Consider the following 70,984-nt stretch of genomic DNA (forward strand, 5'->3'; position numbering starts at 1 on the left):
GGCGGGCTGCCACTTTTTCCCACTCTGGCGGTCTGCCGCCTGAGTGGGGCAGGGGACCCCACGGCTGAGCAGCACGGCTGGCTGCCACTTTGACCCAATCTGGCTGTCAGCCGCCTGATTGGGGGTGGGCCCTCCCGGGCTGAGCAGCGCGGAGTGCTGCCAATTTGACCCACTCTGGCAGTGTGCCGCCTGAGTCGGGGTGGGGCCCCAAGTGCTGAGCTGCAGTGCGGGTTGGGACTTTGACCCACTCTGGGGGTCGGCCGCCTGAGTGGGTGGGGAGGGCCCCCAGGGCTGAGCAGCCCGGCGGACTCCCACTTTGACCCACTCTGGCGGTCGGCCGCCTGAGTGGGGAAAGGGCCCCCAGGGCTGAGCAGCGCGGCGGGCTGCCACTTTGAACCACTCTGGCGGTCGGCCCTCTGAGTGGTGGAAGGGCCCCCAGGGCTGAGCAGCGCGGCGGGCTGCCACTTTGACCCACTCTGGCGGTCGGCCGCCTGAGTCGGGGTAGGGCCGCCCGGGCTGAGCAGCGCGGCGGACTTCCACTTTGACCCACTCTGGCCGTCCGTTGCCTGAGTGGGTGGGGAGGTCACCCAGGGCTGAGCAGCGTGGCGGGCTGCCACTTTGACCCAGCCTGGTGGTCGGCCGCCTGAGTGGGGTAGGGCTGCCAGGGCTGATCAGCGCGGAGGGCTGCCACTTTGACCCACTCTGGCAGTCTGCCGCCTGAGTCGTAGTGGGGCCCCCAGGGCTGAGCTGCAGTGCGAGTTGCCACTTTGACCCACTCTGGCTCTCGGCCGCCTGAGTGGGGCTGGGGCCCCCAGGACTGAGCAGTGTGGGGGGCTGACACTTTGACCCACTCTGGCGGTCGGCCGCCTGAGTGGGGCTGGGGCCCCCAGGACTGAGCAGCGTGGCGTGCTGCCACTTGGACATTCTCTGGCGGTCGGGCAACTGAGTGGTGTGAGGCCCCCAGGGCTGAGCAGCGCGGTGGGCTACGACTTTGAACCGGTGTGGCTGTCGGCCTCCTGAGTCGGGGGGTGGGGGGCCCACCCATGCTCAGCACCTCGGAGGGCTGCCACTTTGACCCACTCTGGCGGTCGGCCGCCTGAGTGGGGGTGGGAGCGCCAGGACTGAGCAGCGCGGCGGGCTGCCACTTTGACCCACTCTGGCGGTGGGCCCCCTGAGTGTGGGGGTGGCCGCCAGGGCTGAGCTGCGCGGCGGGTTGCCACTTTGACCCACTCTGGCTGTCTGCCGCCTGAGTGGGCTGAGGGCCCCCAGGGCTGAGCAGCGCGGCGGGCTGCCACTTTGACCCACTCTGGCTGTCCGGCGCCTGAGTCGGCATGGGGCACACAGTGCAGAGCTGCGCCGCGGGCTGCCACTTTCACCCACTCTGGCGGTCGGCCGTCTGAGTGCTTGGGGAGGGCCCCCAGGGCTGAGCAGCGCGGCGGGCTGCCACTTTGACCCACTCTGGCCGTCCGTCGCCTGAGTGGGTGGCGAGACCCCCAGGGCTGAGCAGCGCGGCGGGCTGCCACTTTGACCCAGCCTGGTGGTCCCCCGCCTGAGTGGGCTGGGGCTGCCAGGGCTGAGCAGCGCGGCGTGCTGCCACTTTGACCCACACTGGCGGTCGGCCACCTGAGTGGGGTGTGGCCGCCAGGGCTGAGCAGCGTGGCGGGCTGCCACTTTGACCCACACTGGTGGTCAGCCACCTGAGTGGAGGGAGGGCCCCCAGGGCTGAGCAGCGCGGCGGGCTGCCACTATGACTCACTCTGGCGGTCGCCCGCCTGAGTCGGGGGTGGCCGACAGGGCTGAGCAGCGCAGTGGGCTTCGACTTTTTCCCACTCTGGCGGTGGGCCGCCTGAGTTGGGGTGGGGCTCCCAGGGCTGAGCTGCGCGGCGGGCTGCCACTTTGACCCACTCTGGTGGTCGGCCGCCTGGGTGGGGAAAGGGCCCCCAGGGCTGAGCAGTGCAGCGTGTTGCCACTTTGACCCACTCTGGCGGTCGCCCGCCTGAGTCGGGGGTGGCCGACAGGGCTGAGCAGCGCGGTGGGCTTCGACTTTTTCCCACTCTGGCGGTGGGCCGCCTGAGTTGGGGTGGGGCTCCCAGGGCTGAACTGCGCGGCGGGCTGCCACTTAGACCCACTCTGGCGGTCGGTCGCCTGAGTGGCGGGGGGCGGGGGGGGCCTCCAGGGCTGAGCAGCGCGGCGGGCTGCCACTTTTTCCCACTCTGGCGGTCTGTCGCCTGAGTAGGGGTGGGGCCCCCAGGGCTGAGCAGCGCGGCGGGCTGCCACTTTGACCCACTCTGGTGGTCGGCCGCCTGAGTGGGGAAAGGGCCCCCAGGGCTGAGCAGCGCGGCGGAATTCCACTTTGACCCACTCCGGTGGTCGGCCGCCTGAGTCGGCGTGGGGCACACAGTGCAGAGCTGCGCCGCGGGCTGCCACTCTTCACCCACTCTGGCGGTCGGCCGTCTGAGTGCTTGGGGAGGGCCCCCAGGGCTGAGCAGCGCGGCGGGCTGCCACTTTGAACCAATCTGGCGGTCGGTCGCCTGATTGGGGGCGTGGCCTGCAGGGCTGAGCAGCGAGGCGGGCTGCCACTTTGACCCACTCAGGCGGTCTGCCGCCTGAGTCAGGGTGGGGCCCCCAGGGCTGAGCTGCGCCAGGTTGCCACTTTGACACACTCTGGCTCTCGGCCGCCTGAGTGGGGCTGGGGCCTCCAGGAGTGAGCAGTGTGGGAGGCTGACACTTTGACCCACTCTGGCGGTCGGCCGCCTGAGTGGGGCTGGGGCCCCCAGGACTGAGCAGCGTGGCGTGCTGCCACTTGGACATTCTCTGGCGGTCGGGCAACTGAGTGGGGTGAGGGACCCCAGGGCTGAGCACGGCGGCGGGCTGCCACGTTGACCCACTCTGTCGGTCGGCCCGGTGAGTGGTGTGAGGCCCCCAGGGCTGAGCAGCGCGGTGGGCTACGACTTTGAACCGGTGTGGCTGTCGGCCTCCTGAGTCGGGGGGTGGGGGGCCCGCCCATGCTCAGCACCTCGGAGGGCTGCCACTTTGACCCACTCTGGCGGTCGGCCGCCTGAGTGGGGGTGGGAGCGCCAGGACTGAGCAGCGCGGCGGGCTGCCACTTTGACCCACTCTGGCTGTCTGCCGCCTGAGTGGGCTGAGGGACCCCAGGGCTGAGCAGCGCGGCGGGCTGCCAGTTTGACCCACACAGGTTGTGGGCTGCCTGAGTGGGGGATGGCCGCCAGGGCTGACAAGCGTGGCGGACTCCCACTTTGACCTACTCTGGCGGTCGTCCGCCTGAGTAGAGGGGGGCCCGCCCGGGCTGAGCAGCGCGGCGGGCTGCCACTTTCAGCCAGTCTGGCTGTTGGCCTCCTGAGTGGAGCGGGGCCCGCCCATGCTCAGCACCTCGGAGGGCTGCCACGTTGACCCACTCAGGCGGTCTGCCGTCTGAGTCAGGGTGCGGCCCCCACGGCTGAGCTGCGCCGGGTTGCCACTTTGACACACTCTGGCTGTCGGCCGCCTGAGTGGGGCTGGGGCCCCCAGGACTGAGCAGCGTGGCGGGCTGACACTTTGAACCACTCTGGCGGTCGGCCCTCTGAGTGGTGGAAGGGCACCCAGGGCTGAGCAGCGCGGCGGGCTGCCACTTTGACCCACTCTGGCGGTCGGCCGCCTGAGTCGGGGTAGGGCCGCCCGGGCTGAGCAGCGCGGCGGACTTCCTCTTTGACCCACTCTGGCCGTCCGTTGCCTGAGTGGGTGGGGAGTTCTCCCAGGGCTGAGCAGCGAGGCGGGCTGCCACTTTGACCCACTCAGGCGATCTGCCGTCAGAGTCAGGGTGCGGCCCCAAGGGCTGAGCTGCGCCGGGCTGCCACTTTGACCCACTCTGGCGGTCGGCCGCCTGAGTGGGGCTGGGGCCCCCAGGACTGAGCAGCGTGGCGTGCTGCCACTTTGACACACACTGGCGGTCGGGCGCCTGAGTGGGGTGAGTGACCCCAGGGCTGGACAGCAAGGCGGGCTGCCACTTTGACCCACTCTGGCGGTCGCCCGCCTGAGTCAGGGGTGGCCGACAGGGCTGAGCAGCGCAGTGGGCTTCGACTTTTTCCCACTCTGGGCGTCGGCCGCCTGAGTGGGGGTGGGGTCCCCAGGGCTGAGCAGCAGGGCGGGCTGACACTTTGACCCATCTGGCGGTCGGTCGCCTGAGTGGTGGTGGTGGGGGGGGGTACTCCAGGGCTGAGAAGCGCAGCGGGCTGCCCCTTTTTCCCACTCTGGCGGTCTGTCGCCTGAGTGGGGGTGGGGCCCCCAGGGCTGAGCAGCGCGGCGGGCTGCCACTTTGACCCACTCTGTCGGTCGGCCGCCTGAGTGGGGCTGGGGCCCCCAGGACTGAGCAGCGTGTCGTGCTGCCACTTTGACACACTCTGTCGGTCGGGCGCCTGAGTGGGGTGAGGGACCCCAGGGCTGAGCAGCAAGGCGGGCTGACACTTCGACCCACTCTGGCGGTCTGCCACCTGAGTCAGGTTGGGGCCCCCAGGGCTGAGCTGCACGGCGGGTTGCCACTTTGACCCACTCTGGCGGTCGGCCGTCTGAGTGGAGGAAGGGCCCCCAGGGCTGAGCAGCGCGGCGGGCTGCCACTCTTTCCCACTCTGGCGGAGTGGACTAAAAATAAAACGGATTCTTACAAAAAAGAAAGGTGTAATTCTTAAATTTCATTTAAAGCTGAATGTGAAAAGCATTGAGAATCAAGATGATTCCGTGATTAAGACTTTCAGGAGAATGTATGAGTCATTACCATCACTGTGTAGCTCAGTCATCTGAAAGAGCAGTATTTTTCAAGAAGAAGCAATATGAGAGTGTAGGATCCTAACAAATACACATTTAAATGATAGTCTAGATGGTGATGTATCGTCAAATCAAATCAAGGTGTGTTAAATAGCTACGTGTGGGTTTATTTAGGTTTGTCTTAATATGTAAATAGAAAAGACTTTTCATTGAAGGAATTTAAGCTTTATTAAGCAATAAGCTGTTATGTAGGCTCTTCCAGAGTTGGTTTTATATGATGAGATGCACAGTAGAAAATGATCCCGGTTTTTCGAAGAAGGAAAATTGAATTTATTAGGGGACATGGTATCATTTGACCTTGTAGTATAAAATGGGTTTTCATAGGTATAGAAAGTGTGGAAGTACGTATTCGAAGAAACAGCAATTCAAAAAACCACAAAGCTGAGGCCATGAAATAATGCACTTGGTGATCAATGTGCAGTTCAAGTGAACTGACGCTCTTTCTTCTTTTCCTCCCCTCCCCCTCCCCTACCCTCCCCCTCCCCCTCCCCTCCCCCTCCTCCCCCTCCTCCTCCTCCTCCTCCTTCTTATTATTAGACAGAAGGGGCAGAAAAAGCCAGAATGGACATTTAGGTTGAAAATACGAGAAGATATACAGATGGCCCACAGACACGTGAAACAATGTTCAACATCTCTAATTACTAGGGAAATGCAAATCAAAACTATGAGACATCACCTTACATCAGTCAGAATGCCTATAGTTACCAAGACAAAAAACAACAAATGTTGAAGAGGTTGTGGAGAAAAGGGAATTCTCCTACACTGCTGGTGGGAATGTAAACTGGTGCAGCCACTATGGAAAACTGTATGAAGATTTCTAAAAAAATTAAAAATAGAAATACAATACCATCCAGCTATCCCACTACGGGGTATTTATCCAAAGAATCTGAAGTCAGTGATCCAAAGAGATTTATGAACCCCTATGTTCATTGCAAGTTTGTTAACAGTAGCCAAGATGTGGAAGCAACCCAAGTGCCCTTCTACAGATGAATGGATGAAGAGGATGTAGTGTATATATATATATATATATATATATATATATATATATATATATATATACACACACACAATAGTATACTATGCAGCCATAAAAAAGGCAAAATTGTCCCATTTCCAACAACAGGGATGGACCTTGAGGGTATGATGTTAAGTGGAATAAGCCAGACAGAGAAAGACAAATACTGAATAATTTGACTCATATGTGGAAGATAACAAACACGTGGATAAAGAGAACAGATTAGTGGTTACCAGAGGGGAAGGAGGTTGCTGGGTGGGCGAAAGGGACAGAGGGGTACATATGTATGGCGATGGATAAAAATTAGACCGCTGAGAATGAGCACGATGAAGTGTATTCAGAAATTGATAAATAATATTGTACACCCTAAATTACACAATGTTATAAACCATTGTGATCTCAGTAAGATTACTGGGAAAACAAAACAAAATAAAAAACCAACAAACGCATAGAGACAGAGATTGGATTGGTGGTCAGCAGAGGGCAGGGGGACAGGGAGGAGGTGAAAGTAGTGATTTGCACATGTGTGTGGTGATGGATTGTAATTAGTCTTTGGGTGATGAGCATGATGCGATCTACACAGAAATCAGAAGACAGTGATGTACACCTGAAATGTATATAATTTTATAAAACAGTGTTACCACAATAAAAAAAGATACAAGTTGAAATTAAAAGAATGGAAAATGAAAAAAAAGAAGATATTTTCAGCCATAAAAAAAGAACTAATGGAAGGAGCTTCAATTTTAATCTTAAAACTATACTGAGCCTCTGAGAATTTTCAGCTGGAGCTGACATTAACAAAGGTATTCATAAATGAATCTAGTGCACTGGGCACAATAAATTGAAAATGTGGAAACTATTCTGCTAGCTGCTAAATTAGGATAGTCACGTTAAAAGTAGAAGCATTGGTAATTCAAACAAAACATATTTTTTAGTGACCAAATGTAGAAAACATTGACAGCATCTGTCATTGAATCAAGATGGAGAAATCAAAAGTCACTTGAATAAATAGAATGTGACATTTTTACAGCACGTAATCTTAAAATGTAAAAAAAATCAATTAAATGTGAAAATATCAAATTTATAATATCACTGGATATTATTTGAATCATTAACAAAGGTATCACCTATATTTATGTTTTAATATAAAATACTTACAGAGCCATATTTTGTAAGCAATTTATATGGATGCTGATATTCTGCAAATAAGCATGTGCTTATTAAAAATGTTGAGATAAATTTAGCAAGCCTCTAATATAGGAAGTGGCCAAATAAATTTTAGAAATGTGACATATGTATAAAAAGGTACCCAACCTATTAGTGAGCAAATTACTATAGACAGTACATATGTTTTCAAGTAAACGCCAAATGTTGGAAATTTAAATTCTGAAACGTCTTAAACATGAATAACGTAAAAATAGATCACTGAAGACACTGAGTGTGTCTGAAAAATAAATCTAGTTTTCCTAATCCACGCCAATCTTTATTATACATTGAAAATATGGAATATAAAATCTCAAAACATTTTTATTTAACGTTTTAGCAGAATATTTCACATTCTTTATCTTTTTATTCTTCACAACAATCTTTCTGAAAAGGTACCATAGATAAATACCCCATGCCCTATTTATGGAATATTAATGAAAAGAGAAGCTAGAAAGAAGGTTGTCTCTTCATGGGATGAAGGAAAAAGAATGTCTCTTCATGGAGAAGAGGGTGTGATGAGCTTTGTATTGAACTGTTTTGATGAGAATGTGACTTCAGTACATTAGGTGGAAATGTCATCCAATGAAGGACATTATGACTGGAGAATGGAAGGAGGTGAAGGCGAGTGGGGAAGGTGTGTTCGTTACACACTCACAGATTACGGTTGAAGCTATGGGATTTGATGAGATGTTCAGAGTTTCTGGATATAGGATAAAAAGTGACAGACTAAACAGAGAAAAGACAATGCGAAACCCAATATCTATTGTTAGATACAAATTTATGTCTGAAAAAATATCTAAAAGAATAGTCTGTTTTGTAAAAAGTACAAGGAATTTCCTTGAATAGCTTTCAGCAAAAAAAAAGTTAGATAATTTATCTATATTTGATCATTTTAGTATATATTTACAAAATTTCACTTTTATTTGAAAAATAATGTTGTAGTATGCATCGTTACACACGATTTCCTAGTAATACAAAGGCTAGTGTGAATATGTAATCCTGAAATAACAGGAGCTTCTTAGGAGCTACAAAAGATGGGATAACTAACATTAGGTGTTTCAGCTTTTTTTTTTTTTTTTCAATAATATGGATTCTATTCCTTCAGTTCCTTATTGGAAATGCTATGGTTTTGCTGGATGGCCTCCATTTGCCCATCCAGATATATGTCCCCATTTTCTGCCTGGCTCTGTGCCCAGTGAGGCTGACCTGCTTGGACTGCACTGGTGGGAACTCTTGCTTCACAGTTTCTGGTTAAGTTTTGCAAGCGTCAGCCACCTGCAGGAAGAAGAGGGCCCTCAGGATATTTATTCCCTCTGGTCCCTGGGCTGGGCACTGCAGATAGGGTGCTTCCCTGGACTGAGGGCCCCAGGCAGCCCTCACCAGATGACTTTCTCTCCAAGTCCGGAGACTGCTCCCTCCTTTGTTCTTTCAGGCCTAGAGGCAGTAATGGATCTCTTCATTGCTAAATCTTGTTTGACCTAAACCCTGCCCATCATTTTGGAAAGAACCTTAATGCTCCCTAGTTCCAGTTTGTCTATGACATGTTTTCTCATGGCAAGACACCACAGGTTACAATCGTATATATTACCTTTGCCTTCTCTTGACAACAGAAACTGGGGAGGAAGGTGCAAAGAAGACACACCAAGAAAGAAAATAGGCAGAAATGTGCATTATTCTTTGCTTGTAAAAAATTATCTGTAATTTACCTAAAGTGAAATTCACTCTCTTGAGAGGCACAGCCCTGTGAGAATTGACAAATGCATATGATTGTGTAAACTACCACCACACTCAAGATACAGAACAGTTTGTCGTCTTCCAGAATATCACTGAGCTGCTCTTTATAGTCAAATGCCTTCCCCATCTCTAACCCTGAAGTTAGTCTCTTCTCCATCCTGTAGTTTTGCCTTCTCTGTTTCCACATAAACGGATTCACATGGTGTGCAGCTTTCTGAGTCTGGCTTCTTTCACTTTGCTTATTACCTTTGAGATTCATCCAAGTATTTGTGAGCATTAACAGTTGGTTCCTTCTTAATGTTGCATGGTATCCAATGGTACGACTGCACCATCGTTTCTTTATCTACTTACTGGTTGAAGGACATTTGGGTTGTTTCCAGTTTGGGGCAACTGTGAGAAAACACTGGTATAAACATTTGCGAACAGATTTTGTGTGGACGTAGGTTTTCATTTCACTAGGTTAAATACCTAGAGTGGGATTGTGGGGTCATCTGGTGTTTGTTTAACATTATAAAAACTGCCAGATATTTGATATTAACAGTCATTTTCATTTTATCATACAAATCTTAGTATCTTTGTAGAATGCCAATTTATCACGTAAGAGGGGATGTATTTCCAGACTTTCTAGCTTGTTCAACTCCTTTATCCACGAATCCATATGCCAGCAGCACACTGTTTTGTTCCATATAGCTTAATAGTAAATATTAAACACGGGAAATATATGTCCTCAAGTATTTTCCTTTAATCAAATCATTTTGTATATTCTAGGACCTCTGACTTAGCAAATATGTTTTAGATTCAGTTTCTTATATATTTTAAAAATCCTGCTAGAATTTCCATTTCAATTAGGCTTACATTTAATCTATAGATGAACTCAGGGAAGAATTGCCATCTTTATGTCAAGCATTCCAGTTGATAGAATTGTATATTTATTTCTTTACTCTATCTTTAATTTCTCTGAGTCTTTTACTTTTAACTTCCAGTGGACACATCTTATAAATTGCCAATTAAATTACTCCTAGAATTTTAATTTTATGCTTTTGTAAATGATGTTACTTTTTATTTTATTTTGTACCTGCCCATTGAGAGGTATAGCAGTAAATTTGACTTTTGTGTATTAACTTTGTGTCTTGCTACTTAATAAAATTACTTATTGTTTCTAGTATTCATTTTTTTTGGGTTCCTTTGAATTATCTACATAGATGATCACATCATCTCTAGAAAATAGAGTTCGACTTGTTCCTTTCGAATTTTATGTTCCGTTTCTTCTTTCTCATCTTTTTACACTGATATCTGGTCAAAGTTGAAAAGGAATGGTGACAAGTATATACTTGCATTGTTTAAGATTTTAGGTAGAAATCATTATTTTTATTTTTTCAACACTGAGCATTTGTCTTTCTATTCTTAGTTTGCTGAGAGGTTTTCCATGAATTTTTAAAAGTTTTTTCACATGGTTTCTTTGCCTCTATTAAAATGATCATGTCTTTTCTTATGTATTATTTTAATATAGTGAAGTGCATTAATTTTCATATATTAAACAAACCTTGCGTTCCTGTAATAACACACAATTTTTTCAAGCTGTACTACTCTGTTTTAACCAGGCTAAAACAAAGTTTATCAACGACTGATTTGACCTGATATTGCGTAAAGGAGGTCAAGACAGTTCTTTTCTTCCATATTAACTTGGTCAGTTACTTTTGTAAAGATTTAAAATGAGAGTGGATGGTGCAGAGAGTCCCTGTGTACTTCCTTCCCAAACTCACAGTTTCCCGTGTGATTAACATTTTCTTTCAGTATGGTGCATTTGTGACAAGTGAAGAACAACCAATATTGACACTTTATCAGCAACTAAAATTAATTTTGTTAGGATTCATGCTTTGTGCTGTACGGTTGTATGGATTTTGACAAATGCATAATATTGTGTATCCACGATTACAATAGTGTGCAGAGTAATTTTTCTGCCCTAAAAGTCCTTGTTTTCCACATATTCATCCCTCCTCCCCTCTCCCCAAAACCACTGGCAACCACGGATCTTTTTAATGTCTCTGTAGTTTTGCCTTTTCCAAAATGCCATTTAAGTGGAGTGATATAATATGTAGACTTTTCAGTCCGACTGCTTACCCTGGGAAATATAAATTTAAAGTTCCTCCATGGTTTTTTTTGTGGCTTGATAGCTCATTTATTTTTTTCTATGAAAATATCCCAGTGTGTGCATGTACCGCAGTTTTTCCATCCGTTCGTCTATTGAAAGACCCATTTTCTGACTCACAGCATTTTCCTTCTTTCTGAAGAACTTCTTAACGTTTCTAACAAGGCAAGTTTATTTTCTGAGTCTGTTTAAGAATTATATTTGTCTTTCTTCAGACGTTAGAAGTTTCTTTGTGGGAAGTTGCTTACTCAACAAAAAATGTTTTATTATTTTTCATGCATATAGAGATATTCAGATTTTCTATTTCTTCATGGGTCATTTGTATCTTTCAAATAGTTTGCATATTTCATCCAAGTAGTCAAATTTTCTGGCATAAAATTTAATACCGTCTCTTTATTATCTTTTTAATGTCTTAATAACTATGGAAGTTCCCCCCTCCATTCTCCATACTATTAATTTTTGCCTTTGCTGTTATTTGTATTAGCCTAATTAGAAGTTCATCCCTCTTATTGATATTTTTAAATAATCAGTTTTTCATTTTATTAATTTTCTTCATTGTTTTTCTATTTTCTATTCCATTGATTCCTGTTCTTTATTAGTTTCTTTTATTTGTTTACCTTTTGTATAATTTCCCCCCCTTTTTAAAGTATTTTAACCAGGAATGTCAGACCATTGATTTTATGACATTTGTCTTCTCCAATATTATCATATATGGCTTTATTTTACCTTGTAAACACTACTGTATCTGGATTTAAACCATTTTGAATGTTGTATTTTTACCATTACGCGTGTTGAAATATTAAGAAAATATTGTGAGAAACTTTCACAATATTTTCTTAATATTGTGCTCAAGCTGAGGGGACACTTCTCTACAAAATGAATACGTAAGCCCTCGGAACAAACCAATGTAGAGATGCCAGTGTGGAATGTCACTGAGAAGTTCAAACAAGGACCATGAGAAATGGAAAATCTCTTACAGGCTGCATGAGACCTGGAGACAGAACACAATGTGAGTTGACCTTGGAAGATATGACAAATATCTGCATGACTAAGCTCTGAGCTTGGCACAAGGAAAATGGATGACGCCAATAGAAAAGATCACAGGCCTTTCCTTAATATTTCTGACGTGGTAAGCATCAAGGCCTTGATCATCATGTGGGAGGAGAAGGGAAAGGAACATTACTGTAACTAAATGTTTTCCTATTCCAGGTTGGGTCAATTTGAGTGCAATTACTTCCACTTAGGACAGTAAACTTTGTGGCGTTGCCTGCTTCTGAGTCTTGAGGAGCAATTTTCACTGGTTAAATTTTGCAAACAAAACCAGCAATGTATAAAATAACCATACTGAAAATCTCTTAACAAAGCATTAATATCAATCTCTGCGTGTGGACTCAACTGATTTATGACAAACAAGTTCTAACTGTTTGAGCAAACTGACCTAGAGACAAGCAACTCCAGTCACTGTTGATTTGGGGCATGCTGCCGGTTTATGAAGAATGAGAAATGATCCTGCAGAATACTTTATAGTGCTGGGGCAGATAAAATGCAGGCAGTTTTTTGCGCAGAAAAAAAAGGGGCAATAAAAGAAGCTTTATTAGAGGTTGTCAATAAAATAATCATTTTTTTCTCTAATTCCAAGGATAATGCTGAGAAAAGGAAGTTCAAAGACAATGATATTAAGGCCCTGTATTTCAGATTCTAGATTCATTTTACAAAGTGGACAATTTTACGGAAAGAAGATTCACAAAGAATTAAAGTTTGGACAAAATCCAGCATTACAATTTTCCACAAAATCTTGAGCAAAACAATAAGCACTGTGCTTTTTCTTAGACCCATGCGGCATGATGCAATCTGTACAATGCATTAGCTTTGTAATAAGAAGTTTCAGATCCACGAGTCAGTGGTTAGCACTCTTGACCTATGATGTGGTAGGTACCTAAACCCATCCCAGTATAGCGATTTAGACGGTGTTGTGGCAGAGAGCTGGCTGTGGGCATGGCCTTCAGAAGAGAACATCGTGACAGTGCCTTTGGCACTTTATTCCTAAGTAATCTGTTAACCTATCAACACATTTCACTATATGACCTTTGGAATAATGAAACTTTAATTATTCAGATACCTTCAAAAATTGGAACCTCACACACTTCATGCATTTTAGATATGTGATGAATGTTTGCCAGACTGAGAATTAGTAGCCTTGAGTACTCGTAAACTGGGGATGCACTGGGGCATTTTCATTGGCCCACTAAGGCGAAAAGAGGAGAGGGCTGCTCTACTTCCTCACACATCGTACAGTGAACAAGAGAAAGCATGCTTCTCCACCTGAGTAAATTAACCTAAGCCTGATCTTGCTTAGTTTACAAGAGAAAATTTTCCAACAATTGTTAAGAGTAGAGGAGAATGTCGTGCCAGTTATAAAGTTTCCCCAAATCATATAGCCAACAATGCTTTACCACAGGTTTTCAAAAGATCTTTTCCCTTCTCAACACTTTGCCACTTGTTCATTTCCAAAAACAGTTCTGCTGCTGCTGGCAAATTCTCTGTGCTCCTGTAAAAGGCCTAGTCTCCTGAGCCACAGAAACACGCGCTGTAAAATGGGAGAACATTTGCTTTCACTTCTCTAAGAAACATCCATGTACTATAAGGATTAAATCCATATCCATTTGTTTAAAAGTTCTCTTATCTCCCAAAGCCAAATGGTTACAATCTAAGATGGGCACCTAAGTTAGTCAGGGTGGACCACTAAGACATCTCCCTAGGGACTGTCGTTTCAAGGAGAAATAAGACCCAAGGGTTAGAGACACCTCTAGTTGGTAAAAGCCAAAACCATGAGGCTGTCTGACTCCCAGAGAGATTATTTACATGCCAAAGGGTTCAGTTAGGATTCAGGCCCATTATATTTCAGGAGGGAACAACTGCCCCCTTCCCCTTTATAAGCAGAAGTGTGTCATTTTCCCCCATATCTTGCCTATGAAGTGTCCAGCCACTCATTAGGACAACTGACCTGGCTCTCATCAGGCTGCTCTAGGGGTAAGGACTAGGGCAACGGGCACCAACAGACATATTACTTACTGGGAGGCATTTCATGAGAAATCTGTCTCTTATCTAGAATACCCTATGTACACATTCAGGATTAAATTAATAAAAATGAATGTTAAAAGCCGGTGGGAGCTATCTTTCACCATTGCCTTTATTTCCTCCTCTTCTCCTTTTCTGGTTTAAATTGCCCCAGAAAAATATTTTCTATTTAGAGACAAATTGTACATTTTAATATGATATTTAAATTATGTAAGCCTATTTACATTTTTACATTTGATATAGTTTTTTTTAACAACAAAAGGAATATCACGGGAATATTTCTTCCATGGGATCGTGGAAACCTGTGCTTTAGTATCTCATCCGCAACAATTAATCCTGGCTCTACATCTCAAGGATTGTGTGACACAAGAAAAGAGTTAGTTCCTCCTCTGAGGGAGTGATAGCAATTTTAATTGCCTTTAGATTGGTATAACGATAAAAATAAAAATTTAGCCATAAATTCACCAAAGAATTCATAGCACATATTCAGAATTTAATAAATGGAAGAACCCTTTGTTTGCTAATAGAAATTGTTAGTACTTTAAATTAAGTTAGAATTAAAACTTGGAAGTGAAGGAATACTTCACTTGCTGGTGAGTAGATACACATAAAGACACTTCTCTGAACATCAGCACTCTTGTTTCTTTTCAATTATTTTATTGAGGTCATAGTGGGGGTTATAACATTGTGTAATTTCATGGTACATTATTGCTTATCAGTTTCTGTATAGACTGCATCATGCTCACCACTAATAGTCTAGTTTTTATCTGTCACTATACATATGTGCCTGTTTACCCGTTTTTTCCAGCCCTCCAACCCTTCTCCTCTGGTAACCACTGATGTGTTCTCTTTGTCCATATGTTTGTTTGTCTTCCACATGCGAGTGAAATCATGCAGTATTGGTTTTTCTCTGTCTGGCTTGCTTCCATGTCTTGGCTATTGTGAATAATGCTGCAGTGAACATAGGGATTTATAAACCTCTTTGAATTGTTGACTTCAAGTTCTTTGGATAAACATCCTGTAGCGGGATAGGTAGGTTGTTTGGTATTCTATTTTTAACTTTTTGAGAATTCTTCATACTGTTTTCCATAGTGGCTACACCAGTTTGCATTCCGACCAGGAGTGTATGAGTATTCCTTTTGCTCCGCATCCTCTCCAAGATTTTTTACATTTTGTCCTGGTAATTATAGCCGTTCTGATCAGCGTAAGGTGATATCTCATAGTTTTGATTTTCATTTCCCCAATAATTAGTGATGTTCAACATTTTTTCATGTGTCTGTTGGTCATCTGGATATCTTCTTTGGAAAAATGTCTGTTCATATCCTTTGGAGCAGAAATAAAGAAATGGAAAGATATTCAATGTTATGGATTGGAAGAATACACATAGTTTCAATGCTCAGGGGCTGGCCAGGGGGTGCAGTGGTTAAGTGCACATGTTCTGCTTTGGCGGCCCAGGGTTTGCCGGTTGGGATCCCGGGTATGGACATGGCACTACTTGGCCATACTGTGTTAGGCATCTCACATATAAAGTCGAGGAAGGTGGGCACGGATCTTAGCTCAGGGCTGGTCTTCCTCAGCAAAAAGAGGAGGATTGGCAGCAGACATTAGCCCAGAGCTAATCTTACTCCAAAAAAAAAAGTCCATATTAGTGAAAGCAATCTACAGATTCAATGCAATCACAGTCAGAATCCCAATGACATTCTTCACAGAAATAGAACAAAGAATCCTAAAATTTATATGGAACAATAAAAGACCCCAAATAGCCAAAGCAATACTGAGAAAAAGGAACAAAAGTGGAGGCATCACAATCCCTGACTTCAAAGAATACTGCAAAGCTATAGTAATCAAAACAGCATGGTGCTGGCAAAAAAACAGACACATAGATCAATAGAATAGATGTGAAAGCCCAGAAATAAAACCACACATCTATGGGCAGCTAATCTTTGACAAAGGAGCTGAGAACATACAATAGAGAAAGGAAAGTCTCTTCAATAAATGGTGTTGGGAAAACTGGACAGTCACATGCAAAAGAATGAAAGTAGACCATTATCTTACACCATACACAAAAATTAACTCAAAATGGATTAAAGACTTCAATGTAAGATCTGAAACCATAAAACTCCTAGAAGAAAATATAGGCAGTACACTGTTTGACATCAGTCTTAGCAGCATCTTTTTGAATACCGTGTCTACTCAGGCCTGGGAAATACAAGAGAAAATAAACAAATGGGACTATGTCAGACTAAAAACCTTCTGCAAGCAAAAGAAACCATGAACAAAATGAAAAGACAGCCCACAAACCAGGAGAATATATTTGCAAATCAAGGGGTTGATTTCCAAAATATACAAAGAACTCATACCACTCAATGACAAATAAACAAACTGATCAAAAATGGGCAGAGGGTACACACAGACATTTTCCCAAAGAAGTAGTCTTGTTTCTTTACCATGCAAATCCAATATCTTCCACCATAGTATCATTTCTATTACTCTCAGAAAACAAGGATCTTTATGGAGGAACGTGGAGGGGACTCATACTACTCTTTTACATTACTATTATTTTTCTCTTCATGGATTGCTGCTGATGCTGCTGCTAATTGTCTCTTAACCAATGCTCTCTGATATTTCTCTTTGTCTATCTGAATTTCTTCCTCTTCTAATAATCTACTTGCACAGGCGGTCATGGGTCCTGAAGTAGCTCTGCTGCCCTCAGGAAAGTGGTTCTTGATTTCAAACACATTCTTGCTTCATCAGAGAACACAAACAATGATATGGAGTTCAAGGTTTGAGGCTGGAAAGGCAAAGTCCCACAGTAATGTTTAGGTTTTTCTTTTAGTGCACGCCTAACTCTTCAACACATCTTCACACGTGATAATTTCCAAAACTTCCTGAATAGCAATGTAAATCAGGTTCCTGTTCTTTCTATAGGAATCTATGTTTTCATGCAAATTAAAGGATATGGTTTCTTATTAATGCTCAGTGTCCCTGAATATTAGCAAGCAATCAGAAGGTGAACTACCTGGTATAAATTAGAGAGACCAAAAAAGTATGATGAACTAATTTGTGAGTGTATTTAGCAAAATCTCATCTTTTACAGAAAACATATTCTACGGCACTTGCAATTAGAATAACTATTTTCCCTGAACTGAGATAAACCTTTGTTCTATTAGATATAGAAGGCCACTTTTATCTGGAAAAAATAGGAGGGAAAAATGAGAATTTTAAGTTGGAGTTGAAAAATAGTGGGTTAAAAGTTAAGAGAACAGAGTGGAAGTATTTGTACTTGATCTGCTAAGGCTACAAGCTTAACTGCATTTATAAAAAGGGCTTGGACTGTTGTGAAGTCACCATGGACACGGTGAAGATTACAAAATGAGTATTAAGTCTCAAAATGATTTACTCAGATCAAAATTATTAAGTAAAATTTTAAAACTTATTTGTCAAACATGTAAGAAACTCTGTGTCTTTGGAAACATAATCATATTATTGATATGGGGATCATAAATTTTAACTACTATTATTAGAACGGTATTCACCATGAAATAATATACCACTGAGAAAAAAATATAGTGAAGGAGTCTTTAAAAAGTTTCTATAACATAAGAAATTATGGAATGAAGATCTTCCATAGAGTCATATTAGTTCTGAAATAACATGGGTGAAATGTTATTGATTTTTATCTGTTGTAAATATTCCATCATATTTATTTCATTTTAGGGAACAAACGCGTATTCCTAAGAGTTGCTGAATATTAACAGATATTTTCCCCATAAGGTATTAAACTCAGCAGCCATGAATCCATCTCCTCCAAGAGTTAACAGAAATCTTATCTTTATCGTTGTGGACAGATTATTTTACACATTTCCTTCTTATGAATAAGAATTAATCAATTTTATATTTTTTCCCCAAAGAACACATTGTCAGTCTAGGAACTAGAAGGCAGATACCTTGATTTTTGTTTAAGGCATTAATTTACCTAAAATTTATTTGAGTCTATTTTTAAGAAAATGAGGAAAATAGTTTTGTATGGAAACCAGTAGAAGATAATAAATACTAATGATGAATTCAAATGTTATAAAATGTTCTCACATCTACAATTAAAATAGTTGAGTTTGTATTTTCACTCTGCATTACAGTCCATCTATCGAGACTGTGGAAGTTACGTTGTGATTTTCACAATTTTGTGTCTCTGGGTAGTTGCAAACTTGATGCTTAAAACTGAGTGTGCAATGTAACAATCATACCATAGTAGCTCTATTTTACTGAGCGAGTACTAGGCTCCAGGCCCTGAGATAAACGCTTTGTCTGAGCTATAAATCACCTCTTCCTTGGACAGCATAGGGTATTATGCACTCAGATCTTTATATGATGATAAGAACCTGGAGGCTGAAGGTGTTTCAGAGATTTATCTGAGGTCACACCCTAATAAGTGGCAGGACATGGATTAACAATTGCATCTATATGACTCACAACCTATTCTTCATACTCTACATTCTGCTTTTTCCATTAGTTAGAGAAATTGTAGATCTTAAGTAGTTTAAAAAGAAATGTGGAGTTACAAATTTTATTGAAGGCCAGAGGTCCACGATGCTTCTTCGAGAAACGGATGTTTATGTGTAATAACCTGCTCTAAGCAGGTGACCACGTCATTAATCAGAATTGCTCCCTAACTGCTGTGGCCAGGTGAGGGTTAGTGGCGTTTTTCAGGATCTTATGGCACTACTAGAGGAGAGATCCATTTTTCAACTGACATTGCCAGGAAAAATTTAAAATACACCTCCTACCCTGCCAACATGTTGAACTTTGACCCGGGTGTCTCTACATAGAGAATCCAAACAAACAAAAACCCATATAGGCTCAACCATAGAACTCGTTGCTTGATTAAACAGAACTAAATTTTACCCCGACTCTTCAATTCCAAGAACAGGCAGACTGGAATTGGCAAAGCCTTCTTCAGAAATCAATGGACAATTTGCCGCTTAAAGAACTATGCACTGAACAACGTAATAAACAATCACAATTTCAGTAATAAGTTTCCTGACACAACAGACTGGCACTTTGCACAGTCGTAATGAGAAAACAGCAGCTGAGGAACCGCAGAAAAGGAGCTAGACTTTACTGGAATACAGATTATACTGAGCTAATTAATGATTTTCCCAAATGCCTTGTTGATTAGATATTAAAGTAAAAATCCCTTATATAATTTCTATATTTAGGGACACCATATAATTTTCATCCAAGCCAGGATTTTTCCGATAATGAAGAAAGCTCTATATTTATTTTTCTAAGACAACAGGAGGAAAGACGGGCTCACTTGAGCAAAGCAGGAGACACGATTCTTTTATTTATAGTTGTCACGTATTAGTGTGTAGAATCAAGAAGTCAAAAAATGCCTTGGAGTTGGAGAAATCATGACTTCTAATACTGGGTCAACCTTCAGTTGTGTGATTTTGGGTGAATTAATTACTTTCACTGAAAAATGAAGAGAAGAAAAATACCTAACTTGAAGGCTTGTGAGAATTAAAAATTATATCTATAACATAATTAACACAGTGCCTGGCTTGTTTAAAATACTCAATAAGTAGACATATTTAGAATCCTACTTCTCATTGTGTAGCTTAATTTATTATCATCAATCTATTTGTAATATTAATGTAGCTCTGAGTGTTGGGATCCTATGTTTTGAAACTTGAAAGGGATAGAAACCTCTGACTCTAATGTACCAAACTTCTACGCTCAGATCGGTCAAAAGTAAATCATACTGGGCCAGCTCCGTCGCCGAGTGGTTAAGTTTGTGCGCTCCGCTGCAGCGGCCCAGGGTTCGGATCCTGGGTGCGGACATGGCTCCACTCGTCAGGCCACTTTGAGGCGGCGTCCCACATCCCACAACTAGAAGGACCTACCACTAAGATATACAACTATGTACGGGGGGGTTTGGAGAGATAAAGCAGAAAAAAAAAGTAAATAGTACTCCTTAAAAATTCTGTCTTCATAAGATTAATTGTATATAGGTGTATTGAGTCTAAGGATCAAAGTAATGATATTCTACTTTGACTAGTGAAAAGCAATAGGATGTCCATATTAATATGATTAGAAGGAAACATCAGAATTAAATTGGTTTAATAAAGTCCAATTCATTCAATAATCTGGAGCAAAAATGTACTATTTTAGTATATAAATAAAATAAGAAAGTGATATTATGTATAGCTAAGAAATAAAATAAACACTGAACTTCAGTTAATTAATACATGTGAAATAGATTTTAGAAACATGGATTTAAGATATGAAAACTTCAGAAAAGTAAAGTGGAATTAGTTTCCAATTTTCAAGATTTACTTACTTCACCTCTTGTAAGCCAAAGCCAGTGATTTTTTTTTAATGGTTAGGGACCTATATCCACATTCAGGTATGTCTATAAGTGTTGTTTGCTTTTGTTTTTGCATATACTATATATTATTTACTTCTCAGCATTTAATATAATGACAATTGTGTAATTCCAAGACTAAGAAATTTAATGGAGCAAATTCTTAGTTAAAATATTCTCTCTTACTTTGTTTTTAATCAACTATAAGCTAAAGGATCAAAACTGTAACAGAAAACATAAAAAGAGTACATGTTATTTTCCTAGGATAGCGCTCTTACAACTTGTGTATTCTCGTAGCTATAACACAGCATAGGAAAGTACAAATGAGGTGATCTATTTTTTTCAAGAAAGTTTTAAAGATATACAATTTAAGGGCATAGTTTCTTCCTTTTTCACAGTGCAATCCATTTGCCAACCCTTTTAGCCTTTCCCTTTTCAGAACCCTGAACAACCAAGCTACATCTTACTGTGAACAAATTAGTTTTGACACCTTGAGACATTTAATTATTTGCAAAAGTGAGTCAGATGAAGGTGAAGTTGAGAGAAATGTTTTAAGCTCTAGGAAGATATATATGCTCAAAATTCCGTTAGTGAAAAGTCCATAAATAAACATAATGGAAATGTACAAATAAAGTTTCAAATTTTTAGGAAATGAACATATTACAAAATAGAAATGTAAGGTTTAGCAGGTCATCAGAGTTTTTACATCCTACTATTCAGAAGTCTTTTTCAGAGGTGCAGGAAATCTCAGAGAACGAAGTGAATGTGGTGTTCATTCAGCGCAGCCACTCATTTTACAGTGGCGGGAACTGAGGTGCAGAGAGGGTAAGGGATTTGCCAGGAGGTTAGGGTCACTTGCCAGTGTCTATTAAATTCAGTGAGAGAAACAACATCTAGGTTTCTTATTTGCCCTATATTATGTTATTAATTTCATTTGCCAATAACAATAGCAATTTAGGGGCATCTGAAGTCTGATGCTATGGATAACCTTTTTAATGAGCAAGTTGTGCTAATTAAATTTGTATAATCATAAAAACGGTATAGCTAATTTTTCCAAATACATCTATGGCTATGCTGATTTAAATGGCTATAATTCGAGAACTCTGAGAATTTTTAATCTATTAACTATTCCATTCATTTATTAATTAATAATTAGTAAATGTTTATTAAATGAACTATTTTGTGAATATGTGTGTGTGTGTGTATGTGTATTCTAAAGTTTGTTTTCCCTTACAATTTTTACAATCTTAAAAAAGTGTTAGGGGCTGGCCCCACCGCCTGGAGGTTGAGTTTGGCACACTCCGCTTCAGTGGCCTGGGTTCTATTCCCGGGCACAGACCTACACCACTCATCAGCAGCCATGCGGTGGCAGCAAACCACACGCAAAATACAGGAAGATTGGCACAGATGTTAACTCAGAGTGAATCTTCCTCAATAAAAAGAAAGCAAAAGAAAGATCGCCTTCTTCTGAGAGTGATAATTAGTTGAATTTGGTACATAAAATTAATATTTCAATTGATGTTTATTCATATTCATCCATGTAAGTTAAAATGTTTTAAGATATGAGATGCAAAATATGTCATGAAAACACATTTTTTTGGTATTTTTGGCCTGTCAATATATTTAAGATATAATGTGAAATATAATTAAGCTTTTTGCATTAAAGTGTATGAGAAACATTATCACATCATTTTTATCATACTTATAAGTGTAGGTATATTCAGCTTGAAACTGTTAAAAGTAAGTCTAAATAAGTGTAGGCAGAAGTGCCAATAGAAAAATACAAGCAGAAATATATAAATATCATACAATAAAAGAGACTATAAGTCTAGGACAAAATGTCCTTTTTATATATGCTGATTTTTTTCTGTTCACAATTCACACATGAATATTCTGCATACATTATATTCCTTAATATTGAGATACTTGGAAATTTTCTTTAAACGTGCCCAAATTCAAAGTTACTAATTGTTTAAATGAAGACATTCCCTACTATTTTCTAAATGAAAAGGGGTAATGTTATTTTAGAAATAGTGCGGACTTTCCTCCTTTTGTGATAATTCGTCTGGCTTACTTTTCATAGTCATTTTCATTTTCCGTTTCATTACAGTATTATGAAATGTTTACAGAATCCCCCACTATAATCAAAAGATTGGTAGATTTCTAATCGCTTTAAATGATGCATACACATATCTTTGTTTTGTAAAATATATTTAAAAAATACTCCTTTTTTAATGCTGAATGATGAAGTTGCAGAACTACTCCCACATCCAGGAAGCTGTGGATTATCCACGTATCTAGCTGTGCATAGCTCTATAGATTTATTCTTTGTCTATTTATTGCATCGTTGAAATGTTTTTACAGAAAGAATTCTCTTAGCAAGATTATAATAAAAATTACTTCGACTTTTGAAGAACAGAGTCTTTCATGATTAATGACACACAAAGTTCTGCTCGAAGTTTCCTTAACATCTCAATAAAGTATTTTGATATTTTACAATTATTCTGATGCTATAGAATCACGTGTGATTTGTTTTCTATTTAATTATTTTTATTAATTTCTATTAAGGTAATTTTCCATTTATTTGTTTGAAAAATTCTATGTTCACAGTTAATTTGAACAAAACTTTATTTACTTCTCTAGGAAGGAAAATAGGGAAAATTGTCAACATGTTATATAACTAAGGACAATATTCAACACATTAAACAAAGATGGGAGTAGTCATCTTTTTCAGACAATAACTAGCAGCAAATACTTCGATACTATAATTGACATCCATAAACTACTTTCCTTGAAGCATCTAAAAGTAATTTGTAGAAATTACTTAATTAGCCTCTCAGCAGTTCCCGGCAGTGGATTGCATTGTAATTACAGTGTACTTTGTATTCACAGTATTGATGGAGAGCATGAGCGCAGATATCTGTACAGCGCTACATGTGCAAAGGAAGCCGGGACCCGGTCAATAGGAAAGCCTGCACGGGCACATTCCTCACACTTGTTCGCTAAGGGGGACAGGTAACCAAGGTTGTTTTGTGTACTCTTCCTCTTCGTTAGTTTAGGTTACCCCCGAAATATCTCACCGACTTTCACATTTTTTCTGTTCTCTTTGCTCTCTGTCACAGACAAAAAAATTTAGATGTTTTGAAAAATAACTCACTGAGAATATACACTTCATGTTGTTTTCATAGGCTAAGAAAGAGGGAGAGACAGATACAGAGGGAAAGAGTACAAATTTAGGAAAAGTCATTGGCAAGTGAAATTAAATGCCCAAAGCATGAAAGCTTATAGAAAGTTCAGGAAATACTTCTTACATTTGATGAGTCCAGAGTGGACAATACATCGGAAGTGTACTAAATTGAGTAATTGGAACAAATGCTTCTTTCCTTTCTGTATCCAGGCAGTTGGTCACATAACCCTGCATTTTCTCCCTTTAGAGGCAGAGGTTATTTCTCTAACCTTTGTCTTTGGACTGGGGCATGTGGTTCCCTGATTCAAAGGATGCTAGCAGACATTGTGCAAATTGAGGCTTAAAATGGACTTGCACAGTTGGACTTTCCTTCATGTGGTTCTTGTATTGCCACAGTAAGATGTCTCTGGGGCCCATCCAGTGGCGTAGCAGTTAACTTCGCATGCTCCTCTTCAGAGGCCCACGGTTTGCCTGTTCAGATCCTGGGTGTGGACCTACACACACTTATCAAATCATGCTGTGGCAGGCATCCCACATATAAAGTAGAGGAAGATGGGCAAAGGTGTTAGTTCAGGGCCAATCTTCCTAGCAAAAAGAGGAGGTTTGGCGGTAGATGTTAGCTCAGGGCTAATCTTCCTCAAAAAAAAAAAAAAAGAAGAAGAAGAAGAAGATGCCTCTGCTGGCCTGCTGATACATAGAGGATGGGAGACAGATGAAAGAAACTGGCAATCTCCAGCTTGGAGCTAAGCCCAGATGAGCCCACCCTAAATAAACTTACGTACAAACGCACAGATGAAAATGAATGATTCCCATTTCAGGATCCAGAATTTTGGGGTAGTTTGTTTCACAATATTATTTTGGCAACATTTGACCGATATAGAATGACACAGTGGGAATTGTAAGTTAGATTCAAGATATAGAGAGACTTTTATTTTGGATTTCATTTTTCTATAAGAAACTGTTCATTTTTGCATTTGTATACGCATTCACATGTTAGGGATAAACTAAACAAGAGCTTTAATTTACAATTTGATTTCAGTGTCAGTATTTAGAAGGCTCTATTACATGGTGACTTCAACATTGTTTCTGGTCTTGACCTTAAAGAAACAGACAGCCAATTATTTCTCCAGCCAAAATGGCTTCACCTGGGATCAGCAAAGAACTGCAATTTGGAGTCTGCAACTATGGCAAGCCACATGCAAGTCCTGAGCAACAAGGGGAGGAGAAACCCTCTTATAGAGGGGCAAAGAAAGTTGGGAGAGCTATTGTAAGCAAAAAGCCCATTGGAGGAGACTGGGAGATCAAAGCGTGGCGGCTTTTCATTGGCTGTGTTGTGACAGTCTCTCCTTGGCTATTACTGGGCAGGAAGAGGAAGTCTTCTTCCTGTTGGGCTCTGCAATGGTTAATACATGTGAGAGCTCTCCTTTCTGGCCTCTCAACTCTATTTTCAGTGAGGTTTCTGTTTATTGATTTTCACACTGCTATTGCTGATCGAGCATATTCTTGACTAATAACTGTGAAATCTTTAGGTTACCTTCATTTCAAATTAGAATAAAACACCAATACCATGAGCAAAGCTTGTTGATAAAATTATTGCTAATAGCTGTATATTGACTTTCAGATATTGGTGAAATATTTGAGTCACACAAATGTTAAAGCTCATGAAACAAGCATGATGAAGTCCATGAGTGAGGTAGGAATTGCAAAAATTTAATACTTTTTTAAGCCTTTATTTGTGACTATCACATAGCCTAATGTTACAGAATTACTGAATGTGGGGAAGAAAGAAGCCCATTTTCATTATCTTTCCTCAAAGACAAGACACTAGTTAAAAATGATAGTAAAAGCACATTTTCATGTAGTTACAATTTTTTTTCTGGGGATGAGACCTTTTAAGATGTACCTTAGCAATTGTATCTCAATAAAGCTGAAAAAAATTTTTGCCTTGTCACAAACTTGTACATGATGTTGAAAGAAAATGAAAAAGCAGCTACTTATGGTGTTTCTGATATGATACATCATGAAGTATATTTGCTAAAATATTTAATCTAAATATAATTAATTCCTTCAACCTTGTTTCTAAATTATAGGAAATAAATGGAATTAAGAAGAAATCATTAAGTAAATCCAGAAGCAGGACAAGCTATAAGACAACTGTCATTAGTTCATAAGAAATTGCTGTCACAAAATAAAAAAGTTGAAGCAAGTTGAGAGTCGAAAAGTGACTAAGAAGATATAACAACCAAATTCAACGAGTGAAATTAAATTGTATCATATATCTAAAAATATTTATGAAGTCATTGTTGGAAAAACTCAGAGCATAAATATACTATCCAGGCATGAAGTGTCATGGAATCTATACGTGAATTACAAGTGATTTAAAATAAATAAAAGAGATACAGAGAAAAAGAGAGAGAGGATTTCAACAATATCCAAAAAGTAAGTTTGAATTTCTACTCACACACAAAAAAACAAATACTGTACTTTGTAAATAATAACACAAACTAGGGACAAATTTTATTTTACAACCAGTCATAATCGATATGTTGCTGGACCCACTCTTTGACAGTCAAGGGGATTCTAATCTGCTGCTTGCTCTAAAGAGCCCTTAACATTTTATATCAGGAAAGGGGCATTATTCCATGTGTGTAAAATAAAAGGCATGTCTTCGTAGTTAAAAATTCAGAGATTATCTGTCTATTTTGAAAACGAACCGCATCCTTCTTTGGCCACATTTCTTGATTCATATTGTAAGGATGAGTTTTAATCAGGCAGCAGGCGTATGAGAAACACTAGAAGTAAAAGATCTAATGAGGATAACAATCCAAACTCAATTCAGGAAATGTTCGGAAAGCATCTTCCCTGAGCTATGAGCCCTTTTACTTTGTGAGATTATTTGAATCAATCTACTTGACCACAAACAATGAAATCTTTCAAGTCCAAGTGTGGAAAAAAAGAGAAATCTTTGTCAAGTTCATTTACTATTAGAGAATTAGGACAAACAACCTGGTGGCAGCCACTTCAGAGCTGACCAAAATCTAATGTGGTTCTCCACACCCCTCTGGAGAAAGTGGGTATTATGTAGAATGTTGCCATCTTGTGCGTGCTATGAGATCCGGCAATGCTGAGAAATAATTTTCCTTTAAAAAATCTGACTCAAAACACCTTTTGTAATTTATATTTGATAATAAAAATTTTCCGCTTTTAGATTTAATTCTTTTTTTTTTTTTTTTTTTTTTAAAGATTTTATTTTTTCCTTTTTCTCCCCAAAGCCCCCCCGGTGCATAGTTGTGCATTCTTCGTTGTGGGTTCCTCTAGTTGTGGCATGTGGGACGCTGCCTCAGCGTGGTCTGATGAGCAGTGCCATGTCCGCGCCCAGGATTCGAACCGACGAAACACTGGGCCTCCTGCAGCAGAGTGCGCGAACTTAACCGCTCGGCCACGGGGCCAGCCCCTAGATTTAATTCTTAATCTCAGAAGCTTATTCTTTTTAGCAATGTTTGCCATTGATCTAGGCTTGGACGCGGAATTAATTTTAATATACACCCATTTCATTTGGTAAAAACGTATACTTGCAGCATCTCTAAATCATACAAATATAAAATTAATTATAAATATTAAATACATTATATTTAAATGCATATAACCATTTTTCAAACAGCTTATTTACTTTTAAAGTTGTTGATATTTTACTTTTTCAAATAAATTTTATCTCACTTTATCTTCTTCAAATATTCAAGTACGTCAAATAATTTTCTTATGCTAGCTTAATTTTACCTTGTTTTCCATTTCATTTTTAACATATTCAGTTTACCTGTATAAGTGTTCTAGTATTAGAAAGTCAAAGAAATTGGCAAGTTAGGATGCTTTCAAAGGGAAATTTAGTATTACTATCATCGATGGCAGTGATACTGTGAAGTATTAGAAATAACATACTAAATATTTGCAGATAGGGTGGCTATATAGAATGAGTCTTGAGTGAAGTGTGATGCTTTAGTCATACACTTTATTGTATTTGCTCATCTCTCAGAGGTATTCACTAAAACTGGGGCGCTAACCATGTGAAGAAATGCGCATTCTCCGTGCTTTAGAATTTCATTCCCTGTGTACCAAGTACAAAAACCTGTAGTTTTCTCAAGAAACTTTACCTTCAAACTCTCTACATAAAAGAGCATTATGAATATTTTTATCAGCTGTATTTTAACATTAAATAAATAACTCAAATAAAGATTGGCTTGGCGTGTAACCGGTTTTAAGTGTGTCTAGTGGAAATTAGAAAGGTCTTTTTCTTTAAATGATAGATTTGTGATCACTGACTTAGCCTCCGTATCTGTCACTGGTCTGTTCCGTCGTCTGTTTCCTCCTGAGTGAGATTGGGTAGGTTGTTGCTAGGAACTTAGTCTGCTGGGTCACTCAGTGTGTTAGTGAGCAAGAGGATGGAGGGTCTCTATGATCTTATTTCTGAAGCATCGATTGTGAGGCCTCCTCTTTCACTTCTCATTTACTTTACTTGATTGTTCTCTCTTTTCTTCTGTCAGGCGTTCTGTCTTCTAAGGGTTGGTCAATTTTATTTTTTCAAAACATTGACTCATCCTTTTGATCTTTTGTCTTTCTCCTCTATTTCCTTTCTTCTGTTCTCACCTTTGTGACTTCCATCCTTCTGTTAGCTTTGGATTCAGTTTTCCCTTTTCCTAGTTCTGTGTGTTCTCACTTAGGTTGTCAATTTGAGGTCCTTCTTCTTTAAGACATTACAAGTTGATCACTGCAAACTTCCCTCAGTATTATTTTTGCTGCATCCCATAATTTTGGTGTGTTTTTAATTCTTTTTGTTTGTCTTGAGCTATTTTTTAATTTCTCTCTTGATTTCCTCTTTGACCTAATGTCTGTGTAAGAGGCTGCTGTTTAATTTCCATCTCTCAGGAATGATGCAGGTTTCTTCCCGATATTGATTTCTAGTCTCACTCCATTGTGTTCAGGACAGATGCTTGGTATGATTTCAATCGTCTTAATTTTGTTAAGATTTGTTTTGTGACCTCAAACGTGATCCCTTCTGGAAAATACTCTGTGTGCTCTTGAGAAGAAGGAGTATTCTGCTGCTCTTCAATAAAATGTTCTTAGTATTTAATGTCATTTATTTCTACCGTGTCCTTATTTTCCGTCTGGATGTTCTATCCATTGTTGAAAGTTGGGTCTTGAATTCGCCGACTTTCAACTTGTATAATCTAGTGTTCAGAATACATAAATATCTCTTAGAACTCAATAACAAGAGACAAATAAAACAATTAAAATAGGCAAATGGTTGAAATAGACATTTCTCCAGAAGATATGCGGATGGCCAATAAGCACAAGAGAGATGCTACATGTCATTCATGATTAGGGAAAGGGAAATTCAAACCACAATGTGCTACTGTTTCAAACTCAATGTGTAGGCTGTATTCAACATAAAGGAAAATCACAAGTGTTGGTAAAGATGAGGAAGAAGGGGAGCCCTCATACATCACTGGTGGGAACGTAAAATGATGCAGCCACTGTAGAGCACAGCTTTGCATTTCTTAACATCTTCAAGCAATCATTGCCTTTGAGTTGGACAGTCCATTGTGAGGCATCTCCAAAAGAACATGGAAAACATATGTTTGCAGGAAAACCTGTCCATGGACATTCAAAGCAGCATTATTCACAGTAGCCCAAAAATGAAATAAACCCAATTTTCCACCAAATTATGAACACATAAAGCAAATGTGGCATATTGATACTATGGGATATAACACAGCCCTAAAAAGGAAGAAAGCACTGCGACGTGCTAGGCCCTGGATGATCCTTAAAAAAAGTGTGCTAATTGAAGTGGTACACAAAGCCACAGATTCTATGATTCCATTTGAATGAAATGCCCAGAATAGCAAATCTGCAGGGAGAGGAAACAGATAAGGTCTTTCTGTGGACTTGGGTTAGGGCAAAGCACAGAGACAGCGAGGCTGGGTTTCTTTGCAAGGTATTAAAACTGTTCTGCAATTAGATAGTAGTGAGAGCCACACAACATTCTCATTGTCCTAAACGTCACTGACTTGTGTACTTTCAAATACTTAAAATGGTGTATTTTATGTTGAGCAGATTTTCTTCAGTGAAAATTTGAAATTAGGGTAATTCATGCAGCTATTAGGGGTAAGGCACGGTGTAGCCCTGAGAGTAAACAGCTGATTAGGGTCTAGAGGCGAGTACGAAAATCACACAAGCAACAGTCTGACATCCAGTCCATAGTCATGGTCTCCACCTTGAAAAGACCAGTCGAGAAAATAGGTCAGTGGTCTTGGGGGCCCTGGGAATCTGTTCAGAGATCTCGGTTATACTGGGCAGTATTCTCACCTCTTGGACCCTCTGGTGTAGGTAGGTTTGAACTTGTCAGTTGTTGATGTACATGCAGGTGGTAGACCATGGGAGGGCCCCGACCCCTCCTTCCTTGGCCAGTAGAGATAGTCTGAGGCCAGGTGGTTTCCTAAAACCATTTGGCAGAGACTTAGGCGACTGTCCTACAAGGAGTAGAATAGAGTCTCATGGAGCTGCTGTCCGTGTTGGGTTGTTTGTCCACACTTCTGGGTGGCCTCAATTACCTGCTTTTCTGTGGCTACGGCCACTACCCTATGCCAGTCCAGTCATCCTAGTAGAACAGACATATCTCTTTGGGTCGGTGGTAGCCTGTCAGGGCAGGAAACTCAGGGACTCTTGGTCTGTGGGGTGCACCTCTAGGGGCAGGTCCGTGGAGACAATGATGTACTGCAGAACATCGCCTGGGGAAAGCTGGTCAGAGGATGTGGGGGAGAGCGGGGTACCAGGGAGCGCCTTGTGACGTGCGCCCACAGGAAGACCCGAAAGTAGATGTTCCTGCTATGAAATAGTCACCGGCTCTTGGGGGTCAAACCAGCGATTGGTGCCCATCCAGTGGCTCCCTGTGCTCTACGATTCCAGGTGATACAATCAAAGCGTGTGTGGGCCAAGAGCTGCTTGTGCCCGGGCACAGAATCACCAAGGTGGCCTCAAAGGCTCCCCCAAAATGACTCCTCAAAAAACAGCTGGGGCAGAAAATGTGTGGAGTATTTTGAAGGGAAGCTTGGGGCAAAGATGCTGTTTGATGGAGCTGGCTAAAATTGAGTTTCTCATCAGGGCAGGCACTTCAGCTGGGGTACCGGTGATTGGAGGCCATGTGACAGGCCCACCAGTTTCTGAGTCCCGATGCTGGGCAGCCCGCTCAGCCCACTGGACTGATGAAGTGGTGCTTACGAAGCCTCTTGCTGGCCTTGTGGAAAGCAGGGCAGTGTGGTGGGAGAAGTCGTGATAGTGTCAGAGGGAGTCATGGCGGGGATTGCGGTGTGGAAGGGGGAGAACTGGAGGCAGGTGCGGTGGATGTGTGACCAACAATGGTCAGGAAGGGAAACCCGGGTGTACCTGGGGCCAGCAGGGGGCCAGCAGAGTCATGTGTCAAAACCAGACGGCGGGCCCCAAGAGGAGCCTCTTACGCTAAGCCCCACGTCACCAAACTGAGTCTTGACTTCATTAGATTTTCGACTCTCCCGGAAACAGAATCTTAAACCAGTGGATCAGGAATCCCCCAATCAGTACTAGGTAGGTATTCCACGTCATAGACTGCTGCTGTCCCCTGAGGAAAGTAACCTTGCAATAAGCCAGCCACCCTCCCGCCTGCTGTGACTTCTTTTCCTTCTCCCTTCTGCCTTTCAAAGTCTTTCATTCTGTACAGCTCCTTGGAGCTCCTTTCTATCTGCTAGATTGGATGCCTCCGGATGCAGGAATTGGTGAATAAAGCAATGAAGTTCTTTAGACTTACACAGTTGCATTTTGTTTCTTAACGGCTTGGTGGCAGCAGTGGGATTGGAAGGAGACTTCTCATGGCTTCGGGGATGAGAAACACGAGCGTTGGTACCCATGAAGCCTTTGGATTCTCCGTCTTTTTTGCTGTCTCTGAGGGCTGTGGGTAAGTGTCTCGTGCATCTCAGCTCCACTCTCCCTGCATTGAGCTCCTGATCTAAGTGACTTTCCAGGCGCAGGTTAACGGGCCAGTGTAGTCTGACAGGATGCTCTAGCAGAGCATCTGTCTCAGCCCTGGGTTCGTCCACAGTGCCAGTCAAAGTGGTAGCAGGCAGCTGGAGCTGGCAGATGGTTCCCTGAGACGCTGAGTCTCTAGCCCTTGGTTAGTCCACAGTCCCAAATTTGGTGGGGTCCGCTGGTTCTTCCTGCAGTCCCGAGTGTTAGGGTCTGCTGGTTCCGTGCGTAGTTCTGGCCAGGGGAGAGGGTGGCACAGACGTGTGCTACATCCACACCCGGTCCTTGAAAACTTCCCACATGCATTTGACACGCATTTTTCTCTCCCTTGACTGGATGCAGATGTCGATGAGTTCTGAGGAAATGCTGAAGGCACAGTGTGGAGGAATTCTGGGACGCTGCGTGACTACTTGGAAGAGTGCTGTCCCCTCCACCTGAACACCACCCGGCACTACCAGAAATGAGAGGCGTCCTGTGATCGTGGATTGGAAGCCTCCATGTTGTTAAGATGTCAACTTCTTCAAAGAAATGAGCCAATTAAATGCAGTCCTTATCAAAATCCCAATGACATTTTGTGCTGAAAAACACCCATCCTAAAACTCGTATGGAATCTCAAGTATGCCCAGATGTCTAAACTGGTCTTGAAAGGAAGTACTAATTTGGAGGACTCTCTTTTTACTGATTTAAAACTTGCTACAAACCTACAATATCAAAACAGCATTGTAATGGCGTAAAGACAGACACATAGACAATCGGAACAGAATAGAGAGCCCAGAAATAAGATTGCCAAGGTTATTCAACAGCGGGAAAACAGTCTTTTCAACAAGTAGTTCCTGAAAAAGTGGATATCTTCATGCAAAAAATAAACTTGGATTCTTGCCTCACACCAGATATAAAACTTAATTCTCAATGGATCATGATCCAAATGTAAGAGCTGAAACTCTTTGAAGAAAACATAGGAGAAAACTTTCCACAATAGGATTTGGCAATGATTTCATGGATATGACACTCAAGGCATGGGCAATAAAAAAAAAGAGTACACATGCCAAAATTCATGAATATTAAAACTTTTCGGCCTCTGAAGACAATATCAACAGAGTAAAAACACAACCCATGCAGCATGGGAGGCCATATTTGCAAATGATCTATCTGACAAGGGCTGAATATCCAGAATAGATCTAGAACTTCTAAAATTAACAACAACAAAACAAACAACCCAAATCAAAAACGAGCCAGGTACTTGAATAGACTTTTCCTCCAAGAAGATACGCAAATGGTCAACAAGCATATAAAAAGATGCTTAACGTGACTAATCACTGGGGAAATGTAAGTCAAAATCTCAATGAGACACCACCTCACATCCATGTGACGGCACTCCAAAAAATAGACAGTGAAGAAAGGACTCAAACAAATGTTGGCAAAGATGTGGAGAAATTGGACGCAGGTACACTGTGGCTGGAAAGTAAAATGGTATAGTTGCTGTGGAAATCAGCATGGCAGTTCCATAAAACAATTAAAAAATAGAATCACTAAATGTCCCCTCAATTGTACTTTGGGATATATACACAGCAGAGCTGAAAGCTTGGTCTCAAAGACATATTTGAACACCCATGTTCATGGCATCATTGTTCATGATCGCTGAAATGTGGAACAACCCAAGGATCCATCCAGGGGTGAATGGAGAAGCAACATGGGCATATCGACACACAACTGCATATTATTCATCCTTAAAAACTAAGAATAATCTGAGATATGATACAACATGGATGAACGTTTAGGACAATCAACCAGTCCCAAAAATACAGGCCTTGTGTGACTCCACTTATATGAAATTCCTGAAATGGCCAGATTCAGAGAGACGGACAGCAGATGCAGTGGTCAGGGGTGGGAGCAGAGGAATGGGAGTGACCGATGAGTGGGGACAAGGCTTCAGTTCTGTGGGGTGACAAGAGTTGTGAAGATGCATTGTGCTGATGGCTGCACCACCATATGACTTTGGTCAACACACTGAAGATGCGCTTAATGAAATTAATGTGCTTAATGATGTGCACACAGAAAAATGGTCAAGACGGTAAGTTTTACATTGTGTGTATTTTAAGCGAATAAAAATAGATTTTCTGTTAAAAGTGCAAATACAAAGAAATGAGCAGAGTATGATTTAGTGTTGCCATTCGTGCTCTTCCATTCTGACCCTGGTGTTTGTCTCAGCCCTTGTACCTGAGACAACTTTGATCAGACAAATGCTTTCATTCTGGGCCTAAGAGAACCTTGAAATCAGAATTAAACAAATCTCTTCAAAATTTTTGTTACAATGTATTTTTCAGAGAAAAAATAATAAGACGACATTTTTAATATTAAATTTGTTTGTTTTATATTACTTTCAGGTCTACATCAGAATGATTCAATATGTGTGTATATTGTGAAATGATCACTATAAGAAGTCTGGTTGACGTCTATCATCAAGAGTTACAAATGTGTTTCTCGTGATGAGAACTTCTAAGATTTACGCTATTAGCAACTTTCAGAATGCAATATAGTAATATTAATTCCTTGACTGCTATAAAATACGCACCATAAAACAATTCCAGTGTATCCATTTTGTTATTAATTCACTGAATCTGTTTTTTCTCAGAATCAATTAATTGTTATGCAAATGACTGAATTTCTTTTAATCTACATCATAATGTACTGAGTACAGGTTCTGACATTTTAAGTTTTGTTTAGGTGTTATTCTTTCTAGCAAGTAAACTTTCCTGAATCTTATCAGTCATATCAAAATATATTCGGATGTATTTCTTCTTCCATCGATATTTAGTCACTGATAAAGTTCACCGTGTGCCATTTTAACCATTATCAGTTTTGTGTGCTGAGGGTGATTTTACCCAGTAATAGACACCGTGTAGGTTCGAAGTCTCCTTGGAGGATAAGCAGTGGGGGGAGGTCAAAGCATGGAATTTGTTTCATTTGCTGAGGGTCCATTTTGACCTTGCTCTTACAAAACGTGTTCTTTGCCCATTTGGGAATCTGAAGCCCAGAAAGTTGGAGGGACTGGCCCAGACCTCAGGAGGGGGTCAGAATCCAGAAGATCAGGCAGGGCTCTGGCTTCCTTGGCCAGGGCTCAACCCCTTCCCTTCGGGTTTTCTTTGGAAACAGGGACCTCATGGTCCTAGGGGAGCCCTGCCCACCCCGTCCATGGGGGCGGTCATCTTCCTGTTCGCATCCAATCATGCACAGGCACACTCACACCGATTTCTCCTGTGTGGACCATGCAGGGACCCCAGGAAAGAGCAGACACCAGGGAAGTGACAAGAGGCCGAGGAGAAGGCGGTCGGAGGCAGCTCTGCCATGAACAGTAGCATCCGTCCTCCTGCCTACATGCCCAGAAGGCCCGAGACAGACCGAAGAATCCCTAAGGTTTCTAGGTGTGTACCTGTTCCAAGGACATCCCTGGCCCAGCCTGGAGGGCACAGGACTGGGGAGCTGGAGTCCACTTCTGTGGGCACCTGCTACTCTGATGAGCCGTTCTCCTCTTGTGTAGACATTGGTTAGAGGAGAGAAGACCTTGGTGTCCTCCTGTTTCAAGTGGAGTGCGTCCAGCGGGTGACTCCCTGGGTTCCGTATGATGCTCACGAAGGGTCTGTGGCCCTTGGTTCTCCATCGATGACGCCCTGTGCTCTGAGCACCTGAGAAAATGCTTTCCCACCTGCTGGAGATCCTTTAGAACTGAGAGAGGTTTGGGGGTTCGGGTGGATGAGAACTTGGGATAAGGAAGAACATGCCAGAGCACTGTGAACTAAGGCCAGAGTCCAGGGACAAGACCAGTCCTTGTTGGACTCCCGAGGCCCTCAATTGGCTGGAGAGGAGAATCATTGCCTTGGTTGAGGTCAGGATGCCTCCTGAGAAAAAAGGACACCCAAGTGGAGGGACAGAAAGAATGAGGGAGAGGGAGGCTCCTGAGGTTCCTCCCACGGCCTGGAAGCCTGCAGGTCCTGCTCCTTTACCCCTGGGACAGTGGGGAGCCTCTGCCTTGAGGACACCCAAAGAGACTTCCTGTTTGGTGGCTTCTGCCAGGGCTGCAGTGCTGGTGCTGGCCACCAGGGGGCAGGCAGCCTCCAGCGTCAGTGGTGCCCAATGAGGTTGCGTTTTCACTGTTGTCACTTCTATTGGGATGTAATTGCCACACAGCACTGCCTAAGTTAACACTGTTGTGTGGTACATTTCAAAATTGCTAAGAACCAAGAAGCTAAACTTCTCATCACAAGCAAACACTTACTTTTCTGTTTTCGGTGACGGATGTTAAGTGAACTGGTGGTGTCATTGCGCAGGCTGTGTGCATCCAGTCCCTGTGCTGACTTCTTAAACTTACACGGCGCCCACTCAGCCTGCCTCAGCTGCTGGAGCAGCGAATAGCTGTGCAGAGGCCTTTCCGGCTGTGCCCCGCCTCAGAGAGAACTCACTCCTCCTGGTACTAGCGCTCCTCTCCACAGTCTGACTTGGTGAAGAGCAGGAGGAGGGGACACGAGTTTCACAATTCTTCACTCAGCGACTGTGCACCGAGCACTCACCCTGTGCCAGGTGCTCAGGTGGGTGTAAGTGCAGGGCTGACAGTGACTGAGTGGTCCCTGCCGGTCAGGAGCTCACACTCTGGAGGGGACAAGGACAAAAGCATGAAAGCAAAGACATGAGAGGGGAAAGAGCCAGCGCTGAGGGGACATTCAGGGGCCTGTGAGGGAGGGCCAGGGGTCACCGGGTAGGGGTCTGAAAGGCCTCACTGGGGCGACATTTCCTGGGACCAGAATGACAAGAGGGAGCCAGCCCTGCACAAGTCTGGGAGCGGCGTGTCAGGGAGAAGGCACCCCTGCTGTAGACGCTCATGGGCAGAAGGGGGTTTGGCCAGAGGATGTGAGAAAGGTGGCCAGTGTGGCTGGAGGGAGCCTGGGGGGAGAGAGGAGGCGGCGGAGGGCAGGGCCAGATCCTGGGGCCTGAAATCACGGTTCCAGTGCCTTGCATCTGTAAACGGCAAATGCCTCATATCTCACAATTTTTGTGGTTGAGGAATCAGACAGAGATTAGCTTGGTTCTTCTGCTCGAGATGCCTCAAGGCCGCGGCCGCGGCCTCAAGTGATGCTCGACTGGCAGAGGATTTCCTCTCAGGTTCACTCAAAGGAGTCGAGGTGCACTTTGGACTCAGAGCATGGGTTCCTTTCTGTCTGTTGGCCTGGGCGCTGCCTCGGTTCTCTCCCATGTGGGCCTCTGTGTATGGCAGCTCAAAACGTGTGTGCTTGATTCCACAGCTCAGGGACAGGAGAGAGAGAGAGACACGGGAAAGAGAGAGAGACGGAACTTAAGAGAGGGAATAAGAAACAAGTCAGAGACTTTCTATGTTTAAAATTTAGACATGACACTCGTCCACATTGGCTGTGTTCTATTGGCGAGAGCCAGTCACTAAGCACTCAGTGGTCACACAGGAATCTGTGAGGGATGTGTGTACCACGGGTGGGGATCTCTGGGAGCCACGGTGAAGGCTGCCCACCTCACAGATCAAGATGAGGCTCTTGGGTCTCTTTCTAAACAGAAGAGGAAACAATGGAGAGGTTTGAATCCAGAGGATGACAGTGTCTGGATTTCATTCATCAACCCTCTCCTTGTGCTGACATTGAAATGAGGCCAAGAGAGGAAGTGCCTGTTGCAATAGCGCATTGCTGAACCCAGGCCTGGTTTGAGTGGTGTTCATGCTACATCCCTTCTCGTAATTCTTCCATCTCTTTGTTTGTGCATTCCTTGCACTTGACACCACCTCACAGGTGGTATGGATATTATTTCATATACACCTGATGATGTCCCTAGCAAGTAGATTCTAGGCGGATTCCCCTTGGGCAGGTTTGGAGACTGGGGAGGCCCTGAGAGGCACAATGAGTTTTCCAGGACAGAGAACTGGTAAGATAAAGGAGGTCTGAATTCTGCTCTGCCTCCTCAAAGCTGGGACCCTCATCACATTCCCAGGGAGCTGTGGCTGGGGCTGTGGAAGCTCCTCATGTAGAGTTAAGAAGAAGACATGGGGGTGGTTTGGGTAGGTCCGATTACAGGAAGCAGCCCAGGTAATGGAATCTTGAAAAAGTGACCTCACTTCCTTGGCGATAGACCCCAACAGATTTAGAACTCTGGTAACCAGGCAGTTAATTCTAGAGACAGACCCCTAGCCAGTTCATCTGACTGGAGACACTTCGGAGTAAAACATGTTTACTTGTTGTGTACCAGTTTTCAGAGGCTCTAGGCTCAGGAAAACCCAGAGTGTGAGATTGTTGTGTTGTTGTGGACATCGGATCAAGCCTCATGGCCAATTTGGCAGGAGGTACCCAAAGGTAATGTGGGGCAGCCCAGGGCAGCCCACTGTAGGGCAGGACACAACTCGGATCCCACCTGAGCAGCCCCATAGCCCTTGCACCTTGTGTGAGGGTTTGTGTGTGAGTGTCGGTGTGTGTGTGTACGCGTGGGCGCTGTGCGGGAAGGCAGCAGGTGAGGAGTGGGTCCCTCCTGGGCAGGAGGAGAGTGTTATGTGCTGTCAGCCAGGTGAGTCTGTCATATTGATACCCCGGGGCTTGGCTGGCAGCCTGAGCAGCTGGGTGCTGGGATCAAGCTCCTCTGCCCTTGTGTTAATCCTGAGCCGTAGAAGTTTCATCTAGTTCCCTCCCTGGTCAGATGTCTGTGCAGACGTCCCTCTGTGCCTGAATTAGGGAACAGAATTCCTCATGGGGGTGTCCCCCTGTGGCGATGTGCAGGCAGGCCCCTGATGCCTCCTGGCCCATCTGCCGGGCACTGTCTTTCCAGAACTCCACGCAGGAGATCTTTGAAGAGCTACATGATGGGTTCGACTTCTCTCCCTCCCTAGTCAAGGGGCAGGAGCAGCAGGCCGCCAGCAGCATCCTGTGCCGGTCTGAGGTGAGAGCAGGAGCAGAGGGTCTCCCCGCCCACCACCCCAAGATGTTCAGGTTGGGCCTGGAACCCAGGTCCGAATCTGAGCACACCCCTGGTGCCCTCACAGGGCTTTCCCACTGAGTGTCCTACGGCCTTACTCCCAAAGGAGTCTGGGCCTCCTCTCCTCCCCAGCCAGCTGAGGGCTCGGGTGGAAAGACACTCTCCACATGTTTCTTGGAATCGTAGAGGAAAGGTTTACTGTTGTTGTCACTTCTCACGAGGCCATGAGGACCTTAGCATTTTGCTCCTGTTTTGATTGATGTAACTTCCCGGCTGGGAAGCTGTAGCACTCAGCGCCACTGTCCTTGCAGACCTGCTCCAAGCCTCACAAATCATCACACTTGCTAGGCTGATTACACACAAAGAGCATGGGCGTGGATTACAGGATTCTATACATTTCTCTGCACCTTGTCATCTCACAAAACACTTCGAATCAGAGCAGTTTGTTACGTGCTGTAAAACTGGTGAGTCTGTGATATTCATACCCCAGGCTGGCAACCTGAGCAGGTGGGTGCTGGGGATCAAGCTCCTCTGCCCTTGTGTTAATCCCGAGCCTTAGAAGTTTCATCTAGTTCCCTCCCTGGTCAGATGTCTGTGCAGATGTCCCTGTGTGCCTGAACTAGGGAACAGAAATTCTCATGGGGGTGTCCCCCTATGGCGATGTCCAGCAGGCTCCTGATGCCTCCTGGCCCGTCTGCCGGGCATTGTCTTTCCAGAACTCCACTCAGGAGATGTTTGAAGAGTTATGTGTTGGGTTCGACTTCTCTCCCTCCCTAGTCAAGGAGCAGGAGCAGCAGGCCACCAGCAGCATCCTGTGCCGGTCTGAGGTGAGAGCAGGAGCAGAATGTCTTTACCCCCACCCCCCCCAAGATGTTCAGCGTCGGCCTGGAACCCAGGTCTGAATCTGAGCACACCCCTGGGGCCCTCACAGGGCTTTCCCAACGGAGTGTCCTACGGCCTTGCTCCTGAAGGAGTCTGGGCCTCCTCTCCTCCTGAGCCAGCTGTGGGGTAGGGTGGAAAGACACTCTTCACGTTTCTTGGAATCATAGAGGAAATGTTTAATGTTGTTATCACTTTTCACGAGGCCATGAGGACCTTAGCATTTTGCTCCTGTTTTGATTGCTGTAACTTCCCGGCTGGGAAGCTGTAGCACTCAGCGCCACTGTCCTTGCACACCTGCTCCAAGCCTCACGAATCATCACACTTGCTAGGCTGATTTACACATAAAGAGGATGGCGGTGGGATTACAGGATCCTATACATTTCTCTGCTACTTGTCATTGCACAGAACACGGCAACTCATTGTAGGCCGCTCAGGTCAGGAGCTGAGGCCTTAAGTGACTTCATCATATTCCACAGAGGAGGACATTTTGCACAGTGATTCAGCCTTTCGATGCTGTTGGACCTTGACATGACCCAATTCTGTTGCCATTTGAGCCAGCACTGCAGGGCACATTTTAAGCGTGTCCGAATAGACTCTAAGTTTTCCAGGTCTGCCATGACATAGATCCGCAGATTGGCGGAAGGTCACTAATCATCTCTTTGCTCCTGTCTGTGGTGGGGATGTTCATTGATGACTCCCTGGGATAATGCTCTTACCTCAGGCTCTTAATGCACAGAGGTACAATTGTTCCTCAGGTCACAGAATGCCTTGAAGGTACTGAGTGTTTGTCATTCCCCTAAAAATCAAATTGTACTTTTAAGTCCAAAACCATTTTCAAGGCGGGCTCTCGTCCCTCTTGCACAACTTCCTGAGGTGCTGGGAGGTTCTGGTCTGAGCTCCAGACCCTGATGCTCCTGGTGGTTCATGGTGATTCCACTGACTCTGTGTCCCTCCTTGTCCACGTGGTATGCCAAGGAACCCACCCTGTCCGTGGCTGAGGCCCGCACGATGCTGACCCTCAAGGCAGGCGCAGTGCAGAAGGTGGTAGGCTGCCTGCAACCGTCTTTCCACGGCAGATCCATCTCCGTCACCACCTTCCCGTGTGTGTACCAGGCCTTCTACCCGACCCCACAGGTCCTGGACCAGCTGCTCCAGAGGTGAGTGCCCACCCCTCCACAGCACAGCAGGGAGTCTCCTACCTAATAAACGTGTGCCTTGGGAACGTCCCCACACCTCTCTGAGCGTCACCTTGCTCATCCAAATAGTGGGGTGGTAAGAGGATGAACCTCACAGGGTCACTGAAGGAAATCACGGGAGAAAGCACGGCAGACGCTTGCCTGGTGCCGGACTCCACAGAAGGGGCTGCTGCTCATGCTGCGTGTCCTCACGCTTACAGCTTCCGTCCCCAGTGAGGAGACTCCCTGCCTCTCCCCTCGCTGGCCTGTGGCCTTCCTGAGTGTGGAAAAGTACATGAAAGCAAACTGTTTTCCTATTGGCAAGACAATTTAGCGAGTCCATCTAGCTGATCCTGGTCCTTGTCTTCGGTGCGGCCAGAGCAGTGGTCTCTGTGGGCAGCAGAGGAGACGCAGGCCCACTCAGAATTCTGGGAAGGCTCTGGATGGGGTTCATTCATTCAATACTATATGTTAAGCTCCTACTACATTCATACCCTTTCCTACACACTAAGGATGTCCAATGAAGGAAGCAGACACTATCCCTGGGGCTCAATTCTAGCCTGAGAGCTAGAAGCTCACTTCTGGGCATCGTGAGTATTCATGCCCAGAGGACGTTAGATGTCACACCCTCTTGGCCTCCTCTAGATATGGACGCATGCTCTCCTAGTGAGACCACGATGACAGACTTCAAGGACCAACTAAGACCATGAGTGGTGTTGGGTCCAGAGGGAGGGCCTCCTGTGTCCACAGAAGGGGCTAGGAGACCATGGGGACTGTGGCTATGGATGGACTGGCAGACCCTGGATCTCACACCTCTTGGGGTTTCTGTGGGAGGCCTGAGGTCTGCGGTCTTCCCTACAGGAGGAAATGAATCAAAGAGACCTGTTCATGGGGTCTCAGTCCCGCCATGGGAAGCAGAGGAGAGGCTGGGCTGAGTCGGCCACTGAGAGACTCCTCGCTTCCACAGTTCCCTCTCCCTCTCCCTGCCCTCTGCACATGCACCTCTCCTAAGCACCACCACTGGGGCCCAGAACAGTAGGTGGTGAGCAGCCTGGTCACAAATCTGCCTCCAACCTCAGTCCTGATGCTCGAGCGTGGAGGATGGGGCAGGCTATGTCCAGGCCCTTTGGGAAAAGAGTGTCAGGTGGAAGACCAGACTCACACAGGCTCTCTGTTAGATTGGCTGATGACCAGGCCTTCCAGTGCAAGGACAGCCACCCAGGGATTGGAGTGGCTGGTCCACCCTCTGGGGCTCAGGCACAGAGAAGGTGCTGTGGGAACACAGTGTGGAACAGCAGGCCAGGCCTGTGACTCTCTTCACACATGCCTCTCCCCAGTGCCCTCTCTCCCATCTGGGGCCCCCGGCCTCAGGAGAACTCCCAGGATATGTGGCAGATGCTGCGCCACTCCAGGATCAACCTGACGTTGGCGTATCTCCAGGACCTCTTGCCTGGCTCGGTCCTGAAGCACCAGGCCACCCCTCTTCTCATCCAGGTGGACCTTTTCCAGGCCACTGAGTTGGAGACAGAGGGTAAGGGAGACCGTAGGCTTGGAAGACTACCCCAGTGGGTGGGTCACGACTGGGGATTCATTTAAAGACAGTGGGATCTTTCCTGTTTGGGGAAAGGCACATGGAAAGCAACTTATGTAGCTGACCCTTTCTCTTTCTCCAGCTCCTGCCCCAGCTCCAGCACTTCTGCCAGGTGCAGAGGCAGAAAAGGGGCCACATCTGGAGCTGGACGGAACTCCAGTTCTATTTCTGCCATCACTTCTAGCGCTGGAACCGGCAGCAGCGCCCTCAGGTGCTCCAGACCCCGAGCGAGTGCCATCAGCAGCCCCAGCCCAAGTGCCAGGTCCTGAACTGGACTCAACGGGACCAAGGGGTCTGCTGGGATTTCCACCTCAGGCTCCAGTAACAGCCGCAGACTCAGCTCCGGTTCCAGAGGCTTCCCACCCCTGTCGAGTGACCGGGAAGAAGCAGCCAGATGGGAAGCCTAGCCTCATGGCCTTCTCCCCAAGGGACGTGGCAGAACAGCTGACGGCCATTGACGCGGTGAGCATTCGGGCTCTCAGGGTGGGGTGGGGCAGGCCACCCCTATGCCATCAGCTGGCCCAGACCTGCTTTTCCCTGTGGCTGCTTCTGTGACCTGGGTCCCAATCCCAGCTCCACCACTTCCCAACCATGGGATCTGGGCAACTCCCCAGCCTTCGTGTTCCACCCTCACACTGTAGAGATGGGGACCAAGAGGCCCTGCTGGACAGAGGGGCTGAGCACATGGAGTGAAGTAGAACACAGAGGAAGCCTGGTGGGGCTTGGCCCGAGAGGTCGGGGAGGAGAACTCACTGTGTGCAGCCAGGAACTCAGGCGGCCCAGCCATCTGCTCGGGATGCTCAGCAGCCTCAGCATTTGTGATGCACCAGTCGTGTACTTCACTAAAAGGGAGACAACCTGACAAAGCCCGTGGGTGTAGCTGGCACAGGGGAATGTGCAGCGGAATGGGGCCTGGGACCAAGGATGCTCAGGATGCAGGGAGATGCCCCCTTGGGAGGAGCCAAGCGGAGCAGCCCTCTGGAGCTTGCAGTTTGTGGGGGTGGGCTGTGTGTAAATGCTCCTGTCCTTTCCCCACCAATCTGGAGTCCCGGGTCCTCCTGTGCTGGGTGCTCTCAGTGGAAGAACAATGAAAGCGAGGGGCTCCCACCACGCTGAGAACACATCCTCAGCTTCCTGAGCCCCTCCTTAGACCGGTGACTCCTGCTTGGACACTCAGCTGGGCCGTGGCAGGGCTGAGTGAAACTCCCCCTCCTCCCCAGGAAGTGTTCAAGAACGTCGAGCCCTCTGAGTGTCTGGGCTCCACCTGGGGCAAAAGAAACCGGCCCGGACATGAGAACGTGGCACCCACCGTCTGGGCCACAGTGGTGCAGTTCAACAGAGTAGTAAAGTGCGTCATGACGTCCTGCCTTGGGGACCCAAACGTGACGGCCCGGGGCAGGGCCAAGGTTCTGGAGCGGTGGATCGAGGTGGCCAGGGTATGCGGGGGGAGACCCTCTCCAGAGCCGTGGAACTGCCCCTTCTCCTTGATCAGCTCTCAGGACTGAAGGCTGCACTCTAAGCCCCTACACAGTCGCTAGGTCCTTCCTGTCAAGGGCACAGTGACCTTGACTCGCATGTCCCAGTGGTGGGATGCTCACTTCCTCCCTGGCTCCTTCCTACTTTGAACGAAATTCCTCCTCCTGGAAGTGTTACTCTTTGGTCCACCTGTGCCCACCCTGGCACCCTGGCCATCTGTCCCACTCAGGAGGGGAGAGTGGAAGGGAGGGGGACTGAAGCCAGAGCAGACATGGCTCCTGCTCCCCCTCCCAGCTCCTCCTCTCCCTCCTCAGGAGTGCCGAGCCTTGAGGAACATCTCCTCCCTGCACGCAGTCCTCTCGGCTCTGCAGAGCGTGCCCATACACAGACTGAAGAAGACCTGGGGGAAGGTGTCCAGGTGGGGAGGCCTCTCCGCAGGAGGACCAGGGGGAGGAGGGAGCTCCCACGTGTCTGCCATTGCCCTCTCGTCGGCTGGAGCTTCCTGGGTGGCAGTAAGCCCTGGGCACAGGGCCTGGGTGGGTGTGCAGTGTCCCTGATCCTCACTGGCAACTTAGGCCCCCAGTTCTGCTTCAGGAATCAGGTTCCCTCGATGTCACATAGTAGGTTGAACCCAAGTGGAGATTTTCAAGTGTTTGCCATACAGCAACAGAACTCTGTGCCCAGTGGAAAACCAAACTGGTCAAAATACAGCTGCTGCATAGAAAAGGGAGTGGCAGCCCCAGGTGACCAACATGAGAGCCCCCTCTGCAGTCCCATGGTGACGTCAGTGCTCAGAGGACCCCCACGAAAATCCTCATTCGGGCAGTTTGGATTTTCCAGATTCTCATAGAGAAGGGACTTGCACTTATGCCCCCTGCCCCATTGTTCCTGAGTTTCTCCTTCCTCCTTTCCCCCCTCAGGAAGAGCTGCCGAAAATTTAAAAAGCTCTGTGATGAGGACAACTCCCTTAGCTGGGAGCTGCTCATCAAGGTAGAGTGGAGGCAGAGGCGGGGTGTGTGGAAGGGGGACGGGGCAGGATGTGGACGGTCATTTCTCACTTGGAGTTTCTGTGTACAATTCCAGTCTTCCCTGGATGAACAGGAAGATGGGGTATGTTTGGTCCATGGGCAGGTGGGGGAGGTGTTTGTGGGGTGGGAAGCCCCGGTCATGGCAGGAAGTGGGGGTGTCTGGACTGATCCCGGAGGGGATGCTGAGCTGGCCGGTGGAGCAGGGGCTGCCTTCCATTTTGGTCCACGCTGTCAGCACTTAGATTCTTCCAGGCTGTTGCGTGCATGGGGTGGACGGGCGTATGTTTCTTCCCTGAACCAGCTCAGTGTGTCCTTAGGAAGCCAGGCCCCCACTGCTCCTTCTGTCTTCACCACTTCTCCACGAGGAGGGCACCCTGCCTGCCCTCGGGATGGGCACTGCCAGGCATTCCCCCAGGCCAGGTGGACAAATGGGCTGCCCAGCCTTGAGTCTGAATGGCTGGAGCATGACAGATGTTTGTGCATGTGTGACTCCCCACTGGCCCTACCACGGTCCCTGCTAGTCTGTCCCTGTCAGGAACACTCACCTGGGTCCTAGTCAGCAGTAACTGGTGCCCAGGTGGCTTATGGGAAGTGTCCAGGAAACTGGTGGTGCTCGGTGGATCTTTCCTGAGTGGACCTCATAGGCTTCACATGAAAGAGAAACCGAAGTGTCCTCTCAGCCCCGCCCCATCCTTTCACGCTGGGTGGGGTGAGAGCCAGAACCATGTAGACCGTCACTGACGCTGAGTCCTCAGGAGACCCTGCGAGGTAGGGGGAGTTGTCACACTTTCCAGATGAGGAGGCTGACTCAAGGAGGACAGGCCTTCGGCCCAAGGTCACACAGCGAGAGTGTTGGAGCTAGGACTGTTCTAGAATCAGAGTGTGCTGGAGGATGGAGTAGCATGGGTACCAGCTGACTTGGTTCAGACGTCCAGGGCTGAGGTCAGAGGGGCTGAGGAGAAGTGGGGTGAGGGGAGGATGGCCTCCTTGACCCTGTCCTCAGTCCTGGCAGAAGCAGCCCTCCAAGTTTGCCACCCTGCTGAGGACCCTGCAGAGAGGCCGGAAGAGGCAGCAGCAGAAGGTGAGTGCGCCTGTGGGGAGGGGCTCCAAGGTCAGAGGAGGGGACTCTGCCCTCCCAGCTGGGGGCTCCAATCCAGAGAGGGGGCCTTCCTCCTGCAGCCCTCCTCCTGTTGCCGCAGAGCCTGACACCCGCCCTTAGAAGTGACCAGGAGGAGGGCCTGGGGAGCTGCAGCAGGGTGGGTCGGGAGAGTGGCGGGGCCAAGGATTAAAGGCCCTGTGACCAGCCAAAAGCAGGCCCTGGGAGGTGACCAGGAGGAGTCTGGTGTTCTTGGAGGGTGAGGGGTGGGGATTGAGGGCCGGCTATAAAGGATTTGAGGCTGCTCCGTGTGGGGACCCTGGGCTGGGCCAGGAGGCTGAGCATGAGGAGTTTTCAGGGGAGGGTCATGGGGACACCTGAGACCAGGGCCTCATCCCATCTAATCCCAATGGCACAGGGCATCGTCCCCTTCCTGGGCACCATGCTAACTGACCTGATCATGTTGGACACAGCCATGGAGGATTACGTAAATGTGAGTGAGGCCGGGGGCCAGAAGGGGATGACCAGGTTGGGACTTGGGAAGACACAGTCCCAGTACCAAGACCTGAGTGGTCAGAATGTGGTAACTTCCTGTCATGACAGCCTCCCAGGCTCCCCTGTGGGCTGGGACAGTGTGCCCCTCTTAGGGATGAGGGAACGAAGGCTCCACCTGGAGCCCGTCCCGGGTCCCCAGGCTGGCGAAGCAGCAGAGCTGCCCGCCTGCAGAGCCGCATGGGCTTTGTTGGAGGCGAGAGAGAAGTCAGCCTCCAAGTCAGGCAGCACACTGATGGAGCTGTCCCTGCCTGCCTGAGGACTCAGCCTCCCTGTCCGTCATCAGAGGGGCTTGGGCTACAGGGTCTTTGAGTGTCGGCCCCCATGTCCTCCCTTCTCTGGAGCCCAGAGCCTGGCCTGGGTCCAAGTCCTGTTTTCTGTCAGGCTCAGCCCCCTCCTAGACCTGGAGCTGGGCACCATGAGAAGGGGTGTGCACGGGGGCTGGTCATAGCTAGGGGGCTCGTTCTGATGGACTTTTGCTGTCTGCCTTCCAGGGCAATGAGATCAACCACGAGAAAAAGAAAAAGGTGAGCAGCTGTGGCCTTCCATGTCAGGGAGGAGAGGGGCGTGGAAACCAGAGATGCCCCTGGGCGGAACTCTCCTGGGCACCACCCGCTGCATCTTACATTTATTGAGAGTGTTGGATGACAGAGAATCAGGAGACCCATCCAGTGGGGGGGGTGGGGGCAGCGGTGGGCATCAAGCAAAACTTCCTGCGGGAGGGGCTTCTACCCATCTCTGAGAACAGGTAGGTCCTGCGTGGAATTGGAGGGAAGGAGGGTCCCATGTGAGCAAGGACCCAGGACCAGCCCCTTGCCCCACTCCTCACCCCCTGAAGACCCTGCAGCATCCCCAGCAGGCTCTGTCTGCATCCTCTCCTCCCTCTGGTGCCAGGAGCACAAAGTGATGATGGAGATCGTGCAGCTCCAGGAGGCTGCAGAGAATTACAACCTAGAGCCCCAGGAGCGATTCAGGGCCTGGTTCTGGGACATGGAGCAGCTCAGTGAGGACGAGAGGTGAGGCTGGACAGGACATGGGGAGGAACAGGTGCACTCTCCCTGCTGGCCAGTCCGGAGAGCCTGAGTCCATGACTCCCTTGTCAGCCCTGACCTGTCGCATGGCGATGGCTGGGGAAGTTGGGCTCCAGCTGCTGGGCAGATGCCGGGAAGGACACCAGGGTTGTGGATTGTGGGAGGCTGACAGGTGCCACTCTATCCTGTAGCTACAGCCTGTCCTGCCAGCTGGAGCCCCGGTGCTAGTTGGCCAGCAAATCACTCCAGGCCCAGAGAGCATGGCCATCATGAAGCTGAGGAGAGAGTGAGTGTCCCGTTGTCGTATGACCTCTTCCTTAGCAGCAGGGGCCCAGCTGGGGCACTCAGGGTGCAAGGGCCCCACGGCCTGCCACCCCTTCCTGAGGCCAATTTCCATCTCTGTAGGGGTGAGAATCACTGCTTGTAAATAGTTCATGCCAGATTTGCAGACTGTTGTATTAAAGTCCTGTTTCTCTTAGAGCCTGGGAGTGGTGGTTCTTTCACATTCTGTGCTAATTTAAACGCTGTCCAGACTCTCAGATCCCTCACTGGAGTAAGACATTTTGCAGTCATCCGATTATTGTGTGTGGGAGAGGGGGGAAGGTGCAGCCCCTCCCTGGCTGCTGAAGGAGACCCCCAAGTGCCCCTCCTCAGAGGACAGGTCCGTGTCAGCATCGTGAAGCTGGGCCAGGAGCAGAGACAGCCCCTCAGACCCCTGAGATGGGAGGACGAGGTGTTTTCTCAGGCCGAGCATCCACCACGGAAATGTGGGGGGCCCTAAAGCCACCACTTGCCAGGCCCACTCTGTGCCCCAGGAGAGGGGCTGCCCGTCCACACTCTGGAGGGAGAGGAAACATTTCCTGCGTCTCTTGTGGACGTGTCTCTGGACCCCATGTTGGGAACTTGTAGTTTTCTAGTTCAGCCACTGGAAACGCATCAGCTCTAAGTGGGGAAAACACGTAAGGAGATCAAACCGTGCGTGTGGAGAGGACAAGGCCAGGGGAAGGTCATTTGTGCAGGGACTTTGAGCAGGCAGGACCTCCCATCCTCAGTGTCCCCCTGGGGCTCCATGCTCACCCTTTCCCTGGGCTGTAATCCTGCTGGGAACTTGTCCCCAGCTCCGAAGTCCTCTCCCTGCTCGTCTCCTCTCCAGGGGAACACTTGTGGTGCAGCCGTCCAGGCTCCAGCTGGGCCCCGTTCCCGACACCCTCCTGCTCCCTGTGACCCAGGACCCCAGCCCCTGCACTTCCTTCTTCACTCTTGTCAAGTCAGAAGTCCCCTCAAGGCCCCACCCTCCCTCAGGTGCCTCACAGCCACTCCTCCCTGGCTGGCCTGATGGACCAGGATGGGTTCTGACAGGCGGGATAAGGGTCCATGTACCTGGCCAGACGAAACCCCCACTCGGTCCCTTGCTGACCAAGGTGACTTCCGGGTCTGTGTGGTGCTGACGTCCTTGGTCTAGGAGATCCGTCCGTCACACCCTGAGTCATGTTATTCCTGACTTGTCCTACGTTCTGGCTGGGCCCGAGCCCATAGACCTTTGCCCCTGGCATGGCTGTGCTCTCATCCGCAGTCTTGTGCTGTGGTTACCTCCTGGGCTGTGTGAGCCATTTCTGTTGGGGTCTTTGAAAGCTGAGGCTGAGAGGGGCAGGTGTAGGGATGTCCTCCAGGGGAATGCCACCCAACTATGATCTCTGGGCATCCATGGACAAGCCTTGCCTGTTTAAATCCTGAAGGGCTGGCAGTATGGGTGGACAAGAGCCACTGCGCTGAGTTCACCCAGAGTCCCCACCCGGTGATCAGGAGCTCAGGGGTCACCGCCGAGTATTGTGAACGTGCTCCCACGGAAACACCCAGTCACAGCAAGACCCAGATGACTTGTTTAGCGGTTCAGAGCTCTCCCCTCTGGATGGAGGCTGCCAGTGGCCCTCAGACACACAGGGGGCCTGGCCTCTGCCAGCGTGGCCTTCAGGCTGCGGCAAGGACGGAGCGCACATCCTGGTTGCCCACGGCCTCCCTGACAGGGCACAGCCATCCAAGAACGTGATTGGCTACACGGCAGACCATCCTTTACCTCCAAGAGCAAGAGAAGCGCCAGGACCCAGGGCTGAGCAGGGCCGGGGAAGGCAAGAGGTCTAGGTTAAGAGTCTTTGTGCGTATCCACTCATTTTGCCCTCAGAATAATTTGGAGTGTTGTGGGTAATATCCCAGGTTTTTAATAACGTAGAGGAAGCACAGAAAGGAGGAGTAATTGGCCGTTGTAACCCACACCATCTGGCCTGTCCTCCTCAAACATGCCTGGGCTCTCTTGCTCCCTCACCTCCGCTCTTCTTGCCCGCACCTAGAATGCCTGCCCACCGCATCTCTGCCCCCTCAGACAGATGGCTTAGCCAGGGACTCCATCTTGACGCAGGGAACCTGTTGTCCTCGATGCGACCAGGGCCCAGGTCAGTTCTGAGTTGGTCCCCCTCCCTTGGCCGTGAGAGACAGAGAGAGCTCAGTGTGTGCCTGATTGTCCTACCAGATTAGAGGCTGAAGTCATGAATTTCCTTCTATCCCACCCACCATCAGGCCCAGAAACGAAGGAGTAACTGGAATCTTGTTGGATTGGGGGCACATTTTGTGCCAGAGAAGAATAGCATCACACAGTTAAAGGGTCCTGGTGTGAGACTTTACGACGTTCTTCAGTGACACACAGTTCTGCCGTGTAGTCTCACTAGCTGTTTCTTAACAAGCATCCCCCCAAGGCTGCTCCTGACCACAGAGAGTGGGAGTCAGAACTGGGCAAAGTTTCATCATCAGAACTCTTCACTGGTCTGTGGTCTTCTTGCCAAGAGAGTGAAACAGACCAAGGGAGACATCCCTGCTCCCCGCAGTTCTCGTGCCATGAGTGCCATCCCACCCCATTGCAGGGGACAACTGCTGGGTAGTCGGGCCTTCTCTCGGGCAGACATTTTGGAATGGCCTGGAAGCAGATTTGGGAAGTCAGCGTCAGCTCTCCGACCATGTCTCCAGAAACTTCATGAGCTCACAGGAAGCAGGACCTGGTTTTGAGTTTCTGAGCATGACTACACTAAGGTGGTCACTCAGGGCCTTGCCCAGGAGGCACCTCCTCCTGGAAGCAGCCGAGATGCAGGGACCTAGGCTAGCATCAGAGCAGGTGGCCTGGGGGAGCGGCAGCTTGTCTGTGGTACTCAGAGGCTGTTTAAAAGCATCCTGGATGGTAGGAGGTGTGAAAGAAGGAGCTGGACCAGGACTCGTGGGGAGCTGAGGATGGCTGGAAGGATGTGAGGTTGTCACACAGAGCTGGGTGTCCACCGTGATGGAAACAGAGGTGAACAGAGGCCAGGGCAGTGCTGAGTGTCCACAGACCAGTCAAAGCCAACTGGTGGGCTTCCCAGCAGAAGGTAGAGCCCAGTAACAGGGGTGTGAGGGGTGGGAGCAGACAGTACACAGCTTGGAGCGGGCAGGAGTTGGAGGCCCAGAGAGCTTGTGGTGAACAACAGGGCACGTTAAGGAAAACGGGGCCCCATCTCAGAGAGCAGCAGGCGTGCAGCCTGGGCGACGGATGGAGCCTCAGACAAACAGGGCTGGAGCCCTCAGCCAGCACGACTGGAGTTCATTTCCAGAAAATAGAGAGGCTCCCTGCCAGGAGGACACGACCACGAGGCTTCGGGGGTCCCATAGCCAGGCTGGAGGGGCTAAGCCTCCTGATGTCCTGGGAGGAAGGGCTCCCAGGGCATGGGGTATGGAGCAAGGGGGCAGGGAAGGGGCACCCGAAACACCTCAGGAGCCCAGGGGAGCCTAGGGTGCTTGTTCCCTGGTGTCCAACCCAAGCGTGGATTCAAACGGGAGTGCTGACCTGCTGAGTGGTTCAGGCCCCAGGGCCTGCTGGCCTGCTGCCCCTTCCTCGCCCTGTGGCCTGGGACTGGGATGTGAGAAAAGCTGCTGAGCACGGGCTTGGTGTGACCATGGCCCACAGAGGGCATGCCAACCACACTGAACCCTGCATCCAGGAGGCATGTGAGGCCCGGCAGCACCTCTCAGGAGGGCCCAGGATGCGTTTTTCGTGTCCTAACGACGGCAACAATAGTTCCCTAGTGGAATGTGTCCTCATGTGAATGTAGCAATGAGGCAGACGGAGCTGGAAGGAGGCACAGAGATCCCATGCTAACCTGTGCATTGTATGGGGAACCTGAAGTGCAAAGGGCCCAGGAGCCGCTGTGGCTCATGTGGAGAAGCTCAGTCACTCAGCGAATTAATGGGGGCGTGAGCGCACACGGGCCAGAAACCAACACCAACTACCTTTGCTCCATGCACATCGCTCTGATTTTGAAGTGTTTCAGCTGAACAGACCATTTTCTTAACTAAACAAATGTCCAACTGATGCCCCCACTGATTCTGAAGGGGCCTCTTTCTCAAACTCTCAGAGCCACGCTGGCGGGCATGAGACCGCTCCTTGTCCCGACGGAGCTCCGCTGCCTCTTTCTGCCTCCAGCGTCCCTCACATGTGTGGCAATCTTCCTCTCTTTTGTCTGTGGGACACCTACCACAGCATGGCTTGATGAACAGGGCATAAGTCTGCGCCTAGGATTTGAACCTGTGAATCCTGGGCAGCCGAAATGAAACATTTGACTCAGCCACTACACCGCCGGGTAGGTTTTAATGCTTAAATATTCTTACGACATCAATGTGATGGAAAACTATGGCGCCTGTGTATTTTAGTTGGGGATATAACGCCTCCTTACTTTTCTACAGGATTCTGCAGCATTGTCTTGCGCCTTCTCAGCCTCAGCCTGGAATCAGCCTTTTCCTCAAGGAGCACTGGCTCCTTGTATGAGACCATGGCATTAAAAACGTGCATCTGTGAGCTCAGTGTGCTGGTTGCTCCGGGGTGTCCTTGCTTCTTGGCCCTCTCGGTGGCAGGATGCTTAAGTTAGGCTGGTGTGCTGACCTTACCGTGTGTACACTGTCTGCTGTATATGTGTCTATATGGAAACAGCCATGTTTAGATTAAGGTCAACGTCAGTTCAGAGCACGGCTTCCCAGTCGAACGCATGGCCACATGGAGCCCTCCAGCCCGCGCCCTGCCCTCCCCGAAGCCTGCCCCTGCAGTAGTGGAACCCTGGCTCCTGCCATCTGACGACCACTCAGTCCTTTCTCCAATCCCGGTCTAGATGCATAGGGGCCTCACAGTTATTAACCAGTAACTGTTGAGAAAGAACTTTATCAATTGGGGCTTTCTGCTTGCTCGGTGTCTTTTCCTGTAGTTGTACAGATTCCAGTCATTTCCAAAGGTCCTTAGGTCAGCACCACTTCCCCCACCACTTGCAGTGAGTTTGTTTCTTCCATTCTCAATACGGTTAGACTCTCTAGTCTCATCTGCATTCCATCCAAGGATCCACCCACCTAAATCATTTTACTAATTTGTGTAAGTCAAGATTTGCTCTTTCCACTGTAAAAATCTGGGGATTTCGTCAAAGGCAGAGAGGCAAGTATCCGCCATTAAAGCATCACACGGATTTCCTGAACTCTTCATCCCTCTCCCCCGACCCCAGCCCTGCACAGCTCTGGGAAGCTGATCTGTGGATCAAATTGATAGCTTTGTGTTTGCAGAATGCCATATCAATGAGAGCGTACTCTACCCAGCCTTCGCAGATGCTTCTTTCTGTTAGAAAGGTGAATTTGAGATTCCTCCATGTGTTTTCATCTTGATAGCTCTTTCAGTGTTGGCACCTGATAGCATTACATTGCATGGATGTACCTCATTTGGGTGTCCTTTCATTTATGGAAGGTTATCTTTGTTCATTCAAGTTCCCTGCCTGTATAAATGAGGTGCAGTCTATATATGTGTGCTGGCTTTTTTGTTGACGTTCTATTTGAAAACATTGTGTAAATACCTAGGAAGATGGTTGAGGGATCACGTGTTAAGATGATGTTTAGCTCTGTAAGAAAGTGCCCAAGTGTCTTCCACAGTGGCCACACCACTCGGCATGGGCAGCAGTGACGACAGAGAGTCTGTGCCGTCCTACCCCCCAGCCATGAATTGATCTCGTCTATTTGTGTGTCGAGGCGTCTCACTTTGTTTCAACTTGCTTCTCTCTAATGATAAGTGATTTTGAGCATCTTCTTGCATGCTTATTGTATGCTTATACCTTCATTAGCGAGGTGTCTGTTCAGATCTTGACCCATTTTTCATTGGAATGTTTGTTTTCTTATTGTTGAATTTATGATGCTTTGTACATTTTAATACAAGCCCTTTCTTAGATAGGCTTCTTCCAAAGATTTCGCACAGTCTAGGGTTGGTCTTTTTCTTCTCTTAACAGTGATTGTCACAGAGTAGAAAATTTTAATTCTAGCAAAGTCCACCTTAACTGGATTTTTCTTTGAAGACTCGTTCTTTCAATGTTGAAGATAAAAGGTCATTATGAAAACTCAGGTCGTATCTTCTCCTTTGCTAGTTCTAGAATTTTGATAGTTTCGCAGTTTATGTTTACATCCATGAACAATTTTTGTGAATATTTGTGTCATGTGAAAAGTTGGCATCTTTGCTAAGTTTTTTCCATATGGTCACCCGATTGTGCCATCACCATTTGTTTAAAAGACTAACTTTTCTCCATCAAATTGCCTCTGATCTTTTGACAAAGATCAGTTGCCCATGTTTGTGAGTCTATCTGTGGACTCTGTATTCTTTTCCATTTATCTCCTGGCACATTCTTACCCCAGCATCACACTCCCTGTACCTTTCTAGATCCTGGGAATGTTCATCACCATTCTACTCACCATAGTGGAGAACTGGAAACAACCTCAACTTTCCATCAAATAGGATAGATAGGTAACTTGAGTATATTTACACAATGGAATACTACACAGCAACAAAAAGCAATAAGCTCCTGCCACCTGCAGCAACAGTGTGACTCTCCCAGACATCATGATGAGTGAAAGAGCAGGACAGAAAAGACCACCCACTAGGATCCTACTTCTATCTCTGGTGGTAGACCTCAGCATAGCCATTTCCCAGGAGAAGGGTTGTGACAAGGGAGGGGCACAAGGGGTGGAGGCATGGGAAATATTCTACATCCTGCCCTGGGCGGTGGTACACAGGTTGTATGCTGCTGACTGAGTGAAAGGTCCTGGTGACATTAGTGATGGAGTTCATTCAATACTCGGGGTGAGGAGTGGGACCCCGAGAACCAGTTCCACAGGGTGCTCTGAGGGGACTGCTCCGAGGGTGTGAGCAGTCAGTGTACTGTGCAGGGAAGAGGAGAAGAGGGAAAAAATTTGTGACCAAGTTTCATCTATGTCAAAAAAGGATACGGTGCATCTGGGTGACATAAACAAGCATCTTCAGTCACACATCAAACAAGTTCAGAGATGCTGACGTTATCTGCGTGTGGAGGGAGACGAGGACCAGGGTCGTTAACTATTCCCACAATCTCTAAGCAATGCAGCGGGGGAGGGTGAGAGCGAGCTGCCCTTCACCTCTTCCTGCTCTGCAGAGGTTCAACAGGCGTCTTCAGTCATGAGACGTGGGGACGCAAGGTCGTGTGACACAGGCTGAAGACGGCCTGCACGGCTCCTGCGCAGCACAGCGTGGGTGTTATCGGACTGACTTAACGCCTATGCAGTTTGCGGGCGAGATTCACCCACTGGGCCAGGGAGAAGGGGTCCAGAAACCTGTCCACAAGACATAAGTGACACTTGTGCAGCTGCATACTTCATATTCACGCAATTCTCTGAATGTATGTTATAACCCAATGACACATTTTAAAGTCAAAAATCAAGTAACAAACACACAGCACAGAACGTTATCACTTGATATCCTAGAACACAGAAAGCATCCCCAAGTCATAGGAATGATCAACAATAAACCGGAAAAATGATGTGATTCTGAAATATAAATGTTCCAGAACCAGGAAGATCACAGGACAGGTAGAGATCGGCTTGGGACTGACCGCAGGCACAGCCTGTGACTCTGGGCGACAGCTCCCTGGACCTCACTTCCTGCTGATTAACACTGGTGTTAACAACAAGGTAATTACATCTGAATTTGTCTAATATTGTGTCTGCACATACACTTTCATCAATAATTGTTACAGCAAGTACGTCAGTCTTTTCTACAGTGACTCCCATGTTTTGAAGCGTGAGCACCTACTTCAGTTTTTCCCAGTGAAAGTCTTTTTAGTTTTAAGTAGAAACATTTTCAAGCACATGGAGAAGTAGAGAGAAAAGGGCAATAACTACCCTAATACATCCATCAACCTATTGAATAATTAACATTTTGTTATATTTGGCACATTATTTGTCTGAATTAGACTCTTTTAAAATCCATCTTATTATGGAAAGGCTGAGTATTAAAAAACAGAGGAGTAGAAAGAATTGGATCCTTCTTCATTCATTACCTGGCCCATTTCTATAAGGAGACTTTCTCTCGTCAACTGTTTGAATACCCTAAGGTAGGGTTCTTACAGAAGTCAGGATAAATGCTTGAATCTCTCTTTTCATTAACCCATTTTCCACAGACGATGTTGGTTCTCTGGCATCCTGAGCCACCAAAGGGATGTTTTCTGTTTGCCTTTTTGAATCCATGCTAGTCAATTCCTGAATACAGTCACACCTGGCATAATGACGTTTGGATCAATGACAGACCACATATACATCAGTGGTCCCAAAAGATTCGTACCGTAGAGCCTAGGTGTGAAGGAGGCTATCCCACCTAAGTTAGTGTAAGTACACTCAGTGATGTTCACACAAGGGCAACACTGGCTAAGGATGGATTTCTCAGAACGTATCCCGTAGTTAAGTGATGCATGACTGTACAAATATTTTGGTGTCTTTCAAGTCACTGTTATTACTTTTGATGCTCACATTGCTCCATCTTTGACTAATGGGAGCCTAGTCAGGTTAGATCCTAAGACCTTTTCACAAGACTCGAGTTATGGTTGATGGCTTCCTATCTTTGGATACGACAAGATTTTCAGGCTCACCTGCTACATTGCTTGTCCCAGACCTAGAGTCATCCATTTCTCCAAGGAGCCCTGGTTGCAGTTAATGAGAAATGGTGCTTGGAGTCCACAGTCTCGTCACTAGAAGCTTTCACTAGTGATGGGTTGGTCATTGTTTCTGTATTATCATAGATTTTCTCTTCCCATCATGTATGTCCAAAGTTTTAAAGACCAAGAAGAATACATAGAAACCATAAAGGAAGATCATGAAAAGATGTTATTTTTAAAATATCTAGCAAAATTGAAAAAGAAAAAATAAAAATTCTATAAATGAAAAATTAAAGGTATTCAAAAATGCAAAGTAAGTCTATACAGAGTTTAAACAGCAATTTAGTCACAGCTCAAGAAAGAACTGTGAAATGGCATTTAGACTTGGACACATCACCTGGAATATAGAGCAACGTGATAAAGAGACAAAGAGACGTTAAAAACAGGATGACTAAATGATAAGGTCCAATTTTGTATAATAAAAGTCCAAAGGAGGCTGAGAGAAAATAAGCACAAGACAGCAATTGAAGAGATAATGGCTAAGAACTTTCCATAATTGGTTGTATTTAAGAAGCCCCACAAAGCCAGATATACATAAATTAAAAATTCATCCACATCAAATAACAATAAAACTACACAACCACAAAAAAACAAAGAACAACCTTAAAAGCAATCAGCGAATAAAGCAGGTTTAGTGTGAAAGAACCATCCTTAAACTAAAGTCTTCTCAGCAGTCACAGCAGAGCCCGGGATCCCGCAGGTCATATCCGCCAAAGGAACATAACCGTCCCCTGGAGTTCTGTATACACCCACGAGAAAGAGCGAACATTCTCCCAGCAGACAAATACACAGAATTTGCTACTCATAGACCTCAATGCAACACTACTTAGGTGAGAGGCAAACTGAATCCAGAAGGCAGAAGAGGTTTCCCAGAAGCCATGGTGGAGAAGAGGAGCTTGCTACACGGGATAAATCAAAACAGGCCTGGACCATGAGAAACAAAAACAGAGAGCACCACCAGTCCAGTGTGGTTTTTGATGAGATACGTTTCAAAATGGTAGAACTAAAATGGTAGCCAACAATAATGATAAATGGCAGGAGCAATAAAGGCACTCCAGCATGCTCAGCCTGTAGAATGGTTTGGGGGGAGGCCAGAATTATTGATTACCTTTAGATCTGTTACCTGAAGTGCAAATGTTAAAACTTTAACAGTGCTACTGAAAATGTGGAGACAGAATAGTTAACCTCTAAGCTAATACAGCCGGAGAGAAGTAGGCATAAGTAGTCCTTCAGTAATATAATAGGAGATAGAAAAAAGAAAAGTTATTTAAAAAGAGCAATGGTAAATAGAGAATAAAATGGAAGAAGAATTCAAAAATATTAAAGGTCACAATAAATGTGAATGGATAAAACTAGTTAGTTAAAAGGCAGTAATTATAAAGATTAAAAACTCCAGGCCTATTTTGTTTATAACAGACACATGTGAAATATAACACCATGGAAAATTTGGAAGTAAAGATATAGGAAAAGATAGACCAGAGAAGTACTAATCAAATAAAAGCGACACAGCAATATTTGTCTTAGGCAAATCTGAAGCTGTATATAGTTGAATGGAGTCAACAAGCCAGCCTCAAAATGTATAATGAAAAAGCAGACAGATTACAAGGAGAAATGGAAAATCCATGATTACATTAGATTTTTAAAGCCTCTCTTAGAAACAGAAATATTGAATGAAAAATATTCATCATGATAGAAGATTTGACATCAGGTAACAAGCTTAATCTAATTGACATATGTAGAACTCTAGACTCAATACTTAGTGCATATACATTATTTTCAAACACACATGTAATTTCTACAAAAATTAACCATGCATTAGCTCATAAAGAAAACTTCAAACATACGAGAGTCAATAGGACACAGATCACTTTCTTTGACAGCAGTGCACCAAAACCAGAGATCAATAACAAAGATAATTGACCTTATTCCAAGTATTTGGAAAGTGAAACACATACATATACACCAATCAAAACGTGTCTAGGGGCCGGCTCCGTGGCTGAGAGGTTAAGTTCACGTGCTCTGCTGCGGCAGCCCAGGGTTCGGATCCTGGTTGCGGACATGGCACCGCTCGTCAGGCCACGTTGAGGCGGCGTCCCACATCCCACAACTAGAACGACCTGCAACTAAGATCTACAACTGTGTACAGGGGGGCGGGGTTGGGGAGATAAAGCAGAAAAAAAAAAAAAAGATTGGCAACAGTTGTTAGCCCAGGTGCCAGTCTGAAAAACAAAACAAAACAAAACCAAAACGTGTCTAAATAATTTTATATCATAAAATCATATACAGTTTATAGACTATTTTGGAATGGATAACACAAAACTGAAAACAAAATGTGTGCACCAGTGACAGCAGGAATTGGAGGGAAAATGTCCCCCTGTGTGGATATAACAGAAGAGAAGGATGATTGAAAATGACAGAGATAACCTTTCAAAAGAAGAAAGGAGAACTGGAAACAGAACAATAGTATAAGCTCTAGGAAAGCAGAAAAAAGGGACACACTTAATGACATAGAAAACAAAGATAAAAGAGATCTACAAAAGAAAAATGCAACAAAATTCTTTCATAAAGAAAGAGAAAATATGAATAGCACTGTAACCATGGAGGAGAGTGAATCAAGTGTCAGGTTTCTGATGAAAGAGCACCACACTCCAATGATAGTTAGACAAGTTCCAACCACTGTTGGGAAAACAATCACCTCTTATCCATAAGCTGTCCTAGGAACAGACCAAGAAGGAACCTCCCTAACTCACTTTATGAGGCTAACAGTATAGCTTTGAAATGAAAACTAAACAAAGACAGTTGGAGAAAGGAAAATTAGAGACCAACGTTGTTATGAACATTGCCCTATAATTGGGCTAAAATCTGAAACGAAATCTTAGTAAATGGGCTCCAACATTGTATTTTAACAAAGCATCCAAGTCATGGAGGATTTACCTTAACAATTCAGGATGGCTTAACGACATGAAATCCACTAACATAAGTGCATTACACTAGGAACCCGGGCGGGTAGGGAATCAGCACCAAATGAACAAGTGCTCACACCTACAGATGGGGAGGAAAAGTGCGAAAACTTAACCAGCAAACATTTTACCAAACTTGCAGTACAGGGAAATGGTAAAATGATAAAACGCATCAAACAAAATGTTGCCGTAAACTTCTTGATCAGTGGTGAAAGCAAAAGTTATTCTCCTTAAAGTTAAAAGAAGCCCCAAGGACACTTGGAATCACCACTTTTGCTCATCATTGTAGTGGAGGTGCTAGCCAACAAACGAAGAAAAATAGAAGAAGTAGAACGCATAAGAACTGTAAAGGGAAAAACAAGATTCACTGTCATTTTCAGGTGATTGTTCTCTTAGAAGCTCTATGAAGCCAATCCTCAAACTGTTAGAACTAACAAAAATGGAGCAAGGTTGCTGCAGTCAAAATCAAAATACAGAAATCAATAGCACTCATTTATTACTGAAAAGATAACACCAACTAGAACTTTTAAAAAAGATACAATTCCACAGATAAAACAAGAATGGCTGGGAGCTGGAACTTGTAGAAGCTGAGTAATAGACACGCGTGTTCATTATTCCAGTCTGTCTCCCTCCGCATAAACCTAAAATTTTCTATTTTTAAAAGTTAAAATCTAAAATAGATCGTGACCCACTCAGAATAACAACAAATCTATCAGGTACTTAGGATACCTCGAAATGTATCTTACAAAGATGTGCAAGAATTTTAGAGAGGAAATTATTTAAAACTCATTGAGTAACATTAAAGGAAACATATAAATAAAGAAATGACCATATTCATGACATGAAGCTTTTTTTAAAAGTTTTTTGGTGAGGAAGATTGGCCCTGAGCTAACATCCGTTGACAATGTTTGTCTTTCTTTTCCTCCCAAAGCCCCAGTACATAGTTGTATATGCTAGTTGTAGGTCATTCTAGTTCTTCTATATGGGATGCTGCCACAGCACAGCCTGATGAGCAGTGTGTAGGTCCACGCCCAGGATCTGAAGTGGCAAACCCTGGGCTGCTGAAGTGCAGCACGTGAACTTAACCACTCAGCCACGGGGCGAGCCCTGACATGAAGCTTTGATGTTGTGAGGATGTAGTTTTCCCCCAAATTATAAGTTCCCATAGGGTATTATGGAGAACTCAGCAAGAAGATTCTAAAGTTCATACGAAATTCTATCAGTTCAAGAATAGTGAAGACAATTTTAAAGAGGAGGAAGGGAGAGGAGGAAGGGAAATGAACTTTTTTCAGCACTTAGCCCAGGCCAGGTGCTGGTCGCGGCCCTTTCCCTGTATGACCTCACTAATCCTCCCCGCAGCCCTGTGGGGCAGATACCAGTATCATTGCCATTTCCTAGAGGGAGACACTGGGGGAAAGATGACATCATTTTTCTGAGGTTTAGGGGCACCGATCTTTACTGTGTGCCCAGCACTGATGGGGTCCTGGGACATGGGATTCTCAGTGCTCACACCGGGGAAGTCCCCACAACACAGCCTGGTTAATCACCTCCCCAAGGCCCCATGTCAGGAACCAGCTGGCAGAGCTGATATGCAAAGCCTGGCAAGCTGACCTCGGTGCCTGTCCTCGACACAACAACGCATCTAAACCCTTAAGGCTTAGGTTAAATTACAGAACACTGAAACCACTGATACTGGGCAGGGCATAAGTCAATAGTCCAACAGAACTAGGAACCCAGAAGCACACCTGTCTATACTTGGTATTATCAGTGGGGGAAGGACTCAACAAATGTCACTAGGATGACTGGTCATCTCACCTATGTGGGGGAAAATAGATGCTGACCCCATGCAATAAACAATAAATTCCAGTTATACTAAACGTGAGCAGCGAAAAGTTAAAATTTAGAAGAAATGATAAAAAATCTCTTTTGGAGCTTAGGAAAGAGAGTAGGATATCTTGAACCAAATTTAAAAAGAAAAATGGGCAAATGATGAGAATAAGTAACTCAAAGAAGAAACGCAAAGAACAATATAAACACAGAGTCTGCGAGTCTCCAGTAATAGGAAAATGACAGTGGGGACAATGAAATATTTCAGTTCAGCTTGGCGCCACTTAGGCTGAAAATGTCACGTTAGAAAAAACGTGGGTAACCAGAACCAGCAGGCATCTAAATTGGTACAAGCAACTTAGAAAGCAACAGAGCAAAATACATTAAAGGAGAAAATGGGCTACAACTCAACCACTCATTTATAACAGACTCCCCAGAGCTCACGCCGGTGTGTACACAGAGAGGTGCAAGTATCCTCCACCACAGCAACACCACAAAGTTGGGGAAAACAGATGTTTATCACCAGAGGAGTGCACACTTTATGGCTTAGTCATTCAGTTAAAAGGAATGAAGCGGGGCCGCCCCAGTGGTGCAGCAGTTAAGTTCGCATGTTCCACTTCAGCGGCCTGGGGTTCACTGGTTTGGATCCTGGGGAGAGGACATGACATGGCTTGACAAGCCATGCTGGGGTAGGTGTCCCACATATAAAGTAGAGGAAGATGGACATGGATGTTAGCTCAGGGTCAGTCTTCCTCAGCAAAAAGAGAAGGATTGGCAGCAGATGTTAGTTCAGGGCTAATCTTCAAAAAAAAAAAAAAAAAAGGAACAAAGCAAGTGCATATATCAACATGAATAAGTCTTTAAAAACATATCGATTTAAAAAAAACAAGTGGCAAAGGCTGTTGTTGTATATAGTAGGGTACATTTACATAATATTTAAATACAAGAACAATATCAAGTATTGATTAGGGCTCTGCATATGCACATGAACCCTCCAACTTAGGAGCAGTGGTTGCTTCTGCAGGAGGAGGAATCAAATGGGGAGGGAGACAGGGATTCTGATAAATAGATCTTTAACATTTCACGGCTTAAGTTTTAGTACTTCTGAAGCGTATATTTAGTAAAATCTGGTTGGCAAGAACATGTGTATAACAGTTAGTGTCGTTTTTTCAACTTCTAAAATATTTCACATTTTATGAGACAATGGGTGATGGGGACCAAAATTGTTTTTCAATCATCTTTTCCATGATAATATCTCAAATTATACTGAAATTGGCTGGAAAAATGATTTTAGTTCAGAAGTTCCTTGGCATGCCTCACTTCAGGAACGCATCGTGGGCGCAGCTGCACTCTGAGAGTTAACACAGACTCTGATTCCAGTGCGGGCGCCCAAGATCACTGCCAAAACCCAGGATTTAAAAGACAAAAGCAAAAGAGCCAAACCAGGTTCTCAGATGACATTCAGATACATGTGAGCATAGACCTCATGAGAAATGCTTAAATCCTATCCTGGCTTTAATTACAAATACAGCAAAACACAAAACGAGGAATCTTTTGGTCAAGCTGCAGGGCGGCACTCAGCACGGCCCACGGAGGGATGGCGTGGCAGGGTCCCTCAGCAGTCCCCAGAGTGGCCCATTGAGACTGCCCCAGCGGCCCCAGCTCCCAAAAGCAGGTGAACGGCCGGAAGGTCCAGGGTGAGTCCGAGGAGATGGCCTGAATTTTTAAGCAGTTGCCTGGAAGCTGAGCTCATAATGTAGCCTTGGGATGACATGAAAGCTTAAAGGATAAAAAAATATCAATATGATGCTGAATTATTTGGCTTCTCCATCCCATCTAGCAATTGGAGGCAAGGTATTCTGGGCATTAAACAAAGCACAAGGAAGCCGAATGAAGAATGAGCTGGAGGAAGTGTGAGGATGGAAACGGCAGCCTGTCACAAAGCGTGAGATTCAGTGCACACAGTTCAAATGACAAAGTTTATCACAACCACCTTGCCATTCTATTTAAAACCCAATGAAATTACAATCTCATTGCTATAGACATGATAAGTATCCCAAAGATAGAGTACAAGATTACAAAATGTCTACCACGGCCTGTTAAGACCCCATCTGCGTCATGACACAGGCTGGGGAGCGCCTGCACCTGCCTCTTAGCAGAGGCTCACCCGCCGAAGCCGACGTCCCTCCTTTGCACGGCGAGGGCACTAACAGGACAGGCTGCGGGACTCCTCCGCCAGGACTGTGAGACCGTGCCGCCAAGGTCTGCAGACAGCTCCCGGCAGGGAAGCAATCAGTACACGCCTTTTTAAGTAACAAGTGCTGGGATAAGAACGTTAAGTTTAATAAAATACTAAACACACAGAGAGAAACAGCTACGGAGACTGTTTCCTAAAACATTGTGTCTAGATTATATCTGCTTCACTTTCTCCATGGCAGAGAGCTGATAATTAGAAAACTGAACAGATTACGGAGCTGGTTAGTACAGCTCCGGGGGTCACAGGGCCCCAGGGCCAGCCATTTGGTACAGAAGAAACATCGGAAAATGTTTCTCTCACCGGTCTTGGTAAATCATACTGTAGGAACAATTTAGCTTAAAAGGCCTCTGGAACACATTCTGATACAAAACAAAATTTTTTGGCAACTGTAATGAGTTCATTACAGCATCATCTATGCCAGGAAGAAAAACGCTCAGCTTCTTTAGGTGATGTAGTTGCATTCCTTAAAAGAGCCTTTACTTTCCGCAGCTGTAACATCTATCCAATTAGGTCTATGTTAACTGTATTTATAGATTTTTAAAAGAAAGCTTTGAAGCATTTAAAAATGGATGTGATGTTTGTTTCCACAGGCAGGAACAGAAAGAGCAGAATGAGAAGTGAGAGAAGGAACCGCGTCCGTCTGGGGAGCACGGTCACAACAGCAGGGCTGATCGCTCACGGACACGGCGGACCCTCAGGGTCGTCTGCACGCCCTCCTGAGACCCTACCGTAAGGAATCCTAATAATCACCGTAAAACACTCAAAGAGTTGGAGAGAAGAGAGAGCGACCGAGCTTTGGAAGACGGAAGAGGTTGTCCACTCGGCAGAGGAGAGCAAGCAGGAACCCCGTCTCCCGGTGGGGGGCCATCAGCAGGGTGAGATGGCTGAGCAGCATCCCAGAAAGGCTTGGGAATGGCAGACTGGGGGCATCTCTGGGGCCAGCACAGGCTGGGCTTAGGGGCCGTCCAAGTAGAAGCAGAGCCCCAGGTCCCTTGCCAAGCCAGCAGAGCTGGCCGACTGACCCCGTGTCCCACAGACTAGGAGATGTACTTTCTGGAGACTCTGAGGCAGGGAAGATCTGTACTCAGGGACCCCAGTCATAGCTCGAGGGAGGGTGGGAGCAAGGTGCCCACCAGGAAACGGAAGGATTAAAGAACAACCACAAAGCACACTCAAGGGTGAGACATCCACCTGAACTCTGATCCCGTCAGCTCACAGGTCCTGCATCCAGCTTAAATCCTCAGCAGGAGGCTTCAGGGTTCTTCTTTGGGGAACCAGACCAGGCTAAGAAAACACAGAAGGTCAGCGATGCATGAAGGTCCCTGTGCCAAATGTGTGCTTCTGAAGCACAGACAACTTTCGATCAGCTCTTCGGTGTCTCCTTAAATATAAACAGAGAGCCGAAATTCAGACGTTTGGAAAAGTCACGGCGGGGGGGGGGGCGGGGGGAGGAAACTCAGAGCTACTAGTGAGAATGAAGTCAGCAAAAGAATGCCTAAAAAATAAAAATGAACGACTCCAAGAGTTTAGAGAATTCTTGCACCCAGGAAAATGAATAGAACACTAAAAAAAGAAACATTCACAGAACAAGAATATCTCTTGGAAATTAAATATCTGGTAGCAGAAGCAAATAACCTGAACAGCAGGGTTGGGAAAGGAAATTAAACAAACTCTCCCAGAAAGTAGAACAAAAATGCAAAGATGAAAAAGACGTAAAAAATTAGAGGATGCCGTCAGGGATCTGGGACATCCAGCTGATAGCAGTGTCAGAAAAAGGAGGATAAGGACAGTGAGGAAGAAGTAACTGAAGAAATAATACATGGAATTATCCCGGCACCTTACAGCGTGAGCTTTCACAGGAAGGGCCGCAGAGTGCCCAGCACAGCACTGACAAGCACTTAGCTAAAGCACACCATCAGGAAATGTGGAAATACCAGGGATCGAAAGAGGAGAAAAGCTTCCAGAAGAAACAAACAGGCTAATTCCAAGGATTGGCAGAGTGCCACCCGCTTCTCAAGCAGCAATGGGCCTAGAGACCATGAAGAGATGTCATAAAATACTGAGGAAATGCGACTTCCACCTTGGAATTTTATACCTAAACAAACCAGCTGTCAAGGGTGCAACACATAGACATATTTGCATGCAAAGTATAGCAGACACACATCCCAACCTTCTTTCTTACTCGCAGAACCCTGTTTTGTTTGAAACAACAATGTGTACAGCTATTTCCTTTCCTATCTTCCCATGTGGGTAGCAGTGGCCCTGTGCCACAGTAAGGCCAAGAGAAAAATCTGCTACGAAGGTTTCTGGAAATGTTCTTATTCTCCCGATAAAATAGATTTCACTGACTCTGATTTTTGCCTCTTCTGCCCTATTACTGCCTGGAATACAGATATAATGCCAAGGGCCACAGCAGCCATCATGACACCAGGAGTCAGTAAGCATAAAGGCAAAAGTCAACATGTAAGTATGGCAGATACAAACAAAAGTAAGATCCTGGGTCCCTGCTATTATCAGATCCTGACTCACTACACCAGCTTCCACACTGCTTACTTCACAACTGCTTCTCACGTAAAGGCAAAGAAAAAAAGGAATGAAAATTGCTGTAGTCAGGTTTTCTATTATTTCCATTCGAAGTCATTCCAAACAAGTTATGAAAAATTTTATCTCCCACACACTTCACACCTCAGGTAGTTACTAGAAGATGTGCTCCACAAAATTAAGGAATAAACTAAGAAAAAGAGAATTATGATGCTCAGAAAACAGGTGATGCAACTCAGAAAGGACACAGAGGCATTCCTAGCACCTCGGAGAAAGGGCAGTCCAGAGAGGGCAGCCGTATGGCATGCCTGAAAGTCCCCATTTTATATTGGAGCAGGTGGATAAAGGGCTCCAGGAGAGAGACCGCCAAGGAAAACAGATAATGGGTAATTCCCTGTGTGTCTGATCACACTGAAAAGAGTTTAACAATTCTCCCAGAAAGTGCAGAGGTAAAGATTGGGACACAGGAAACAAAGCCAAACAGGAACAAAAACAAAAACAGAAAGCAATTATTAACTGTAGGAAAAACAACAAGTTGTAAGAGGGATGAAATAGAATTATAGGACACTGCAGCTCAACTGTGAACAGTACGTGCAAAGTGTTCAAGTGCAAACATGGAACTTTGTTTTTTAAATTGTGGCAATATTACTCTGGAAAGTTGGAAAGAAGAGAAGCCAGTGTGGCTGGAGGAGAATGAGCAAGGGGGAGAATGGTCAGAAAGCAGATCATAGAGGAGAACAGAGACTGGGTTATCCAGAGGTTTGGATCACCCTAAGAACCACAGAAAGCCACCGGGGAGTTTTAAACAAGAAACCGGCAGGAGTCAACTCATGATGGACAATGATGACGCTGGCTGTGGTGCTGGCAAGAATGCGCTGGGCAGGGCAAGAGAGAAAGCCAGCAGGCCAGTTAAGAGGATACGACAACAGGGGTAAGAGGCTTCTGCAGAAGAGAGGAAAAGGAAAAAAACGTGGCCAAGATGGGAGAAATGGGGGCAGGTGGGTAGATAGAACACATTTTGGAGGTTAGTGCCTTACAGAGGGAAAGGGGAGCCTCCCAGGGATGGCTTTCCAGGTGTTATGAGGCAGCTTGAGGAGGCAGAGGACGTTGTTACTGAGGTGCGAATTCTGGGGGAGGAACGGGTTCAGGAATGGAGGGTCTGGAATCCAGTGTTCTGTTTTGGACCTGTTAGGACTGAGATGCCACTGAAGGGCACCAGGCAGGCGAATGTTCTGGACTCAGGGTAACACACAGAGAGACAAACCCAGGAATATGCTCTGCCTTCAACAAGTAGCCTCCTCCCTTGTCTCTGGCCAACATGAAGAATCTCTCATGAAATGCTTGGATTCTGAAATAATCTCAGTGATACAATCTGGTGCACTGACTAGGAGCTGATACTGAGAATCCAAGTGAATCCCGGGATGTCACAAACTGTGACCCACTCAAAACGTTTAGGCCTAACTGGTTTTCTATTTCGACTCATATTTATCCTAAGGGAAAGCTCTCTCCACCAAAGCTGCAGTCGTAAAATAATAAAGTCCCCCTCTATGAAATAATTTCCCATTATTAGCTTGATTTAGTAAACATTGGCTCTAACAGATAATACCGTCCAGGGTCAGTGGACTTCTGTTTACACGGAGAGCTTGTGCCCGGTTGGAGATCCCTCAGGCACACTCTGAGATTCAGTTCCAGGTTTTGAAAAGGTCTCTCTGAAAACACTTTCAAAAGGACCAATTTGTAGAAAAGTCTTTCAAAACACTTTGGACTACCACTATTTCCATTTGCAGCTCATCGACTTCTTTGATGGCCAGCGGTATTCTTTCTTGGCCTTCTTACTGCTCCTTCATTACTTTGTGCAAGTCTTACTTAATCATTAATTCCCAAATGAGTCTTCACTGCCCTGCGGATTTTAATGAGAGCTGGGTTTTAGCCACATTACTGTACGTGTGGTGGGGGCGGAGGGCAGCAATGGCAATTGCAAAATAAAATGTACCATAAAGTGGTACAGTTCGCGACTGAGGCCTGTCGTTGAAAAATAAACGCCTGTTACATAGAATCACAGAAATTGAGAGTTGGAGGCCAAAGCAAGTCATTCGTAGGTAGACCGACAGCGCCTCTAGCGGCAGAAAGGCGATGGCGGCGGTGGCGGAGATCCAGAGAAGCTTCTGAACTTTTAAAAAGGCACCTGCTGGGTCAGTGCTCATTATGCAAAAAGAAAGGATCCACGGGTGCCCAATTTTAAGGAGATACAACTCGGGAAAATTTAGATCTATAAAATAGCTATAATAGCCACACTTTAGTTTAATTTCGAAATGAGCTGTCGCTTTACACAAGGCTGATTTGACTTTATAGGTGAGAAACTGATGGCGTGGAGGGAGGCGTGAAAAATCTGCTAAATTTGGCCGCCACAGACAACTAGGGAGCAATTCGGAATTTAAAAAAGAGAAAGAAAAACTAAAGAAGTCGACCAAAGTGTCTATTTTACAAATAGAGAGCGTGGAACACACCTGGCATACCTGCGGAGAAGGGGACTGCTCACCTGCGTGGCTACTGCGCGTCCCCCAGGTGTATCTCTGGGGGAGACAGGGGTGGAAAGGAAACTTCCAGAGGGCCGACCCAGAGCCTGGGGGGCGGGGCGTTCACTCAGGGACAGGGTCAGTAAGATGACCCGAGGAGCATCAGCCAGGGCAACACTATAACTGTCAAGACATAGACAGACACCCTAGCGAATGACCCCCAGGGGGAGGGTTGGGAGGCGATGGGGCAGCAGCCTCGAGGCTGTGCCATCCGGCTACCCGCAGGCAGCTTCTGGGCCCGACCCAAGCGCTCCTTCTCCCGCCGGGAATTGGCATCTGGTGGGGGGCTGTCCCCTCCGCCAGGAGCCTCAGGACCCCCAGCTGCGCCCCAGTGCGCCCCCTCGCGGGGCAGCCCCGCCACTTGGCGTCGCCCCAGTGCTGCGAGTGGTGCCCCTCGGGGCGAGGTCCCCAGCAGCGGCCGATCCCGGGCGGCGGGCGGGAGAGGAGAGCTGGGCGCCGGCGGGGAGCCGCCTGGGCTCGGCGACTTACCTCGGGCGGCGCGCTCGCTGCCCTCGTCCCTGGCCTTCAGTGCCGCAGCTTGCGGGCGGGGAGCGGGCGTGGGACCGAGGGATTCCCTGCTGCAGGGAGTCAACTCCAACCGCTCCGCAGCCCCGCCGCCGGTGAGCTCGTCTACGCCGTCATTTTTTCAAAGCTTTCCCCCGTGTGCGCGCGCGCTGTGCTGGCAGGAGCCAGCCTGAGCCTTAGGCCGGGAGGAGGAAGATCCCTGGTGAGAGAAGGAGGTCAGTGGTCTGGATCCCCGGCCAACAGTCACCGGCCTCATTACCAGGGACAAACGATCGTCTCCCCCGCACCCAGCTGCCGGCGACGTCCCGCGGGCTCTAGAGAGGGCACATGGTCGCGCCCGGGGCGGCTGGGGGCGGGGCTCCCTGGGTCGGCGCGCCCAGCGTCGCAGACGTGGCTTGGTAGCGGCGCGGGCGCCCGGAGCGCTCGCATCCCACCCCGGAGGATGCGGCCGCGGGGGCGGGCGCCGGCTGCCAGCGGCACGGTCCGCGGCCCGGCCCAGCTTCCCAGTCGGAGGCGGGGAGCGGTGGCTCGCGGATCCCTACCCCACTCCCGGCGAACCTGCAGGAGGCGGGTGGCGGGTCTGAGAAGCGGTCCACCGCCCACGTCTCAAAACCGACCCCGACGGCGGCGGCCTGAGGAATCAGCCTGGACTCAGGGGCGGGCGGCTCCGGGCGTTCGGTTCTGACGCAGTGCTTCAGGTTTCCGGGGGCGGGTTGACTCCCGTTTCCTTCCCATGGCCTGGACCCAGGAAAGAGCGCATGGCGATGTTTCCCAAACTTGCCTGATCCAGAGAAGCATCTGGGTTTGTGTGTGAGCAATACAGATTCCCGGGCGCCCTCCCACGCCCTTGGAATGGGACTCTCCAGGCCGGGGACCCAGGGGACCGCTGGGGGTGGGGGTGGGCAGCATGCCGCGCGTGGAGGGCCCTGCCCTCAATCCTGGCTCCTGGCGTCCCCGCCTCCTCCACTGCAGCCTCCCTGAGCTGTGAAGTCAGGACTCCAGTGCCCTCTGGGGACCATCCGGAGCTCAGCGAGGGGGTTACGCAGACTCAAGGGGCTGGCTGGCTGTATCAAGGGGGGCTGCGACCCACCTTGGGGGGCTATGGCGATCCCCAACCTTGGCGACTTATTAGAAGGAAGCGCGTTGAGATAAAACCAACCCACCCAGATTAATTAACTCGGAATCCCTGCAAATGGGCAGAGCCTGAGTCAAAGCCCCAGGTGCTTCCACTGTGCAGGCAGGCCAGAGGACCAAGCGCCCCGCCGCAGCCTGTCCTGTGCCCTCCCACCCAATCTCAGGGGCCAAGAGCCCGCAGTTGAGGAAACCCCCTCCCTCACCATTCCTTCCTACTGGAAAGTGGCTGTTGCTCCATCTGCCTCCTGCCCCCACGTGTCTGCAGTGCCCAGGAACCCTCAACCCTCTCAATAAGGCGCAGGCCTTCTTCACAAACCAAAAGCGGGACCCACTGGCCCAGAGGCCCCCGTCAGTGCCAGGGCATCTCAACACTCCTGGAAGCAAGGCTAGGGTCCAGCCCCAGCTTCAGTCCAGCCCTGCCACATACCCGCTCTGCACAGCCTTTCCTTGTTCATTCGTTTGCTCCATCAGCAATTAGCAACGCTGTGTTAGGGGCTTGAGAAACCCGACTAATGAGAACCCCCGCTTGCCTCAGAGACTTTTCTGTCTGGTAGGACAGACTGACAAATCAGGACTATCAAACGAACCGTGTGAGCTGGCTACTTAAACTTTTTAATAAGCATTCAATTGTTTGTTAACTGCTACATCAATTATTATGTACTTCAAATAATCGTAGGATTGTGCTAAAGTGCTTCCCATGCATTA

At 46.5% G+C, this 70,984-nt stretch overlaps 2 protein-coding genes across 11 annotated transcripts; one reads left to right on the forward strand and one right to left on the reverse strand.

The window, feature by feature from the left end:
• Positions 1-1,047: 1,047 nt before the first annotated feature.
• LOC138919023 (collagen alpha-1(I) chain-like) lies at positions 1,048-9,105 on the reverse strand. Its single transcript, XM_070242934.1, has 6 exons — positions 9,020-9,105; positions 4,089-4,635; positions 3,267-4,030; positions 3,043-3,208; positions 1,757-2,945; positions 1,048-1,682 (listed from the first exon to the last, which is right to left on the reverse strand). The coding sequence occupies exons 1-6, from the start codon at positions 9,103-9,105 to the stop codon at positions 1,048-1,050; spliced, it is 3,387 nt and encodes a 1,128-aa protein (XP_070099035.1).
• LOC138919063 (ral guanine nucleotide dissociation stimulator-like) lies at positions 2,662-47,886 on the forward strand. 10 transcript variants are annotated; one of them, XM_070243078.1, is made up of 21 exons: positions 2,739-2,904; positions 23,257-23,379; positions 25,173-25,244; positions 25,642-25,990; positions 31,422-31,532; positions 31,943-33,671; positions 34,873-35,022; positions 38,429-38,539; positions 39,292-39,402; positions 40,433-40,614; positions 41,970-42,163; positions 42,306-42,685; positions 43,444-43,659; positions 44,014-44,117; positions 44,620-44,689; positions 44,783-44,809; positions 45,731-45,808; positions 46,242-46,316; positions 46,870-46,902; positions 47,270-47,391; positions 47,598-47,886. In XM_070243078.1, the coding sequence occupies exons 9-21, from the start codon at positions 39,307-39,309 to the stop codon at positions 47,632-47,634; spliced, it is 1,614 nt and encodes a 537-aa protein (XP_070099179.1). In that variant the 5' UTR covers positions 2,739-2,904; positions 23,257-23,379; positions 25,173-25,244; positions 25,642-25,990; positions 31,422-31,532; positions 31,943-33,671; positions 34,873-35,022; positions 38,429-38,539; positions 39,292-39,306; the 3' UTR covers positions 47,635-47,886. The 10 variants fall into 10 exon arrangements, with proteins under 10 accessions (XP_070099181.1, XP_070099178.1, XP_070099176.1 ...); XM_070243079.1 differs by lacking the exons at positions 2,739-2,904; positions 23,257-23,379; positions 25,173-25,244; positions 25,642-25,990 and adding an exon at positions 3,828-3,964 and having other exon boundaries at positions 34,873-36,183; XM_070243080.1 differs by lacking the exons at positions 23,257-23,379; positions 25,173-25,244; positions 25,642-25,990; positions 38,429-38,539 and having other exon boundaries at positions 2,662-2,904.
• The last annotated feature ends 23,098 nt before the right edge of the window (positions 47,887-70,984 follow it).

The sequence above is a fragment of the Equus caballus genome, chromosome 19 (assembly GCF_041296265.1).
Source record: "Equus caballus isolate H_3958 breed thoroughbred chromosome 19, TB-T2T, whole genome shotgun sequence".
NCBI classification, from domain to species: Eukaryota; Metazoa; Chordata; class Mammalia; order Perissodactyla; family Equidae; genus Equus; species Equus caballus.

Bases quoted from the DNA above. Each gene is read 5' to 3' on its own strand.
- LOC138919023 (XM_070242934.1), bottom strand. From the start codon at position 9,105: ATGGTGCAGTCGTACCATTGGATACCATGCAACATTAAGAAGGAACCA. The intron at 4,636-9,019 runs GTAATAAGCAAA...TTTTATTTTTAG, and splicing joins TACTTGGATGAATCTCAAAG to TCCACTCCGCCAGAGTGGGA. The intron at 2,946-3,042 runs GTGGGTCAAAGT...TCAAAGTCGTAG, and splicing joins TCAGGCGGCCGACCGCCAGA to CCCACCGCGCTGCTCAGCCC.
- LOC138919063 (XM_070243073.1), top strand. From the start codon at position 38,372: ATGTGCAGGCAGGCCCCTGATGCCTCCTGGCCCATCTGCCGGGCACTG. The intron at 38,540-39,291 runs GTGAGAGCAGGA...TTGTCTTTCCAG, and splicing joins GCATCCTGTGCCGGTCTGAG to AACTCCACTCAGGAGATGTT. The intron at 43,660-44,013 runs GTATGCGGGGGG...CTCCCTCCTCAG, and splicing joins GGTGGATCGAGGTGGCCAGG to GAGTGCCGAGCCTTGAGGAA.